Source organism: Ovis canadensis, chromosome 7, assembly GCF_042477335.2.
Source record: "Ovis canadensis isolate MfBH-ARS-UI-01 breed Bighorn chromosome 7, ARS-UI_OviCan_v2, whole genome shotgun sequence".
NCBI classification, from domain to species: Eukaryota; Metazoa; Chordata; class Mammalia; order Artiodactyla; family Bovidae; genus Ovis; species Ovis canadensis.
Window position 1 is genome coordinate 37,355,196 of NC_091251.1, and position 72,089 is coordinate 37,427,284.

At 39.9% G+C, this 72,089-nt stretch overlaps 4 protein-coding genes and 2 pseudogenes across 5 annotated transcripts; 3 read left to right on the forward strand and 3 right to left on the reverse strand.

Annotated features, from left to right (window-relative positions):
• The first annotated feature begins 1,930 nt into the window (after nt 1-1,930).
• Nucleotides 1,931-2,881, forward strand: LOC138444093 (olfactory receptor 11H6-like). The gene has a single exon (XM_069597421.1). The coding sequence runs from the start codon at nt 1,937-1,939 to the stop codon at nt 2,879-2,881; it is 945 nt and encodes a 314-aa protein (XP_069453522.1). The 5' UTR covers nt 1,931-1,936.
• Nucleotides 2,882-4,652: 1,771 nt separating this feature from the next.
• Nucleotides 4,653-7,884, forward strand: LOC138444094 (polypeptide N-acetylgalactosaminyltransferase 1-like; annotated as a pseudogene).
• Nucleotides 7,885-19,134: 11,250 nt separating this feature from the next.
• LOC138444095 (olfactory receptor 11H7) lies at nt 19,135-20,446 on the reverse strand. Of its 2 annotated transcripts, XM_069597423.1 has the most exons (2): nt 20,411-20,446; nt 19,135-20,082 (listed from the first exon to the last, which is right to left on the reverse strand). In XM_069597423.1, the coding sequence occupies exon 2, from the start codon at nt 20,077-20,079 to the stop codon at nt 19,135-19,137; it is 945 nt and encodes a 314-aa protein (XP_069453524.1). In that variant the 5' UTR covers nt 20,080-20,082; nt 20,411-20,446. The 2 variants fall into 2 exon arrangements, with proteins under 2 accessions (XP_069453524.1, XP_069453525.1); XM_069597424.1 differs by lacking the exon at nt 20,411-20,446 and having other exon boundaries at nt 19,135-20,085.
• A 4,471-nt stretch (nt 20,447-24,917) lies between these two features.
• LOC138444096 (olfactory receptor 11H6) lies at nt 24,918-25,910 on the reverse strand. The gene has a single exon (XM_069597425.1). The coding sequence runs from the start codon at nt 25,908-25,910 to the stop codon at nt 24,918-24,920; it is 993 nt and encodes a 330-aa protein (XP_069453526.1).
• Nucleotides 25,911-32,465: 6,555 nt separating this feature from the next.
• On the reverse strand, nt 32,466-33,397 carry LOC138444002 (olfactory receptor 11H4-like; annotated as a pseudogene).
• Nucleotides 33,398-51,872: 18,475 nt separating this feature from the next.
• On the forward strand, nt 51,873-56,919 carry LOC138444354 (ribonuclease K6-like). The gene is made up of 2 exons (XM_069597781.1): nt 51,873-51,959; nt 56,122-56,919. The coding sequence occupies exon 2, from the start codon at nt 56,127-56,129 to the stop codon at nt 56,595-56,597; it is 471 nt and encodes a 156-aa protein (XP_069453882.1). The 5' UTR covers nt 51,873-51,959; nt 56,122-56,126; the 3' UTR covers nt 56,598-56,919.
• The last annotated feature ends 15,170 nt before the right edge of the window (nt 56,920-72,089 follow it).

A 72,089-nucleotide genomic window follows, 5' to 3' on the forward strand; every position in this document is an offset into this window, starting at 1 on the left:
TCTCTCCCAACGAGTATCAGTGTCCAGCAAGGTTAACTCCCTCTCTGGGCTGTTGGCTCCCAAGCATGGCACGCCCTTCATCTTGCCTGCCTTTTGCTGCAGCAAAAACAGAAGATGAGAAGTCAAACTCATGAATTCTACAAGGAGATTGGTTCAGAAGAGGTAAAAGAATAAGACAATTCTAAGTGTGCTTTTTAGCTCTGCCTTCTTTTGTATGACCGTAAAAATAGTGACACCTCAAGATATATGAATTAATGTAAAGAGACTCATCCTTACAACTAAGAGGGCTGGGAAAAAGGGAAATGAGAGAGCTGAAGATGAGGAAGGAACCTCAACCATATGTAAATTTTGTCCTTATTAATCAAGGAGTTGTACCCAGTCAGAACTTTTGGGGGGAAAATAGTTGTTAGCAAAGTGACATCTGGAAATAACTGGCAAAGCAGTTAGGAGGAGCCCTCCAAGTTTAAGCCCTTCCTGTACTTAAGCCTCCCTGTTTTTAGCTGTGTTTGGCTCTGCCACAGAGCCTATGGTCTCTGCTGCAAGGAGGGAGAGCAAGGCGATTGAGCAACTCAGATTGGTGAGTTCACTCCCACATGGTTTCTAAAGCCATTGGAATCCTCCTACACATTAGCACCAAATACTTCTTGCTATTTCCACCCTTTTCTCAAGGTTGCTTTGGCTTCTGGGTAACTCTCAATTCCTGCTTCAGGGAATTCTTCACAGCATTGCTCTGCCATATATGATCTATTCACAGACTGAAGAGAAGCCTTGCAGTGTGATATGAAAAATTCTGAATTTCTCTCATGCATTGTGTCGCTAATTGCAATCATCAAGATTATTCTTAAAGCTCTAACTTTATGTGATATGGAAAGTAATCAGTGTTATAACTAATACATTAATAAACATTCTTAGCTGGAAAACTTTTATTAAAAGTGTCTGGGTCTGTATTCTGTGTGTATATTTTCCTGAATAAGCATCATGATTCAGTCATGTCACTTCTGGTCATTTTGGTGCAAATAATAACTGACCCTCACTAACAGAGGGGATTCAGAAAACAAATGAATATGACCAAACTACTGACAATAGCATTGTAAGTATTTGTTATTTTCTGAAACTGTCCCTAAACCAGAATAGGGGACTTTCAAGGAATTCTGACACCTCAGGCAAAAACCTCAAAAATGCTTAAGTGATACACCAGATACATTGCTCACGTTAAAAACAAAAAGTTGTTCTAAAATAGAGTTTTGACTTAGACCAAAGTTTTAAAGAAATATTTTAATTCAGTAAGTAAAAGATGAGACCAGATGGAAGTCTTTATGTAGGTATCTGGACTTCAAACTTTTCTTGAACTACAATGATGAATACTGAAGAGAGGATAGCACATTTGACATTTTTTTGTCTTGGTTATCAGATTGTGTTAAGATGTCAACACTTAGAGTTGCAACACTGATCCAAAATAAAAATGAAATGCATAAAGATTTCAATGTCTTATGTTACCTTTACCTTTCTCTTCCAATTCGTATCGTTTGTGTCTGTAATTCCAAAGATCTGAGTAATTGAAATTCTGTGTCCAATATTAAGAATCTTTTATATTTTATTCTATAGATAAAAATACATAGTTATAGTTATCATACTTACTTACATTTGTAAGTATTGTCACTAACCTGCAAGCTACTTGTTGCATAAGATCCTGTCATTGCTGTATCTGAGAAAATACTGAAAGAGGAATGAGAAAGTCCAAATTTCAAAGTCAGATCATATCAAGCATTCTTAAAGTTTGACAGTCTTCAGTAGTATAGTTAGGTTATTATTTATTTAATAAAATAATAGGATCTTGAGAGCTTTGGAACCTTCTTAAGAGGAAATATTCCTGAGGATTGAAGAATAAAGTTATCTTTGTGATTGTAATTTTTTTCTCTTCACCCTTTAGAAAGCCATGAATCTGTCAGGAGTCAACACGGTGACTGAATTCATACTACTGAGTTTTCCCTGCTCTAGAGAGGTTCAAGTCCTCCTCTTTGTACTCTTCTCTGTGTCCTATATCCTGACACTGATGGGAAATGGGGCCATTGTCTTTGCAGTGAAGCTGGATCACAGACTCCACACTCCCATGTACACTCTGTTGGCCAACTTCTCATTCCTGGAGATGTGTTACATCAACACCACTGTTCCCAATATGTTAAGGAACTTTCTGTCTGAGACCAAAACCATCTCTTTCACTGCCTGCTTCCTCCAGTTCTATTTCTTCTTTTCCATGGGCACCACCGAGACCTTCTTACTGCCCCTCATGGCTTTTGATCGATACTTGGCCATCTGCCGACCTCTCCACTATCCTACCATCATGAGCAGCCGTCTCTGCATGAACTTGGTGGGCCTCTGCTGGGTAACAGCCTTCCTCTGCTATCCAGTCCCTATCTATTTCATCACACAACTCCCCTTTTGTGGCCCCAATACCATTGACCATTTTGTCTGTGACCCTGGTCCCCTTCTGGCTCTGTCCTGCATCCCTGCCCCTGGAATTGAGCTTTCCTGTTCTATATTGAGCTCTCTTATTATTTTTATCACCTTCTTTTTCATTCTTGGGTCTTACACCCTGGTTCTCAGAGCAGTGTTGCATGTCCCTTCAGCCGCTGGCAGACGTAAGGCCTTCTCCACCTGTGGTTCCCACTTGGTAGTCGTGTCATTGTTTTATGGAACCCTCATGGTCATGTACATCAGCCCAACTTCTGGAAATCCAGCTGGGATACAGAAGATTGTAACCTTGTTCTACTCCTCCTTGACTCCACTTGTAAATCCACTGATCTACAGTCTCCGGAACAAGGACATGAAGGCTGCATTGAGAAAAATTCAGAAGTGCACAAAAATTAGTCAAAGTGAGTGAGAGACCATGAGTGGATCAAGATGAGAATTATTATTTATACTTGCTTCTATTCCCCATTTAAAAATAGGTCTTTATTCATTTGTACCTAGAGATGCAGACTTAAAGTGATTTATTGCTGCCTATTCAATAATAAAATTAATACAGTAAACTAAATCAGACCTTGTTGCTAAGTCAGATTTAGTGGATGGTAATTTGAATTAAATGTCCTGGATGTCTGGACATTAGACTCTTCTAACCTGGTCTCCAGGAAGCACTTGCGTTTTATTGGTGATGACCTACCTTGTTCCTGACCTCATGCATTTTTGACCTCTATTAAGTGTATCCATTCTTACACTTGATTTTTCTGACCTAAAGATGTCTATTCTCTCTGCTCTACTCCTGACGGAGAGTAGAGCATTCACACCTTTTTATCCAGAAAGGTGGAAATAGAAAAATTGAGCCAAAATTTTTACTTAATTGACATCCAAAAGATTAATAATGGTCCAAAGCACTATCCAGACTGTGAAGAAGGGTGAGTGCTGAAGAATTGATGCTTTTGAACTGTGGTGTTGGAGAAGACTCTTGAGAGTCCCTTGAACTTCAAGGAGATCCAACCAGTCCATTCTGAAGGAGATCAACCCTGGATGTTCTTTGGAAGGAATGATGCTAAAGCTGAAACTCCAGTACTTTGGCCACCTCATGCCAAGAGTTGACTCATTGGAAAAGACTCTGATGCTGGGAGGGATTGGGGGCAGGAGGAGAAGGGGATGACAGAGGATGAGATGGCTGGATGGCATCACCAACTCGATGGACATGAGTTTGAGTGGACTCTGGGAGTTGGTGATGGACAGGGAGGCCTGGCGTGCTGTGATTCATGGGGTCGCAAAGAGTAGGACGTGACTGAGTGACTGAACTGAACTGAACTGAAAGCACTATCTCCCAAATCTGTTTCATTATTACTTTGGGCGCTTTTTAAAAGAATAGATTTGCAAGCCTTTTGCCAAATTTCTTAAATCAGAATCTTTAAAGTGGACCCTGGAAATCCTTATTTTAATGTTACTCAAGAAATTCTGGTACACCTAAATCATCACCAGTTCACAGATTAATCTTATGGAGTCACTATTTAAAATAAATATGTGATGGGGAAATAAAAATCTTATTTTGGTTGGGAAAAGTGTAAAAAATTATGGGGCATACTATAGATGACTCAAACACTCATGACAGTAGCAATAGAAGTTACTTTTCCTGCCTCTTTTTAAACCCATTTAAAAATAAGAAATAGAGTACATCTTCTTACCTTTTCTAACTTTGCAAGATACCTGGAAATAGGCTTACATTTAAAAAGGATTAGCATGTAGTGGCTATAAAATTGGGTTAGTTTCACCTGAAGGAAGATGTTGAGTGCACCACCCAAAAAAGGTAAAAGCAGACAAAGAGCAAAAGACAGTGATGTTTGAGATGCTGAAACAAGACAGATGAAGAGGAAATTGATGACAGGTCCAGGTAATTTGACCTGACCATTTGGTCAAAAATGACTTGCGTGGCCGAGAAGGTGGCGCAGCGGACAGCGGCCCGAGAGTAGCACCTGTACTGTGGCCAACGGGACCGCCGCCGCCGCTTGCAGAGAGCTGGAGATGCGGGACATGTGGATTTGGGAGGTGAACTCACTTGAAAAGTCACTTCGGGGTTATGAAAGTGATTTCTGATGAAACGATTGGAATAATTTTCATGATCTTTATATATTTATATATATGTAATATATTTTAAAATTTTGCCTTTGACTTAAAGTGCCATGAGAAAATTTGCATACTACAAGATGGTCCTAGCCACCTCTGGATTTGGGTACTCTTGGATATGTTCCTGCTGCTTTACTTCAGTGAATGCAACAGATGTGATGGAAAAAAAAAAGAGAGAGAACTTCCTGCTGGGGATGTTCAAGAGCCAGTACAAAAGCCCCATGAAGGGCCTGGAGAAATGCAGAAACCAGTTGTCACTCCTAAAAAGGATCAATAAAAGATGAAAGAGATGTTTAAAGTCAATAAGTTCAATCTAATGGCAAGTGAGATGATTGCACTCAACAGATCTTTACCAGATGTTAGGTTAGAAGGGTGTCAAACAAAGGTGTATCCAGACAACCTTCCTACAACCAGTGTGGTGATTGTAAATAAATGAGGCTTGGAGCACACTTCTGCAAACTCTTCATAGCATCATTAATCGCTTACTAAGACACATGCTAGAAGAAATTGTTCTAGTAGATGATGCCAGTGAAAGAGACTTTTTTGAAAAGACCTCTAGAGAGTTATGTGAAAAAATTAAAAGTACCTGTTCACGTTGTTTGAATGGAGCAAGGTTCTGGATTGATCAGAGCTAGGTTAAAAGGCGCTGCTTTGTCTCAAGGCAAAGTGATCACCTTTTTAGAGGTGCATTGTGAATGCACAGTGGGGTGGCTGGAGCCTCTCTTAGCCAGGATCAAACATGACAGGAAGACAGTGGTCTGTCCTATCATAGATGTGATCAGTGATGATACTTTTGAGTACATGGCAGGTTCTGACATGACCTATGGTGGATTCAACTGGAAGCTCCACTTTCACTGGTATCCCATTCCCCAAAGAGAAATGGACAGAAGGAAAGGTGATCAGACTTCCTGTGAGAACACATACAATGGCAGGAGGACTTTTTCTATAGACAGAGATTAGTTTCAGGAAATTGGAATGTATGATGCTGGAATGGATATTTGGGGAGGAGAAAACCTAGAAATTTCCTTTAGGATTCGGCAGTGTGGAAGAACTTTGGAAGATCTTCACGACCCAGATAATCATAATGATGTGATCACCAATCTAGAACCAGACATCTTGGAATGTGAAGTCAAGTGGGCCTTAGAAAGCATCACTATGAACAAAGCTAGTGGAGGTGATGGAATTCCAGTTGAGCTATTTCAAATCCTGAAAGATGATGCTGTGAAAGTGCTGCACTCAATATGCCAGCAAATTTGGAAAACTCAGCAGTGGCCACAGGACTGGGAAAGGTCAGTTTTCATTCCAATCCCAAAGAAAGGCAATGCCAAAGAATGCTCTAACTACTGCACAATTGCACTCATCTCACATGCTAGTAAAGTAATGCTCAAAATTCTCCAAGCCAGGCTTCAGCAATACGTGAACCGTGAACTCCCTGATGTTCAAGCTGGTTTTAGAAAAGGCAGAGGAACCAGAGATCAAATTGCCAACATCCGCTGGATCATGGAACAAGCAAGAGAGTTCCAGAAAAACATCTATTTCTGCTTTATTGACTATGCAAAAGCCTTTGACTGTGTGGATCACAATAAACTGTGGAAAATTCTGAAAGAGATGGGAATACCAGACCACCTAACCTGCCTCTTGAGAAATCTGTATGCAGGTCAGGAAGCAACAATTAGAACTGGACATGGAACAACAGACTGGTTCCAAATAGGAAAAAGAGTATGTCAAGGCTATATATTGTCACCCTGCTTATTTAACTTATATGCAGAGTACATCATGAGAAATGCTGGACTGGAAGAAACACAAGCTGGAATCAAGATTGCTGGGAGAAATATCAATAACCTCAGATATGCAGATGACGCCACCCTTATGGGAGAAAGTGAAGAGGAACTGAAAAGCCTCTTGATGAAAGTGAAAGAGGAGAGCGAAAAAGTTGGCTTAAAGCTCAACATTCAGAAAACGAAGATCATGGCTTCCGGTCCCATCACTTCGTGGGAAATAGATGGGGAAACAGTGGAAACAGTGTCAGACTTTATTTTGGGGGGCTCCAAAATCACTGCAGATGGTGATTGCAGCCACAAAATTAAAAGCCGCTTACTCCTTGGAAGAAAAGTCATGAGCAACCTAGATAGTATATTTAAAAGCAGAGACATTACTTTGCCGACTAAGGTCCGTCTAGTCAAGGCTATGGTTTTTCCTGTGGTCATCTATGGATGTGAGAGTTGGACTGTGAAGAAGGCTGAGCGCCGAAGAATTGATGTGTTTGAACTGTGGTGTTGGAGAAGACTCTTGAGAGTCCCTTGGACTGCAAGGAGATCCAACCAGTCCATTCTGAAGGAGATCAACCCTGGGATTTCTTTGGAAGGAATGATGCTAAAGCTGAAACTTCAGCACTTTGGCCACCTCATGCGAAAGGTTAACTCATTGGAAAAGACTCTGATGATGGGAGGGGTTGGGGACAGGAGGAGAAGGGGACGACTGAGGATGAGATGGCTGGATGGCATCATGGACTCGATGGACGTGAGTCTGAGTGAACTCCAGGAGATGGTGATGAACAGGGAGTCCTGCGTGCTGTGGTTCATGGTGTTGCAAAGAGTCGGACACGACTGGGCGACTGAACTGAACTGAACTTGCTCACATGTTGGACATGTGTTTCAGAAAGATACACCCGACACATTTCCAGGAGGCAGAGTATCAATAAAAATAACAGACGACTTGCAGAAGTGTGGATGGATGAATTCAAGAATTTCTTCTCTATAATTTCTCCAGGTATTACAAAGGTAGATTATGGAGCTATATCATCAAGACTTGGTCTAAGGCACAAACTCGAATGCAGACCAATCTCTTTGTACCTAGAGAATATTTATCCTGATTCTCAGATTTCACATCACTATTTCTCTTTGGGAGAGATATGAAATGTGGAAACAAGTCAGAGCCTAGATAACATGGCTAGAAAAGAGATTGAAAAAGCTGGGATTTAACTGTCATGGTATGGGAGGTAATCAGGTTTTCTCTTACATTGCCAACAAAGAAATTAGAACAGATGACCTTTGCTTGGATGTCTCCAAACTTAATGACCCAGTCACAATGCTCAAATGCCACCACCTAAAAGGCAACCAGCTGTGAGAGTATGACCCAGTGAAACTGACCCTGTAGCATGTGAATAGTAACCAGTGCCTGGATAAAGCTACAGATGAGGACAGCCAAGTACCCAGTATCAGATAGTGCAATGGAAGCCGGTTCTAGCAGTGGCTTCTTCGAAATGTCACCCTTCCAGAAATATTCTGAGACCAAATTTGCAAAAAAAAAAGGAAAACATAAGGATTGACTGAGCTACCTCAGCATACATCTCTGCCACATTCTTAAGTAGCAAGAAAGAAGTGCTTTCCTCCTACAGAATGTACAGTTTATCAGCCATTAAAACTTTAGACTGCCCTCACTTTCACTAGCTCTGAACCAGTCTTCCTTTCCAAGGACATGCAACTACATAGTAGCGAGACTGTGCACAATAATGTTTACAAGATTGAAAGAGTGGTTCATCAAGAATCATCATAAAGAATACTCAGACTGAAATAATCTATGAAGTGTGCTTTCCAGAGAGCTGCACCTTTTATGGTTTGCTTGCACGTCAGTGATTTCTGCTGAATGTGCTGTCATAATGAAGAGACATCTAAGAATTTTTTTCTGATTATAACTGGTAGCCAGTATATTAAATACTGATATAAAAATAAATGAAAAAGAACTGGAACCAGATTCAGAAGCATGAAAACATTTTTACAATTAAAAAGACAAACTATATTAAACAGGATTTAAAGGAAATTAAAACAGAACTATGAGAAGTACAATTTGTTACAGTATAGTACCAAATTTCTATATAGATTTTATACCTCAGTGGGGGAAAATAACTGATTCCAATGACATTCATTCTGTTGTCATCCATGATAGTCATGAATTTCTTTCCCCCTTGGAGTGCTGAAATTGAGCTGAAAAAAGTGACTCTTTGAACATAGTTTTAATTGCTTTCTACAGTTTTTGTTGTTGTTGTTGTTTGTTTGTTTGTGTGCTATTGGAATTGTAATTTTTAATTCCTTTCAAAAAATGGAGATTTAAAGTTGTGTCTGGTCTTACTGAACAAGTTAGATATCTCAGCTGTTCTTGGGTCAACCAGCTTACAGGCTTTCCTCTCTCACATACAAATTTCTTATTAGAGTTTCAACTTCCTAACTTGATTCAACTGATTATGCTTTACAACCAAGATTCATACTACTTACTCTACTACAGATTTGTTTTCACAGCAATAAATATGTTCTTTGTTTATGATTCCAGTCAACAAAAGGCCTGCAGAAGTGATTTGTAATTTGGGTATTTGAAGATGGTATGTTTGACGGTTTTTTGGAAAACTTTTTTCACTCCTTGTGCAGATGTGCTTCATTGTCAAGTGCATATATAGATTAGGTTCTTGAATTGTAATGCTGATCTGCTGCTTTTTTTTTTTTAACAAAATCCTATTGAAAATGTAAAAAAAAATAATCACTTGGCATCTGGGGTTGATACATTTCATTCATTCATTTAAAGACAATTATTACAATATTGTAAAGTAATTAACCTCCAATTAAAATAAATTTATATTAAAAATAATAAAATAAAAAATAAAGACAATTATTTACCTCCTTATGTGCACTGGGTTTGTATCAGTATAGAAGATGAGGTCCCTGCCTTTGAGAAGCTTACATTCTTCTCAGATAGACAGATAATAAGCAATTAAAGCTTAATAAGCAGACTTGGATAGACAGAAACTTCTTAAAAGAGCATTTTAAAAAACCTGATAGCTAACATTATATTAATACTTAATGGTGAAATTGAAAGCTTGTCCCATAAACTCAGAAACAAGGCAAAAATGTTTACCACTTCTATTCAACATTGTATTGGAAGTGTTACTGCAATCACACAAAGAAAAGAAATAAATGGCATCTACATTGATAGAAGTACATTGGTTTTCATTGGCTATGAAATGATAATCTATATAGAAAATTCAATGAAATCTACAAAAAGGCTACTAGAATTAATAAGTGAGTGTAAACTATTAATAAACATAAACTTCAATGAAACAGTTAGGCAACCAGAAAGGAAACTTTCTTGCCCTGCCACGGTAGTAGAGCGCAGCAACAAGATAAGCTCCTCTTCTATCCTGGCAAGCACTCAGCCCATGAAAGACCATGGACTCTATTTTCTGTAGCCTTCTCCTCTTGACCATGTAGGGAGCTGATGTGGGTCATCATGATTGTAGACACTGAACTGCAATTCTAGTTCAGTGATCCTGAATAAACTCCTTTTGTTTCTGGAGAAATATCTGGCAGTCTTGTTTCAAGTCAACATGAATTTGAAAGATTTTAAGATCAAAGAATCTTATACAAAAATATCTTGTATTGTATATACAGGTAATAGTGGTAAGCAGAAAATGATATATAAAAATGCTATTTACAGTGGCTTCAAAAATATTAAATAGAAATAACCTTGATAAAAGATATGAAAAAATAATAGCTATGAGAAATTAAGAATTTTGGAGTAGGAAATTGCAACTCACCCAAATATTCTTACCTGGAAAATTCCATTGACAAAGGTAAACCTGATAAAAGATATGGAAGACCTATACAATGGAAGCCAAAAACATAGCTGTGGGAAATGAAAGGTAAATAAATGTAAAAATATAACTTGTTCATGGGTTGGAAACCAGTATTGGTGTGGAGAAAATGGAAGCTTTCTACACTGTTGGTGGGAATGTAAATTGGTACAACCACTATGGAGAACAGTATGGAGGTTCCTTAAAAAACTAAAAATAGCACTACTATGTCATTCAGCTTTCTTGGTGGCTCAGTTAGTAAAGAGTCCACCTGCAATGCAGGAGATCCGAATTTGATCCTTGGATTGGAAAGATCTCTTGGAGAAGGAAATGGCAACTCCAGTTTTCTTGCCTGGGAAATCCCATGGAGAGAGGAGCCTGGTAGGCTGCAGTCCGTGGGGTTGCAAGAGTCAGACACAACTTAGAGACTAAACCACTACCACCACTGCCATATGATTCAGCAGTCTCACTCCTGGGAACATATCCAGAGAAAACCACAAATCAGAAAGATACATGTAACCAATGCTCTATGCAGCACTATTTACAATAACCAAGACATGGAAGTAACATAAATGTCCATCAAGAGAGGAATGGATAAAGAAGATGTGGTACATATACACAATGGAATGCTGCTGCTGCTGCTGCTGCTAGGTCGCTTCAGTCACGTTCGACTCTGTGCAACCCCATAGACAGCAGCCCACCAGGCTCCCCCGTCCCTGGGATTCTCCAGGCAAGAACACTGGGGTGGGTTGCCATTGCCTTCTCCAGTGCATGAAAGTGAAAAGTCAAAGTGAAGTCGTTCAGTCGTGTCCCACTCTTTGTGATCTCATGGACTATATACTAAACAGTAGTAATTAGAATCCTTACCTTTGGGCTGCTGTTTTTACCATTGCTATCTGTGCATTAGCATGAGGAAAACGTCTTACAGTTCCAGAGCATAATGATGTATTTTGTATATTTTCACTCAATTTCTTATTGTTACTCAGCCATAAATAAGAACAAAATAATGCCATTTACAGCAACATGGATAGATGTAGAGATTATCATACTAAGTGAAGTAAGTCAGACAGAGACGTATCATATGATACCACTTATATATGGAATCTAAAAAATGGTACAAATGAACTTATTTACTAACAGTAACAGACTTACAGACTTCGAAAACTTATGGTTACCAAGGAGAAGCATGGTGAGGGGGAAGGGATAGGAATTTTGGATTAGTGTGTACACACTACTGTATATAAAATAGGTAATCAACAAGGACCTACTGTATAGCACAGGGAACTCTACTCAATATTATATAATAACCTACATGGGAAATGAATCTGAAAAAGAATGTATATATGTATATGTATAACTGAATCACTTTGCTGTATACCTGAAACTAACACAGCATTGTAAATCAACTATACTCCAATATAAGAGATTATCCTTCATTTAAAGTTATTATAAAATGTTGGCTATAATTCCCTGTGGTGTACAATATATCCTTGTTACTTATTTATCTACATAGAAGTTTGTGCCCTACCACTGTCTTGCCCCTCCCCTTTTCCCTCTCCCCACGATAACCACTACTGTAGTTTGGTCTATGTATTTATGAGTCTGTTTCTGTTATGTTCATTCATTTTTCTTGTATTTTTAGGCTTCACATATAAATTATAACATATAGTATTTGTCTTTCTCTGTCTTGACTTATTTAACTAAGCTGATATCCTCCAGATCTATACACGATGTTGAAAATGGCAAAATTTCATTTTCTTCATGGCTGGGTGGTATTTCATTGTGTGTGTGTGTATCACATCTTTATTCATTCATATGTTGATGGGTGCTCATGTCTGCTTCCATATATTGGTTATTATAAATAAAGCTGCTGTGAACATTTGGGGTGCATGAATCTTTTACAATTAGTGTTTTTGCTTCCTTTAGATATACCTGGAGTGAAATTTCTGGATCAGACAGTTTGACAGCTTCTTACAAAGTTAAGCATGCATGTCCTATTTGATAACGCAATTTCACCCTTAGTTTTTTACCCAAAAGAAAAAATGGATATTCCCCCCAAACGACTTGTACACAAATGTTTCTAGCAGTTTACTTCTAATGACTAATAATTGGAAACAACCCAATGTCCATCAATAGATGAATGGATAAACTCCTCTCTGAGTTGAATCTGTCTTGGGACCTATTGGCTTCATGTACCTGGATGACTATATCTTTCCTAGGGTGGGAAGTTTTCAGCTATTTTTTCTTTTTTATAATATTTATTTATTTATTTATTTTATTTTTGGCTGTGCTGAGTCTTCATTGCTGTGCACGGGCTTTCTCTAGTTGTGGCAAGCGGGGGCTACTCTCTAGTCATGCTGCCTGGGCTTCTCATTGTGATGGCCTTGGCGTTTGAAATCTTCCCTACTAGGGGTCAAACAGGTTTCCCCTGCACTGTGAGGTGAATTCTTAACCTCTAGACCACCATGAGAGCCCTAGTGTGTCTAATATTTGTCTCAACTGATACCCTTTGCCCTGGGTGGCAGCAATTGTTTAGTTTGCCTTTGTGTTTTTGAGGAATATCCTCCATGTGGCTGTTTCTCTGAAAGAATTCTAAGTTAGGTGAAATGAAGGCAAACCCTTTGTTGAAATGTTTTAGGGAACCCCTAGATAGGTCAAAACAAACAGGAAACTTTTGAGAATGAGGTCCATTCTGTTTCCTCTGGAACCAGGAATCCCTTCTAGGAATATGGCCTGCCATCTTTAAAATGCTTCTGAACTGAGGCGATCTGGGCAAAGGGGATGTGGCAAAGGTAAGCTAAAATGTCACAAGGTTCTCCTACCATGTTTTGTTTGCCTTTTTTTTTGATGAATATTCGTTTGATTGTTGCAAATTTTTGAATATTTTCCAGAATTTTAATAAAGCTGATTCTGATAATTTTTTGCCTGTATTTTCAGTTTCTCTGTAGAGGAATGGGTCTTTGGAGTTTCCTGCTCTATCATTTTTATTGAGAGATGAGTGGTAAAGCTAAAGAAAAGCAAGAAAATTAACACAAAAATTCTCTTTCCCCCTTTGTTGCATAGGGAGATTGATTTTGGTGACAGGTTCACAGGCTGCTAATAAAGTGTGGATAATATTCCATGTTTTTCTACTGTGAATAAAGAAATTCAAAGATATTTATGAATTTCATATTCTTTAAACTTATAAAATTCTTTTTATATTACATAGATGTTTATGTATGCATGGCATATCATATAATTTAAAAATGGATTTGTGATAGATTTATTATTGCCTCTAACAAGATCCTTCCTAGAACTGTTGTGTGTTTTTCTTTAATATCTTGAACCTATGTGAGAACAAGGCAGTTTAAAAATGAATCTAGCAATAGGGGAAAAATTAATGTAACTGTAGCCCGCCAGACTCTTCTGTCCATGGAATTCTCCAGGCAAGAATACTAGAGTGGGTTGCCATTTCCTTCTCCAGAGGATCTTCCCTACTCAGGGACTGAACCTGGGTCTCCCACATTGCAGGCAGATTCTTTACCATCTGAACCACCAGGAAAACCCTACTGTTTATTCACAAAGAAAACAATTTTAAGTTATGAGGCATATATGTTTGTATTCATTTGATTACAAAGTTATAAAATTTTAAGAGAACTAAAAATATTTATATAATATAATCAGTTTAAAGAAATTAAAACCATTATATGTGTATGAATTTGCATGCTTATGTATGTTAGAAACTGACCAGTATTAAACTTGTTATTTGTAGGAAATGGGATTGTGAGAAAGAAGGATGGGAACATTTACCCTTAATTTTATACTTGTATGTATTGTTTGAAAAATTTATGACAAGTGTACATTATTTTGCAATAAAAGCATGTATCCAAATGTAGTTTTAAAAACAGATAACTTCTTAAATATTAAAAATGTAAATAACCAGTTAGCTTTGAGACTAAAGCATTTAAATCTAGTGAGGACTGATCAAGAACTAGTTCACTCATCCATTTCCAAAACCTGTTTCTTTCACTACCTGCTTACTAGTTAGTTAACATGCTGATGCTGGGGATAAAAATGAAAAATAGGGCTTATAGTCTAAGGAAAGACACGCAAACACATAATAGACTTACCTCAAAGCATTTGCAAGTACAATGAGGGAATATGATCTGGTGTATTCTAGATGCATTACAGAGGGACACAGTTGAACCTGCTGATATTAGAAAGGTTTTTCTGGTGGAAGTGATATGTGAGTTGAATCTTAATGAAAGATATAAATACACATTCAACATCTAGTAAGTTGCAACAGTAGGATACTTGTGACCTGCTGAGTTTTATACAAAATATTTCTGTTCCTTTTTCAGCTAATAAGTTCAGCTGAGTCATTAAAATATTGGGGCTCAATTAAGGTAGAACTGTAATGGATATTTCAAGCTGTCTTTAGTAGCTTTCCAAGCACATTTTCTGATTCCTTTTCTTACCTTTTTTTAGATCCTTCTACCTACCCTTGTCTTTGGGATTGGAATGAAAACTGACCTTTTCCAGTTCTGTGGCCACTGCTGAGTTTTCCAAATTTGCTGGCATATTGAGTGCAGCACTTTCACAGCATCATCTTTCAGGATCTGAAACAGCTCAACTGGAATTCCATCACCTCCACTAGCTTTGTTTGTAGTGAAGCTTTCTAAGGCCCACTTGACTTCACATTCCAGGATGTCTGGCTCTAGATGAGTGATCATACCATCGTGATTATCCAGGTCATGAAGATCTTTTTTGTCCAGTTCTTCCATGTATTCTTGCCACCTCTTCTTAATATCTTCTGCTTCTGTTAGGTCCATACCATTTCTGTCCTTTATTGAGCCCATCTTTGCATGAAATGTTCCCTTGGTATCTCTAATTTTCTTGAAGAGATCTCTAGTCTTTCCCATTCTGTTCTTTTCCTCTATTTCTTTGCATTGATCGCTGAAGGAGGCTTTCTTATCTCTTCTTGCTATTCTTTGGAACTCTGCATTCAGATGCTTATACCTTTCCTTTCCTCCTTTGCTTTTCGCCTCTCTTCTTTTCACAGCTCTTTGTAATACCTCCTCAGACAGCCATTTTGCTTTTTTGCATTTCTTTTCCATGGGGATGGTCTTGATCCCTGTCTCCTGTACAATGTCACGAACCTCATTCCATAGTTCATCAGGCACTCTATCTATCAGATCTAGGCCCTTAAATCTATTTCTCACTTCCACTGTATAATCATAAGAGATTTGGTTTAGGTCAGACCTGAATGGTCTAGTGATTTTCCCTACTTTCTTCAATTTAAGTCTGAATTTGGCAATAAGGATTTCATGATCTGAGCCACAGTCAGCTCCTGGTCTTGTTTTTGCTGACTGTATAGAGCTTCTCAGCTATGATCAACCTAGATAGCATATTCAAAATCAGAGACATTACTTTGCCAACTAAGGTCCGTCTAGTCAAGGCTATGGTTTTTCCAGTAGTCATGTATGGATGTGAGAGTTGGACTGTGAAGAAGGCTGAGTGCTGAAGAATTGATGCTTTTAAACTGTGGTGTTGGAGAAGACTCTTGAGAGTCCCTTGGACTGCAAGGAGATCCAACCAGTCCATCCTAAAGGCGATCAGCCCTGGGATTTCTTTGGAAGGAATGATGCTAAAGCTGAAACTCCTGTACTTTGGCCACCTCATGCAAAGAGTTGACTCATTGGAAGACTCTGATGCTGGGAGGGGTTGGGGGCAGGAGGAGGAGGAGACGACAGAGGATGAGATGGCTGGATGGCATCACTGACTCGATGGATGTGAGTCTGAGTGAACTCTGGGAGTTGGTGATGGACAGGGAGGCCTGGCGTGCTGTGATTCATGGGGTCACAAAGAGTCGGACACCACTGAGCGACTGAACTGAACTGAACTGAACTGAACCCACCCTTGAGGCATAGTACTCTTCAGTTGCCCAGGAGGACTTTCAAAGAGATACCTTTTGGTCTTCAGGTGAGAGTTTTATCCCATTTTTGAACTACAGCAATGTTTAAACATTTGTACTTGTAACTATTTAATGGTATGATTTGGATATTGGAGGGTATAAACATAAAGAAACTTTAGTTTTCTGACCATGTCTACTGCAAATACTTTCTGATGTTCTGTTTGTTTCCACATGTGGGTATTATCTTGGACAAATATGATAGTGTTTCTGATTACTGTTAGTATTAATACATGGATTTTCAAAAGCCAGGTGCAATCTGAAACCAAATTTTATTTTTTTGTACAAATTAAATTATTCCTCAAGACAGTCTGACTCAGGCTTCTACTTCTTTGATCCACTTCTTTCCCCTCTGCTCTTTCATCTCTCCCTTCCCACAAGTCTGTACTGCCTCTGGTTACTTTAGGTTTGAGAGGGGAGAGAATTATCGGTAGAAAGGCTTTTCCTTTACTAGTATTGTTGTATTACAGGCTTGACAAAAGTTTGTATGTTAATTTTTATTTCATGGATTTTTTTATTTTTTTGGTGAGGAGGGGGAGCATATTAAACTGCAGTTCCCCGATGTGGGCAATTGACTACTTATTATTTCTTTCATTTCTGGATTCTAGTGACCCATTCCGTATAGACTAACTTTGGGGATTGCCTTACTTCTTCAGGTAGTACTTTTGGGAGGGATCTCTTTCAAGATGTTTCAAATTTGTTACCTTCTATGAGTTTCAACTAGGCCGAAAATTTCTGTATTTGTGATATTACTGGTGAGAATTCAGTTTCCACCAGTTATAGCCCAGTTCTTTCTACTTTGCTCTCATAGCCAGCTCTTTTATAGTCTTTACATATTTTTTTCCCCAGGTGTGAACTAGGGATAGAACGTGTGTCTCTTTTTTTTTTTTTAATTTTTAGTTTTTTATTTTTTAAATTTTAAAATCTTTAATTCTTACATGCATTCCCAAACATGAACCCCCCTCCCACCTCCCTCCCCAGAACATCTTTCTGGGTCATCCCCATGCACCAGCCCCAAGCATGCTGCATCCTGCGTCAGACATAGACTGGCGATTCAATTCACATGATAGTATACATGTTAGAATGTCATTCTCCCAAATCATCCCACCCTCTCCCTCTCCCTCTGAGTCCAAAAGTCCGTTATACACATCTGTGTCTCTTTCCCTGTCTTGCATACAGGGTCATCATTGCCATCTTCCTAAATTCCATATATATGTGTTAGTATACTGTATTGGTGTTTTTCTTTCTGGCTTACTTCACTCTGTATAATCGGCTCCAGTTTCATCCATCTCATCAGAACTGATTCAAATGAATTCTTTTTAACGGCTGAGTAATACTCCATTGTGTATATGTACCACAGCTTTCTTATCCATTCATCTGCTGATGGACATCTAGGTTGTTTCCATGTCCTGGCTATTATAAACAGTGCTGCGATGAACATTGGGGTACATGTGTCTCTTTCAATTCTGGTTTCCTCGGTGTGTATGCCCAGAAGTGGGATTGCTGGGTCATAAGGTAGTTCTATTTGCAATTTTTTAAGGAATCTCCACACTGTTCTCCATAGTGGCTGTACTAGTTTGCATTCCCACCAACAGTGTAGGAGGGTTCCCTTTTCTCCACACCCTCTCCAGCATTTATTGCTTGCAGATTTTTGGATCGCAGCCATTCTGACTGGTGTGAAGTGGTACCTCATTGTGGTTTTGATTTGCATTTCTCTAATAATGAGTGATGTTGAGCATCTTTTCATGTGTTTGTTAGCCATCCGTATGTCTTCTTTGGAGAAATGTCTATTTAGTTCTTTGGCCCATTTTTTGATTGGGTCGTTTATTTTTCTGGAGTTGAGCTGCAGAAGTTGCTTGTATATTTTTGAGATTAGTTGTTTGTCAGTTGCTTCATTTGCTATTATTTTCTCCCATTCAGATGGCTGTCTTTTCACCTTGCTTATATTTTCCTTTGTTGTGCAGAAGCTTTTAATTTTAATTAGATCCCATTTGTTTATTTTTGCTTTTATTTCCAGAATTCTGGGAGATGGAGTAAAGACAATCTCTTTAACAAGTGGTGCTGGGAAAACTGGTCAACCACTTGTAAAAGAATGAAACTAGATCACTTTCTAACACCGCACACAAAAATAAACTCAAAATGGATTAAAGAACGTGTGTCTCTTAAACTTCAGGGGACAAGGGCAAGCTCTCTGAGTGGATCTCTTGATGTAATTTTAATTTTCCTTATGAGGATTGCATACTGACAACTCACCAACAATATTCTTACTCATAGCTTCAAACAAACTCCTAGCCCTCCCCTTGTATACTATTGATGAAGATGATGAACTAAAATTTGTAACACTGGCTTAATAATCTCTTAGTGTATTCGACAGCGATGTGTGGGGTTTTGCCAAGAATTCAGGACAATGGACATCTTATGAGTTATGTGTCTTTTAAAAAATTTATATGGCTATGCCAGGTCTTAGTTGTGGCACATGGGATCTTTGTTGCCCTGTGCTGGATCTTTAGTTGCGGTATGCAGGATCTAGTTCCCTGATCAGGGATCTAACCTGCGTCTCTTGCATTGGGAGCAGAGTCTTAACCACTGGACCACCAGGGAAGCCTCTGTGTTATGTGTCCTTTAAACAAAGTGTTAGACAGCCATGTAAGCAAACAACCAATTTGATTTGTATCTTTTAAAGTTGTGTGGCCAGAGATTTCACATTGAAAAAGTTGAAATCTTCCTGGAAGCAAATATTAAGAATTTTTAAGAGTTATTTTTACCATATGGTCAGGTGGCAGTCTCTTCCTATGGAACCACATTTATGAAACTAAAAGTGCATCAGAATATAATCAAATATGTGATGAATCTTGCTGTTCACAAAAGTACCATGATGATTATGATAGAACCAAATTGGTTTGGATTGGAAGAAGAGGATTATTTTACCACTTGCAGGAAGAGAGTCATCGAGTTTCACAAAACCTTTTCATGAGGTTTGCATAATCCTCATTGCACAGATGACCTGACGGAGGGCGAATTTCATGTCCCTATTGCGTAGGCTGTAGATGAGGGGATTTAAGACTGGTGTCACTACAGAGTATATCAGTGTGATGATTTTATGCATAGCAACTGAGTTGCCAGATGTGGGGCTCACGTACATCACCATAATGGTTCCATAGAACAGAGATACAACAACTAAGTGGGATCCACAGGTAGAGAAGGCCTTTTGCCGCCCAGCTGAGGAAGGAACCAGAAGCACAGCTCTGAGCACCAAGATATAGGATCCAAGGATGTACAAAATGGTCAGAATGATGATAAGAGAGCTCACAGAATGGAATACATGCTCTATTATGGGTGAGCTGGCACAGGACAATGCCATCAGAGGGTCCACATCACACAGAAAGTGATCAATGATGTTGGGACCACAATAGGGTAGTTGAGAAATGAAGAGAATAGGAACTGAATGTCCCAAGAAACCAGTGAGCCAACAAAGAGACACTAGAATGGCACAGAGCTTCCCAGTCATGATGGTGGGATAGTGCAATGGACGACAGATGGCAAGGTAGCGATCATAAGCCATGACACAGAGGAAGAAGCATTCAGTTGTGCCCAGGGAAAAGAAGAAGTAGAATTGAGTGAAGCAACCAGAGAAGGATATGGTTTTGGTCTTGGAAAGAAAATTGACCAGCATATTGGGGACTGTGCAGGTCACATACCAGATCTCTAGAAAGGAGAAGTTGGCCAGGAACACGTACATAGGGGTATGGAGTCGGTGGTCCCACCACACAGCACAAATGATGGCTATGTTCCCAGTTACAGTCAAGATGTAGATCAACAGAATCAGTGAGAAGAAGATGATCTGCATTTTCCAGGGACCAGGAAAGCCCAACAAGACAAACTGTGTCACAGTGGATATTCCTGACTTATTCATGGTCTCCAGACTGTGGAGAGAAGACAGATAGACAACTCACTTTATTGCTAAGGCATTTGAAATTTTTCTTAGGGCAGGCAGTTTGATTCGTTCAGGAAAATGTATCAAATATTCTAAAACATATCTTGGGTAAATCTTGTCCTATTCTGAATAAGCCCTTTGGCCCTGACTCTTTATAAATGTATAATTCTTGGCTGCTTGAACTTTCTTTGCCAGTGGACCAAATCTGTTAAATTTCATCTTCTTTTCAAATATAGAAATCTTGAAATAGAGATAAAAATTATCTGTCTTATGTTTTTCTTTTTTCAGTAAAAGCTTCATATATAAGGGCAATTAATTCCGTTCAGTTCAAAATGAGAGGACACATATGCTATCATTTAAAGATAGATTGAATCTGACACTTGCTACAGATTTAAGTGATTTTAGCTCTGGCATTATTATTCAGATTCTCTCTCTCTTTTTCTTGAACTATTTTCATTAGGAGATTTTCTATCATTTTTCCCCTATGATACCAGAAGAAAATAAAAAAGAGTATTCAGATAAATTATTTATATATTTTGCGATCTCTTATTTAAAGACATTCATATTGCACCACAGCTCATTTACAACTTGGTATTTAATCCTTTATTGTTTGCAGTGAAAATCATTATTAGTCACCCCATTATGATTAATTTATCATGATAATTTATCACAGGGCTTCCCTGGTTGCTCAGACAGTAAAAAGTCTGTCTGCAATGCAGGAGACCCAGGTTCGTTTCCTGGGTTGGGAAGATTCCCTGGAGAAGGGTATAGCAACCTTTCTAGTATTCTTGCCTGGAAAATCCCTTGGACCAAGGAGGTGGGGCGGGCCACAGTCTATGGGGTCTCAAAGAGTCGGACATGACTGAACGACTAATGCTTAATTTATCTGGTTTCATATACACTTAAAATATATGTCATTAAGGATGAATATTCATTGGAAGGACTGATTCTGAAGCTGAAACTCCAATACTTTGGCCACCTGATGCGAAGAACTGACTCATTTGAAAAGACCCTGATTCTGGGAAAGATTGAAGGCAGGAGGCAAATGGGACGACAGAGAATGAGATGGTTGGATGGCATCACCGAGTCAATGGACATGAGTTTGAATAAGCTCCGGGAGTTGATGGACAGGGAGGCCTGGTGTGCTGCAGTCCATGGGGTTGTAAAGAGTCAGAGATACTGAGTGACTGAACTGAAGGATGAATATAACATATGAGATGTACTGCAAAAAAAAAATTTAAAATAATCAAGAGACTTTCTTCTAAAGCTCTTCTTATTACTATCACAAGTTCCCTTAAAATTCACTATTTGAAAGATTGTATTTTAGTCTGTTTATTTATTTATGTAAAGTGAAAAGCGAAGTCGCTCAGTCATGTCCTACTCTTTGCGACCCCATGGACTGTAGCCTACCAGGCTCCTCCATCCATGGGATTTTTCAGGCAAGAGTACTGGAGTGGGTTGCCATTTCCTTCTCCAGGGGATCTTCCCCACCCAGGGATCAAACCCAGGTCTCCTGCATTGTAGGCAGACGCTTTACCATCTGAGCCACCAGGGAACTTATTTATGTAAAGATATTTATTTATTTGGCTGCACTGGGTCTTAGTGGTGGCATGCAGGGTCTTTAGTCGCAGCATGAGAACTCTTAGTTGTGGCATGTGGGGGTCTAGTTCCCTGACCAGGGATTGAACCCAGACCCCCTGCATTGGTAGTTCAGAATCTCAGCCACTGGGCCACCATGGAACTCCCACTTTATTTAAATGATATCTCTCAATTTTCAAAATAGCAGAAAACAATTGAATCAAAGATGTTTTAAAACTAATTATTTACCAACATTCCAAAATTTGTCCTTATTTCCTTTAGAATATCATCACCGAAGAAGATATCTTTTTAAGAATCAAACACAATTCAGAATAAAGTTAATAATGATGGCTTTAACACAATGAAATCTCTAGACATCTTTTAGCAAGATATCTTTAGCTTTTTTTTGACTAATAGGAAATTTTCCTTAAAAATAATTTTGGTAAAATGGTACATGAAAGTGAAAGTGAAGTGGTATATATAGAATATTTGTAGTATTCATTTAACATAATCAAATAGAAAAAATTCCTTCTATTCAGCAAGGCTATATACTTAATATATATGTCTTAAGAATATTTATAATGATATAGATATTGCAGGCTCATTAAATTAGTAATGCATAAAGTGAACTATAATCCTCATCTAGAAGCAAACGTAAGCTTCCCATTGAGCTGGATGTGCAGAACAGTTAGTAGTCTTGTGAACAAGAAACCAGGAAGAGAAGGCAATTCAAAGATGGAGGTAAATTCTTTTTGATTTTTTAAATTGGGATGGTTATGAAGAGCTAAACTCACTTGCATTGATGCCAATTTTGGTGAGACATTTGAAAGGATGGCTCCTTACTGTTGGAAACTGGTGCTTTTTAAGCTAGTGTCCACTCTTCTTAACAACACAAGAAAGTGGTGAAACAGAGTAGCCACTTACCTCTGAAACAGCAGCAACAGATGACTTGAATTCAAGTCTGAGTCACAGACTATGACTCAAAAGCTTCAAGTATTTGAGCTATAGACCATGTTTTTGACATTAAAAAAAAAACAAAAAAACAAAACCTTACAGAAAAACTATCACTCAACTGTAGCGAAAGCATTGTAAATTAATTCCACAGATAATTTCCAACATAATTATGAGAAGCAATACTTAATATATTCACCACCAAACCCTATGTGAATCTCAGTCTTCATGTACACTGATTTGATTTTATTATTAGAAAAATTTCTTAATGCTACTTTTCCTGAAGTTGCAGATGGGTGGACAAAGGTGGAGAAGCTAAGAGAGGATACCAAGAAAAGCCCTCCACTTCTATTTTCTCTTGGGTTCAGCCCCAGTGGATCGAGCCACTTTCATACTATTTTGTTCAAAGTACGTATTAAAGTGATACCGTTGCTGATGACCCAGCAACTTCCTAAGAAGGGAAAGACACGTGGATGACTTTGGTACCATTTAGAGTGCTTATTTTGGAGAATGTGAGTTCCATGGTGATCTAAATTCTCTGAGCTTTTTTTTTTTTTTTTTTTTGGTTCTTAAGCTGAAAGAGAAACCAATCTCTTGAGTATATCATATGTACAGATGTACAGGAAAATAGGCCTACCTGTGGTGTATAATAGCAGCAGTACCCAGCAGGGAAGATGTCTCCTAAATAGAATGACGCTTTCCTAGATCATCCTGGGGAATGCACAGGCTCTCCTTCACTGGTCTTAATGTGGAAGCCCTGGGTGAGAATCTCATGCATATCTTATTTCACTTCTCTTGCACCATATGATTCTGGTGGTCTGCTTCCTACAGAGTATGTTGTAACTATGTGCTGGTCTTCATGTATGCATCATTTTGGCCGCTGTTGGGAATTCTCAGTTCTTTCTTTCTTAAATGTGATCCTATAACTTTTCATGTTTCCCCTAAGGACCTTCTTACTTCTTGCCTGGAGGTTTCATTAATATTTCTGATAGGTTGGCTCATAGGGATTATTAGAAATAACGTGCTACATTGACTCTGGGGGGACACTGTAGTCTTCTTAAGTCTGTGTTTTTCAAGAAAGTGTATGTGATTTTGTGCTGTGGGATACAAAAAGTGCCTAATTAATATCTTCTGAGGAAGGGTCAGTTTTACTCAGAGGAGATAACTTTGTATTATGCCAAATATGTGTATATGCCATGAAACAAAAAGTATAATTTTTAAGATTAAATTTTTAATTTAAAAGAAATATTGTCTCTACATGTCCCATGTTTTCTGACCACTGGTGGCAAACATGCTTTGGTGGTGGAAAGGTTTGAGAAACACTGCATTAGAGTATTTCATCGCCTAGCACCAATAGGCCTATCTCCCTGTTCTCCCTATGAACACCTAATTTCATTCCCAGTGTGGCCATAACTAAGGAGGGTTCTCTCATTTTAAGTAGGTTGGCCTCTTAGTTTCTGACTTTCCTGTCACAGCACGGGGTTTAGGCACAAAAAATCGAATTTGTTATCGGTATAATTTCCTCTAAATATTTTTCTTAGACTTTGTCTGATAGCCTTCTGAAAAGCATAAAAATATGTTTAAGGCATTGTTACTCCATACTACAAGTGGTAATGGGGTTGTCACAATTGATTTAGGAGGAAGCACTGTGAGTAAAAATGCACAATTTGGAGAAAGATTATTCAAGGTAAAATAAGAAGATCGACCATTGTGAAGTGCAGGGCCTTCGTGGACGAACAGGAGAGAAGACTGAATGGAATATCTATCAAGTGAGCACTTGGAAAGCAGGAAGAAGAGTTTGTACTTTATCTGTAAGTGATAGAGGTATGAAGTATATTCTGTTTTTGGTGTGACGACAACCTCAAACAATGGATAATATCCATTACTATGTATTTTATTTGGTGGCCTGTTGACCCATTTTCTTTAAGAACACTTATTTTCTGAATTTAGAGGATTGCACCCATTCTTGAAAGGCTCCCAGTATACATTCATTTGATTCTTTCACCAGATAAGATTAAACTAGCAAAGATACATCACACTTAGATAAAAAAATCTAGTTATCTATATAATAACACCATATAATTACTCAGTGATGTTGTACATGTTTAAAATGTTTATTCAGCATTTATCATTGAAGAGCTGAACTTGACCTGCTAAGGAACTGTGAAAAACAAGACTTTCCCTTTATTGTGAGCCAAAATATGACTTATTGTAGCCATTCTCTATCATTGTTACTATAAATAGTTAAGGTCAGAAATGACTAATTCTGCTTCTCTTTTAAAGATGTCTCAGTTTTGATGAATTCTTAATCCCAAGACTTTCTTTAAGGCATCTTTCATATCTTTGTTTCGGAGACTGTAGATTAGTGGATTTAAGAGCGGAGTCACTGCTGAGTATACCAAAGTGATGATTTTTTGTATTCCTGCTGGGTTTCCTGATGTTGGGCTCACATACATTACCATAAGTGTTCCATAGAACAAAGACACCACCATTAGGTGGGACCCGCACGTGGAGAAAGCTTTAGTTCTACCAGCATGAGAGGGAAAACGAAGCACAGCTCTGAGTACCAGGGTATAAGATCCCAAGATGGAAAGGAAGGGGCCAAAAATAATCACTGAGTTGAAGGTGTAGCAAATAAGCTCAGTGGAAGGAGCAGGGATGCAGGCCAGTGCAAACAACGGGCCTGGGTCACACACAAAGTGGTCGATGATGTTGGGTCCATAGAAGGGAAGTTGGGAGATAAGGACAATGGGGACTGGATAGCAGAGAAATCCACTCACCCAACAAACACAGACTAGGACCACACAGAACTTCCCAGTCATGATGGAGGGGTAATGCAGTGGGCAACAGATGGCCAAGTACCGATCATAGGCCATAACTGATAGGAAGAAACACTCTGTTGTACCAAGTGAAAAAAAGAAATAGAATTGGATGAAGCAGCCAGTGAAGGAGATGGTCTTGGTATCAGAGAGGATGTTGACCAGCATGTTTGGGACAGTGGAGGAAACATACCAGATCTCTAGGAAGGCGAAGTTTCCCAAGAAGATATACATGGGTGTGTGAAGCCGCCTGTCCCATTTCACTGCACAGACAATAGCCCCATTCCCCAGCAGCGTCAGGAGGTAGACCACCAGGATTAATGAGAAGAACAACATCTGCATCTCCCTTTCACCAGGGAAACCCAGAAGAACAAACTCAGTCACAAAGTGCATTGTTGTATTCTGGGATCCCAAAGCTGTTAGAGAAACGGAAGTTAACAGAGCATGAATAATCATGAACATTTGCAGATTTTGCTAACAAATAGCTTGGAAAGGTACAAAGGTTGGGGTTGCAAAGAGTTGGACACAACTGAGCTAACTAACACTTTCACTGTTCGCTTTCACTTTCAATACCCCTTTGAGCAGTAGGGAGGAGAGTGCTTTATCCTATTTTGTTGTTGTTTTTTTTTTTTAATTTTTTTTATTTTTTTTTAATTTTAGTTTTTTATTTTTTAAATTTTAAAATCTTTAATTCTTACATGCATTCCCAAACATGAACCCCCCTCCTACCTCCCTCCCCATAACATCTCTCTGGGTCATCCCCATGCACCAGCCCCAAGCATGCTGCATCCCGCGTCAGACACAGACTGGCAATTCAATTCACATGATAGTATACATGTTTTGTTTTAATAGATAAGAAAATGGAATATCAGATTTAATGAGTTTACGCGAATGTGCAAAACCAGTAACTTCTAGATACACCGGCTTATTTGGAGACTGGTTTGAAACAAATCCCACTTCATTTCAAATATTGCTATAACCCTGAGTCTTAGTAATGTTTCATCTTTTATGTTTAAATCATTATCCCTTGGATAGCCTACATACAAATATAAACTTTAGACAATCTTTTTCACTTTGAAATAAACAAAAGCTGTCGAAGCTTTTGATTTGAAGCAAATAGCTGTCGAAGTCCAGTTAAAAGCAGGTAAGAGTGGAAATGCAGGGTGAGAGTCTTAAGCCTGCTTGCTTTTGCTGCTCTCAGGGAGGTGCTGCAGATCCCCAGGATTCTATAAAATGGTTTGAAAACCATCTATCCATTTTTCTCTAGGTCACATTCTGTTATGTGGCTTCTGGATTTGGTGAACAGTTCAGCCCAATCCCCTCCTAAAGAGCTGGTTCTCCCAAAGCATTATTTTTTGTTGGGAAAAAAAAATCTCCTTTATTACTTGGGACTCCCCTTGTTGAAGCTACACAAAATAAGTCTAATTCCTCTTCCATTATGATGATGGTGGGGACTTAAATAACTTATGGCAGCTATTATGTTCTCTATACATGATTTCTTTAGGAAGCCATCATTTTCCTGGTATGCGTCCCACAAGCTGCACTATTTCACATCATAACTGAGCTCTTGAGGTAACTTGCAGCTGGACATGTCAATTTCTCTAGAATGCAAAACTACATGACTTCATTTTTGCTAGGAATTAAGCCCTAAATATCACTTGTCTGCTCATTATCTTGCTTTTGCCTAATTTAATTTAATAATGAATAGAGAGGTTACTTTAGGTTGTGCTAAGACCAGAAAGATGTTTATCATATTGGCTGATCTAGGATTTGGGACAGAACTATAAACTTGGATAACTTGCTAAAAACCTTCCTAAAACTATTGGTATAGGTTCATTTCTATGTCCTAGAGTTTCCTGGTTAAAGATCAAAATATTTGACTGGGTAAGCCACCATCAATATTTTAAAATCCATAATATATTAACTAAAAGTAGGATAATTGGCTATATTATTAATGTCGTTAAGATACTCACAAAGTTTCATCCTTTTGCAGTTTATACAATCTTCAGAGTGCAAAAGGCTTGACTCTCAGTAGTTCAGCAAACCTGGAGCAAACTCAGAGGATAAATGTTTTATTGCCAAGATAGCTTTGGATATTTGTATTGATTAACAGTATTTTTAGAATGATGACAAAGGTTGCCTCTATAAGCATGACTCATAAACATGAAAATTTAATTTTTGTCCAAGCAGTTTAGTTCAATGGACCACAATTGTAATGACCATATGTATTAAAACTTATAGGAGAGTTATAATTTCAAATATGCTTTCCATAACTATACCTGTATTTGCTAGGCTGCATGCTGTCATTTTGCTTGGAAAATACAGTTACTAGGCTTTCAGCAAAAAATGTTGAATAATGAATTTAAATTATAGCATGTTATTCATTTTTCTTATTCATTTGTGCATTTCATAAATGTTTATTTACTTTTTATTATATTTCTAGCAGTGTGCAAATTCTGGAATAATGGTAAACATAGGAAATAAAATTCATCCCTTTTTGGAATTTATGGTTTGTAAAAACTATCCATATTGTCACCTACATTTGTATAGTCACACTGTATGTGACTGGAGCTTCCTTCAACTGTGTGTTTTACCATATACCCAACTATGTGCCATGCACCTAAAAAAGACATTTATTCCAGTTAGAACTAAACTTAGATAAATCTACATAGTGAATGCAGTAGCATGATAACAAACTTTATTTGACATAAGTGAGATATTTTCAGCTTTTTAAGACAGAAGCCAGTGACATGAGACATGAATTGATTAACTGTATTCATCTACTGGAAAGTTCTTGGCACCAATATGAGATATGTAATTTCAATTCATGGTTTTTGACCTGGAATCAAGTCTCATAAATCTTAACTCCCACTTGGTCATTTGACTTCATAATGTTTATGACCTTTTGATGTTTGTGCTGCAGTGAAATTTTAGTTACTATGGAATATAGGATCAGAGAAACATGTATAAATGAGCTTCACAGATAATTTGGAATCTCTGCATCCATTTCTACTGCCTCCACCTCCAAAGTGTATCTATTATAAGTTCAAATGATGAATTTATTTATTTATTTTGGCTGGCCTGTGTGGCATGTGGGACTTTAGTTCCCCTGACTAGGGATTGAACTTGTGGCTCCCTGCAATGGAAGTGCAGAGTCTTAACCACTGGACCGTCAGGGGAGTCTCTCAAATGATAAATGTAAGTCCACATCTTACTATTCACCTCAAGTGATACAACAAATGAACAGTCAGACAGAAGAGGAGGAAAAAGGAACCTGGGCAGTTCTTTCTGTACGAACTAATAAGGAAGCCAGGTCCTCGTCTATAACTCCAAACACTTGCTTAGGATTTAAGCTACTTTGCTCAGATGAGAACACTTTAAAAATTATAATTGCAAGGATTCTTCTTTCTTTAAATATTTATATTTTAAGGTTAACCTATAGATAAATCCAAAGGACAGAAGAGTCTGCTGGCCTACTTATTTTTTTCAGTTTCTACTCATCACTTGTCACTGGCTGACAACTCCAAAAGAATAACAACCTGCTTTAATTGCTCTAGCTGAAGGTATTTGTCAGTCAAAACTTAACTGACCAATATTAGAAAGAAAGTGATTCAAGACTCAGGCTGCATTCTAACTGAAGGATAGTTAATTCTCCCTCCAGAATATACAAGACATTTGAGCACTATTTTCCTTAAGTGAGTTATATAGTGGGAATTTTGTGATACCAGAGTGAGCCCTTAATGTGAATATTTCACCCAAGAACTCCTTAGGAGTGTGCTGGGAGAAGAAAATTGCAGGCCTTAACACATTGTTCCGATAAAGAACAAGGAGCTAACAGAGTTACGGAAGAATAACGTGCTCTTACAGCAGTGGGCGTACAGGAGGATGCAGGCAGCCTTTCCTTACGTACCTGATGATGTTTCTGTCTCCAAGAGGAGGATGTGAGAGAATTTCTAGCCACAAGGTTGTCCTCATTACCCCATCTAAAAGCTCATTCGTGGATGGATAGGAGCATTTGTGGCTCTAGAGACTCATTTCCTTTAGTATTCTGAACAAGATGAAGTGTATTTTTCATGCTAATGATTATTAAGTTTGCAAGTCCCTCTTGAATAGGATCCATAGTTCCCTAGTGTGCTCATTGGTAGGCACCTGGTTCCTTATGCATGTATCTCTGTGCATCCATCTAATCCTCCCTATATTTGTTTGTATTTCCCCAGTGGTTTAACTAGTGAGATACAGAGGTCTGGATAAATATCCAAGAGAAGCCAGGAAAATTTTCTTTGTGGCGATAACCTTCCTCTAAAGAACTGATCTGAGCGCAGGAAGGGAGGTAGAGAGTGGGACAGGTTAATGAGAGAGGAGATTAAAAAAAAGAGAAAGAGAAAGAAAGAATGTGTGTGCATTTAAGAGTGTGTGTATGTATGTTTGTGTCTGTGATCTTTTTTCCAAAGTACATCCATTTCATTCTTGGTATTTAACCTATAAGGACTTAATTTAAAAAATTATTTGTCTATACAAAGTTACTTAAATTTGTTATATTTGACATACAAGAAAGAATCTCCCTTTTAAATTTTATGGATAATTTGAACATATTTGTTTGAAAAAATTGAGTTTTTGTAAAAGTGGATGTGTGATGTTATTGACTGACACAATATTAGTGAAAATGAAAATTTAGCACTATAAATGGTTCAGAGACAGGAAGTATGATTTCTTTCACTGATATCAGGTTAAGGAGAACAAGCAAGAGGCAAAGAACCTGAGGGGAAGAATTCAATCATAGCAAGAACTCAAGCAGAGAACACTACTGAGTTTATGAGTGAGGATGTATAAGGACAGAACAACGTCTGAAAATGTCCCTGTCCCAGCAGTGTTAACATCACGTGAGAGCCTGTTAAAATACAAATTCTCAGGTCCCACCCCTACCTAGTAAGTCAGAAACTCTCAGTGTGGGGCCCAGAAACCCCCTTTTTGGACAAACCTTTATGTGATTCGGCTGCATGCTGAAGTTTGACAACCACTGTATAGATCATTAAAGATTGGGTTAAGGATAGGTATGTTTGAAGGAGCTTCTAAGTTTGGGAAAGATTTCAGTTGGATCAGGAATTACTTGAGCATGGTTTGGAGAAAGGATTAAGAATGATATTTGTAGGGATAACTGACATCTGAAGCTGAGTTTTAGATAATGTTGTATATAGAAAACCAGGCTTAGAATTTTAGGCGTCTGGGAGACTTTTGAAAGAGACCTGGGATAGGCAGGGAAATGGTGTAAAAGATTATTTAGGCATCATGTGAAAGGGAATGACCTGGGATTAAAAAGGGGGCACTGGGTTTGAATAGAGTTGAACCTAAAGAGAAAGTGGTGGGCTAAGAGATGGAAAGCTAGGACACAGAAAATCAAGGTCCTGGCCTGAGTGCTTTTACTTACTAGCTGTAAGAGCCTGTTGAGTTCATTTCTTCAAATATTAGATACATATCTTCTTTGTGTTCTCCATAGGGCTGACATGAGAATGAAATAATAGGAAAATATTTTGTAAATATCTATATAATCATAATATGATTGTGATTGAAGAGCCTCAGGAGTGGATTCCTAGCTCCATTATCTCTCCAGTTTGTTATGGAAATATCATTCCAGAATTGGAATTTCCTTGTGGAGGGTCTAGGAGGACTTTCCATTCTTCTTGGGCAAACCAGTTCCTTGACTTTTACTCCTCCCCAAATATATATCCCCAAGGTTGCAGATACAAATTCCTTTTAAAAGAAATACAAAGTTTTATTTGACAACTAGAAATAAAGAATTTTTAAAATGCCCATGCCTCTATTTAGTCTGTTGTCAATGAAACAACCATGGTGATGACCCTTTAAAAATATAATGGGAGTCTACTACTCCTTTGCTCAAAACTCTTCTCAGAAAGGCTTTCCATCTCATTCAGAATTTAAAATTCTTACTATGGCTCACAAGGGCCTATACAACTTGGTCCTCTGTATGCTCTCTTTGACTTCATCTTTGATATTTCCTTCTTAATCTCTCTATTCCAACCAAACCAAACTACTTGCTGTTACTGGAACACAATCCTGCCTCAGGATCTTATGGAGAACTTGCCTCCCTTTGCATGGAATGCTCTTCCCTCAGCTATGCACACAGCTCATTCCCTCATCTCCTTCAAGCTTCTGTTTAAATGATACCTTCTCCTGGTGGCCTTCCCTGATGGTCCTATTTAAAATTTCAACCTTTTCTCCCTCACTTCCTATCTCCCTTTCCCTTTCTCCATATTGTTTATCACTTTCCAACATAACTATATTTTTGCTTATTTTATTTTTTTATTGTCTGCCCCTCACTAGAAAATAAACTCCACACATAGAGTGTTTTGACCATTTTGGTCATAGTGTATCTCTAATGCTTATGAAAGTATCTAGAATAAAGTAGATGCTCAATAAATTTTTGTTGAATTGAAAAAATTACTATTTTAAATGATGTTAAAACATAACTTATATAAGTATGAAACTTTCAGTCTGTCCCTAATCTGGAAGATTCTGGATCATGAGGAGCTAAGAGGATAGAAACTTTTTCTATTACTAAATCCTTTGGTTATGTATGCATCAGACATTTAAATTAGATTATTTATTCACTTTAAAGGATCTTGTACTGTCTTAAGAAATGGCTTCACTACACTGATGATGATTCACCTAGGATATCTTCTCTTAGTCTAGCTTTACCTCCTTCCCCTAATAATCAAAAGTTAAACAGTGTGTGAAATAGGACTAATATAGTGCCCTCATATTACTATCTAAGAAGTTATTCATGTTGAAAATATTGTTATTATACTTGGGATGCAATCTGAATCAGCTGTGGTTTAGCTCTGCCAGGTTAGTTGAAGAATAAAACATGGATGGAATCCACTAAAAAAGTCTTCTATACTGTGTGCACTGGAAAATTAACAGCAGTATATGAAGTCTTTTTTAATTAATCTTTTATGCCTGGGCAATGGTTTGCTTGTTCTCATGTAGATCAGTTTATGTTCATTCTATTTTCGGGACTTTCTTCAGTGCAGCCTTCATCCCCTTGTTTCTTAAGCTGTAAATCAGGGGGTTTAAGAAGGGAGTCACCACGGAATAGACAAAAGTTATAATCTTCTGAATTTCAGCTGGGTTATCAGCTGTAGGGCTCACATACATTGCCAAAACAGCCGCAAAGAATAAGCACACCACTGTCAGATGTGATCCGCAAGTAGAAAAGGCCTTCTGTTGGCCTGCTGCTGAAGGGACTTTAAACACAGTAATCAATAAAAGGGTATAGGAGCCGAGGATGCACAGAAGAGTTAGCATGATAATGAGGGAACTCGGGACATAGAAGACAATCTCAGTGACAGGAGCTGGGACACAGGACAGAGCCATCAGTGGGTCCATGTCACACACAAAGTGATTGATGGTGTTGGGCCCACAGAAGGGCAACTGAGAGAGCTGCACGGTGGAGACAGAATAACTGAGGAACCCAAACACCCAGCAAAGAGACAACAAAACAGAGCAGAGTTGATGGGTCATGACGGTTGGGTAGTGCAATGGGCAGCAGATAGCAAGATGCCAATCGTATGCCATGATACAGAGCAAATATGCCTCAGTTGTACCAAGGGAAGTAAAAAAAAAAAACATAACTGGAGGGAACAGCCAACAAAAGAGATGGTTTTTGTTTCTGAGAGGAAATTGATTAGCATACTGGGCACAGTGGAGATAATGTACCAAATTTCAAGGACAGCGAAATTCCCTAGGAGAATATACATTGGAGTATGGAGCCTTTCGTCCCACCTCACAGCGCAAACAATGGTCCCATTTCCCACGATAATAAATATATAGATTCCAAAGAACAGTGAAAAGAGGAAATACTGTAACTCTTTACAACCAGGGAAACCAAGGAGGATAAACTCCGTCACGGTGCTTGCTGCTGAATTGTTCATGAATCCCAGGACTGCACAGAAGACAGAAAATACCAATATATAAGTTGCTTTGTTTCTTGAAAAACTTATAGGAAACCTATGCAAGGTATATATGTTAGCTGCTTTGCAATTAGTTTGGAATAACCCATCTATTAACTCCTATCTTATTTAAAATCCACCAACAAACACATTTCAATAAAATTGGCATAACAATAGAATCTTTATATTACTTGGATTTTGTTTATCAAAGGATTAGGTTAAAAAAATCCTCTCTTCCCTTTGGAAATTTTGAAAACTCAGAAGCACTACCTTCTGTGACAAGAAGAAGGTTATCAGTTTGTATTAGATTCATTTGTATTATTGTTTAGGGCCCAACATACGATATCATATAGTATTTGTATTTCTCTGTCTGGCTTCTTTTACTACGCATAATATTCTCTAGGTCCACTAACATTGCTGCAAGTGGCAATATTTCATTCTTTTTTATGGCTGAGTTATATTCCATTACATATATGCATACAGGTAATATATGGGCTTCTCTGGTGGCTCAGATAGTAAAGAATCTGCCTGAAATGCAGGAGACCTGGTTTCAATCCCTGGGTTGGGAAGATCCCTTGGAAAAGGGAATGGCTACACACTCCAGTGTTCTTGCCTAGAGAATCCCATGGATAGAGGAGTCTGGCAGGCTACAATCCATAGGATTGCAAAAGAGTTGGACATGACTGAGCAACTAACACACATGCACACATAGATATACACACACACATATATCTCACATATCTGTTGGTGGGTACTTGTATAAACTGTTTTTTTGACTTCATATATTTTGTATTTTTTCCATGTCCAAATTATAACTCTGCAACATAAGTTCAGTGGCTGCCTTATTTTCTGTAGATTTTATCAACTCCTTAATGATAGACTTTGAGTTTTAGTGTTTTATGACTCTGATGCTGGGAGGGATTGGGGGCAGGAGGAAAAGGGGACAGCAGAGGATGAGATGGCTGGATGGCATCACTGACTTAATGGCCGTGAGTCTGAGTGAACTCCAGGAGTTGGCGATGGACAGGGAGGCCTGGCATGCTGCGATTCATGGGGTCGCAAAGAGTCGGACACGACTGAGCGACTGAACTGAACTGAACTGAACTGAACTGGACTGAGGTAGCTACATCAGCTTTTTTTTAAAAGATTTTCATAGTATGTGTTTTCCATTTTTTACTTTTAACATATCTGTATGATGGAAAAAAATTCATATATTGAGGTATAGGCACATTATTCTAGCTTATACACAATTTGGCTTGAACTTTATGCTAACTAGAACAGTCTGTCTTACGACCTGTCAAATATGGGTTGTACATCTGCTTTAACCATTAAAGAAAAGAATAGATTTTTAAGTCAAAATGAAGTAACTGTGGTTTAGGCATTCAAAATGGAGCTGGGTGGCCATTGTGGATATGGTTTCAGACATGTTCCTGAATCTAAGAATTTGAATTTTGTTGTTGTTGTTGTTTGCTTGTTTTAACTGTATGGGACTCAAAGACACCACCAGCTGTTCTCAAAATAGCATCTGCTAGCAGCAATCAGCCTGTAATGGAAGAACTGCAACCGTGTCTTTGTAGGTGGATTGCTAAACATTTATTACACATGATACTGGAAGCGAATGTTCCCCCTTAACACAGAGACACACACACACTCATTGGTGTTAGTTACACATTTTGTCTACATTATATGAATGTTTGTATACTATGTGTAATTATTTAGAAATATTTTTTAACATCTAACGTAGAAAGTAATAAAATAGTATGATCCTAACTCTACAATCTCGGAGAAGGCAATGGCACCCCAGTCCAGTACTCTTGCCTGGAAAATCCCATGGATGGAGGAGCCTGCAAGGCTGCAGTCCATGGGGTCGCTAAGAGTCAGACACGACTGAGCGACTTCGCGTTCACTTTTCGCTTTCATGTGTTGGAGAAGGAAATGGCAACCCACTCCAGTGTTCTTGCCTGGAGAATCCCAGGGACAGAGGAGCCTGGTGGGCTGCCGTCTATGGGGTCACACAGAGTCGGACACGACTGAAGTGATTTAGCAGCAGCAGCAGCAGCAACTCTACAATAGTCCTTCATAAGATATTAATAGCATGAATAAAATTAATTTATTAAAATAGAACTCATAGTATTTTACTTTTTTGTGAAATATGACTTTCATAGTTCACTGATTTTAAGAAGAAATTAGTTGAAAAAAATGGACAGTTTCAGAGTTCTAAGAGTTACAAGTTTTTCAAATTACAAAAATTTCAAGTAATACTTGGTTTAAAATTACAGGGAGCAGTAAGAGGATTTGGAGGAATATGGATTTTCAATGAGTTTTTCACACTGTAACTGATTCTTTTAATTTTTCCTAGTGAGCTAATTTCAGAATTTGGATGGAAACTAAATGCCGAATTTATTTTAGCAACCTTAAAGTTTTACTTTAGAATGTATCATATATTCTATCAGAATTGTGAATTAGGAGGATTGATTAATTGGGGATTTGAGATAAGATTCCTGGAAATTGAGAAAACCCCAGAAGTGTAATCTAGATTACCATCCATCTTGCTGTCCTGTACTCAAACTTAACAGTCAAGGTAAAATATTGTAGATTGGGAAGTATTGACTTTAATAGTTTTTGCTTTGATTGTCATAAAATTTATAGAATGACTGAGCTTGTCATCAGCTTCTAGCAGCTGACCTCACAAGTATAGGTGAAGAAAAAGATACATGGAGTTCACTATCCATTTTATTTTATTCTTGTTTTAAGTGGTGATACTTCTTTACATCAAAACATTGATTTAACATAAAATAACTTTCAGTGTTTTAAACTAATTTAAGTATGTTAGTGTCTCTGATTAGCCATTTTGGAATCTTTTTTCAAGTGAAATATTTCTAAGGTGATTTAACCTCCTTGTGTATATTTGACTTGAGTTACACTTTTCAGCGTTTTCTCTGGTTTGTCCCCGAACCACCACCGTTTAGAATGATTTGATCAAGTAGTCGAATCAGTGTTATAAAAATAAGTCTTCACCGAATTCTTGCTAAAGTTACAAAACTTTTAAATGTGTAGTCTGTCTATTGTAGTTTCATTTATCAGACTTTATGATGATTTTGAGATTTAGTTTTTAATATCATCTAGCAACCTAGGAAACAAGTACATATGGTTGCTTATGCCTTTTTTTTTTCAGGTGTTCAGAGTGTTTTATTTCTACCCTCAATGTTAACAACAGACATAAACATTTTGCTCTGAATTATGGTTTAGTCATGATACAGAGTTTCTCAAGTTTTTTCCCTTTTTCTGCAGCTAGCTTCTGACCACACCTTCTGTACTCTTCATAATAACTTATTTAACTTTGGAACCCAGTAGTTTAACAGTCAAGTGTAGCATTCAACTTCTTATAATTAAACATTTAATTGGTTTGTAACATTTAAAGCATAGTTTGCCAGTTTAAAGCTTTTATGACTTAGTAAGTGTAATGGTAAACTTATGTGAAAATGGATTCAGAGGTTTCTTTTGGAGTATGTTGAAATATCAAGATTATGTTTATTGGCTTTAAATTGATTTCTTGAAAATTAAAGATCTTAAAGTTTAGAGACATAATACTAGTTGGAATATGTGCTTTGCATCCTTTTGAACAAAAGATCTATTAAAACATGGTCTGAGGTTTAGAGGAGAGAGAAACATTGGAAGACTTCTATTTAATATTAAGGAACTTGTCTCGCTTTGAGAGATGGGACCAATTACTGGTAGTCATTTAGGAAAGGTCAGGCCTGTGTCTGTCTGGCTCTGTTTTTAATCTCTGTAGAATGACCTTCACTTCAAAACAGGTGGTAAATGAAAAGTGCATTTGTATGAAAAACATGGAAAACCTTTTCCTGGAAAACTTGTCACAGTTTTCAGTGACAAACTTGGTTATGTCATTAGGTATAATTGAATTTGTTATATAAGAAAAAAGCCAGGTGTATAGATTTTGTTTGATAAGTAGTATATACCTGAGAAGTAGGTTTGATAAATTTGTGACGTTCTAAAGGATTTCAAAGCATTTTTGAAAGCTTGAGAGTAATGTTACTGAGAGTAATGTATAATGGCATTTTCTTGACATAGGTATGTATAAGTGCACTCCTAACCTTGAAAAGGGATGGTTAATAGATATTCTTATGAGTATAGGTGCTTAAACTTGTCTTGGCAAAGAGTTTTTCCTTCTTCAGATTAAAACAGTACTTGAGTTAACGAACTGGCGTTATCTGTTGAACACAGATGGCCCTTCTTGGTCTCTTACAAAGAGGAAATAAACTCAAAGTGACTCTAAAAAGATAGAATATAAGGGAGATAAAATTTAGATATGAGGAGCTTCCTGTTACTTTTACTTACTTTAGGTTACCAACGCAGTGAGAAGTAAAACAATTGGTAGAACTTAATAGTATTTAGTCTGTAGGCTGCCCCGCTCTTGTGTGTGTGCTCAGTGCTCAGTGCTGTCTGACTCTATGCGACCCCGTGGACTGCCGCCTGCCAGACTGCTCTGTCCATGGAGATTTCCTGGCAAGAATACTGGAGTGGGCTGTCATTTTCTACTTTCCAGGCAGGAGGCCCAACAAAATAGACAAAATCCTTGCCCGCAGAGATCTTATGTTCTGATAACAAACTCTTCCTTAGGTTACAGCTGTGCTCCCTTCATGGGTGACTTGAATTATGAGTGGGATTTGGCATGTGTGATGTTTTCTACACTTTGCTTAGAAGCTGTAATTAGAACTGTACTATTTTTAACAAGAGAGAAAGAAGAGGAGGTTTTCTATGACTGGACAAAAACTGGAATATGAAAAGAAGAAATAGGACGAGGGAAATAGTGTTGTACCTAAGATTAAAATGTGAGGCAAAGATTAAAAAAAAGAGAGATTCCTACATTAGGCATGTGGGAAGCTGGGGAAAACACCATTTACTGTCTAATCTTGGATAGAGGAGTTCTTGGACAGGAAAATGGGAGAAAAGATGGAATAGTGGGAGAAGGGTAAACAGGGCTTTTAACAAGTCTGGTTTAAGTAACTTGGGATGTTCCTATAAAATATATGTTATTTGTGTTTAGAAAAGATCCTTTTCCTTTTTTGTGTGAACATAGTTGAAAGATTAGTCGTTGGCCAGTAGTGTCTGAGAAGGCAATGGCACCCCACCCTAGTACTCTTGCCTGGCAAATCCCATGGACAGAGGAGCCTGGAAGGCTGCAGTCCATGGGGTTGCTGAGGGTCGGACATGACTGAACGACTTCACTTTTACTTTTCACTTTCATGCATTGGAGAAGGAAATGGCAACCCACTCCAGTGTTCTTGCCTGGAGAATCCCAGGGACAGGGGAGCCTGGTGGGCTGCCGTCTATGGGGTCGCACAGAGTCGGACATGACTGAAGTGACTTAGCAATAGCAGCAGCAATCCTTGTTTAACAAACACTGTTATTTCTTGCCAGATCTAATCCTAAACCCTGACAAACAACTTACATAACTTTGCAGTTTTTGGCTATGTAAGCTTCTCCCATTTTGTAGGCCACTGCAACACAGTTCAAGAGCTTATTGAATCTGTGTCTCCTGGGTTATAATCTTTGGTTTGGCACAGATCAAACTCTTTTCTATTTCTGTTGTTTATTGCTTATTTCTGTTAACACACATATTTACATTTAAAATATGTTTTCTATAAGCAGCATAGAGTTAGACCTAATTTTACTCAATCTAGCAATTTTTCTTTTAACAACAGTATTTGTTTCACTTATGTTAAATGTAATTTCTGAAACAAAGGAGATTAAGTCTCTTGACTGCTATTTTCTTTCTATTATTCCCATCAATACTTTTTAAAAACAACTTTATTGAGATATGGTCTATATACCTAAATTCATCCTTGTAAGTGTACAATTTAATGACTCTTTTAGTAAATTTATCAAGTTGTACAATCATCACTATAATCAAGGTTTAAAACATTTGTATCATCCTACAATAAGATCCCTCTTTATGTTTTCTTTGTTTCTTATTCCTTGTTAACCAAGAATTCCAGGAACAGAGACCTGGTTGAGACCAAAAAAAATGCTTTTTTGAGGGTTTGTTAAGACAGCAGCCCAGCAGGCACAAATTCAAAAAAGCGCTTGAATTGTGTTCACTGGATTACAAAATGAGGAAAGCTTAGGGAGGCAAAAAGTGTGGGGTTACACAGGTTGTTTGTCAAGAATTAGAAGAAGTGAGGGTGCTTATTTCATAAAGATTGATTGGGGTTTGAAATGATAACACAGTTGTGAAATGGGTGGGGGACACTTTGAAACTGCAAGCTTGTAGCTAGAATTTGCTATCAGATGTTGTTTTGAACTTGACTAGTGATGTCCTTGAGTTTGATACAGGTCAGAAAGTTCAAGCTCTCACCTCTTTAGTTTATTCTTAAGTATTTTGTTGTTGTTATTGCTGTTGTGCATGGGATTGTTTTCTTAATTTCCTATTTGCATAGTTATTTGTATAGAAATGCAACTGATTTTTGCATGTTGACTTTATATCCTGAAACTATACTGAGTTCACTTATTAGTTCTAACAGGTTTGTTTGGTTGTTGCTCAGTAGTTAGGATTTTTTGCATATATGACCATGTCATCTCTAAACAGAGATGATTTTACTTCTTTCCAATTTGGATGCTTTTTATTTCTTTTTCTTGTCTAATTGCTCTGACTAGGACTTCCTGTACTATGTTGAATAGAAGTGGTGAGAGTGGGCATCCTTGCCTTGTATCAGATCTCTGAGGGAAAGATTTCAGGTTTATTATGGTTAGCTATGGAATTTTCATATATGACCTTTGTTGTGTCAAGATAAGTCCTTTCTATACCTATTTTAGTGAGAGTATTTTTTTTTATCATGAATGGATGCTGAATTTTGGCAAACGCTTTTTTTGCATCTAGAGATGGTCATGGAGAAAGGAATGGCAACCCACTCCAGTATTATTGCCTAGAAAATTCCATGAATAGAGTAGCCTGGAGGGCTACAGTCTATGGTGTCCTAAAGAGTTGGACTGGAGGTGGAAATGGCACCCCACTCCAGTATTCTTGCCTGGAGAATCCCATGGACAGAGGAGCCTGGCAGGCTACAGTCTATGGGGTCGCAAGAGTCAGACATGACTGAGCGACTAAGCATAGCACAGAGGTCATGTGGCTCTTTTTCTGTTAGTATAGGTTATCATATTGATTGATTGCACATGTTGAATCATCTCTGCATCCCAGAGATAAATCCTACCTGGTCATTTTGATGATCCTTTTAATATACTGTTAAATTCAGTTTGTTAGCATTTTGCATTGGGAGTGGCCTGTAATTTTCCTTTCTTGTAGTGTCTTTGTCTGTTGTTGGCATCTGCATGATACTGGCTCCATAAAATTAGATTGAAAGTGTTCCTTGTTTTCCTAACATATGTATTCAACCCTGCGGCTGCCGCTGCCGCTGCTAAGTCACTTCAGTCGTGTCCGACTCTGTGCGACCCCATAGATGGCAGCCCACCAGGCTCCTCCATCCATGGGGTTTTCCAGGCAAGAGTACTGGAGTGGGGTGCCATTGCCTTCTCTGGTATTCAACCCTATTAGGGCAAATTTCCTTTGAGAAATGCCTGACTTTCCTTCACAGTCCTAATGTGTGATGCCAGACCCTCAGGAAGACATGCTTTCCACTGAACAAATGTGTAGGAAACAAAGGTTGCCCTGTTAGGCAAATGAGTTTTTTAGGTGGGGCTTCTCTCACTGAAAAGTGTGTCTGCTTGAGGGTCTGAAATTATGAATTAGCCTGAGAAAGGAGATCAGACATTTTTCAAAGGAAATCTGCCCCAGCAGGGCTAAATGCACATGCCACATTAAACGGATTTCACCCAGTCTTTTGTTATAAACATTATCTTATATATTCTCAGTCTCAATAGGTAACCATGTGTTTATTTTTAGGTAACTTCTCTTTCCTGTAAGGACGCTCTGTGTGTGTTGGGCGGGGGGGGCATTTATCTCTGTTAGTGTTAGGTACACTGTTTAGTGATCATATAAAATGAGAACTGGCCCCTGAATTCAGATTAGTATCCTGGAATTTAAATTAGATGAGAGCTGGAAGTCCCTTAGAGATTTTCAGTGCTTGTTTTACCAACAATTTCGGGAAGAGGAAACTACAAGAATCTATTGGGTTCCAGATTTCTGGGGGCAATAATATCCTTTACTCTGAACATATCTGTGTAGTAGTTTGCTTTCCATTTCAAGTATTTATTAATACCACTGTGTGCTGGTCACTTTGTTAGGTATTTTGGAAACCCATACAACCTTCCCCTCAAGGAGATGAGAATACAGTGCATAAAACTGCTTGTTGTTGTTCAGTCGCCAAGTATTGTCTGACTCTTTGCGACCCCATGAACTGCAGCACGCCAGGCTTCCCTGTCCTTCACTATCTCCCTGAGTTTGCACAATATCCATTGAGTTTGCACATATCCATTGAGTTTGCACAATATCCATTGAGTTTGCACAATATCCATTGAGTTTGCACATATCCATTGAGTCAGTGTTGCCATCCAACCATTTCATCCTCTGTTGCCTCCTTCTCTTCCTGCTCTCAATCTTTCCCAGCATCAGGGTCTTTTCCAATGAGTGTCAAAATATTGGAGTTTCAGCTTCAGCACCAGCCCTTCCAATGAATATTCAGGTTTCATTTCTTTAGGATTGACTGGTTTGATTTCCTTGCAGCCCAAAGGACTCTCAAGAGTCTTCCCTAGCACCAGTTTGAAAGCATCAATTCTTCGGCGGTCAGCCTTCTTAATGGTACAACTCTCACATCCATACATGACTACTGGAAAAACCGTAGCTTTCACTGTGTAGACCTTTGTTGGCAAAGTGTGTTTCTGCTTTTTAATACACTGTCTAAGTTTGTCTTAGCTTTTCTTCCAAGCAAATGTCTTTTAATTTCATGGCTGCAGTCACCATCCACACTGATTTTGGAGACCAAAAAAATGAAATCTGACACTGTTTCCACATTTTCCCCATCTATCTGCCTTGAAGTAATAGGATCAGATGCTATGACCTTCATTTTTTGAATGTTGAGTTTTAAACCAGCTTTTTCACTCTCCTTTTTCACATTCCTCAAGAGGCTCTTTACTTCCTCTTCGCTTTCTGCCATTAGGGTGGTGTCATCTGCATATCTGAGGTTGTTCATATTTCTCCCAGCAATCTTGATTACAGCTTGTGATTCATCCAGCCCAGCATTTCGCCTGATGTACTCTGCATATAAGTTAAATAAACAGGATGACAATATACAGCCTTGACATACTCCTTTCCCAGTTTAGAACCAGTCTGTTATTCCATGTCCAGTTCTTTTTTTTTTTTTTTTTTAGTTTTTTATTTTTTAAATTTTAAAATCTTTAATTCTTACAGGTTTCTCAGAAGTCAGGACAGGTGATCTGGTATTCCCATCTCATTAAGAATATTCCACATTTTGTTGTGATCTACACAGTCAAAGGCTTTAGAGTAGTCAATGAAGCAGAAGTACATGTTTTGTGGGTTTTTTTTGGAATTCCCTTGATTTTTTGGTGATATAGCTTATGTTAGCAGTTTGATTTCTGGTTCCTCTGCCTTTTCTAAATCCAGCTTGTACATCTGAAAGTTCTTGGCTCACATACTGCTGATAGTGTACTAAAACTGCGGATGGTATACTAACACACTGAATTCTAAAAACAAGATAAAGCAGTTTATAACTAAGTGTAGTAGAATCTCCTTCCCTTTTTCTTTTCCATCTCATTCAGTTCTTTCTTTGTATCTTTTGTAGCATTTCCAAAAGGTGGACATAGATAGGAAAACAGAATTTAGAAGTAATTCTGGAAGATTAAAAAAATAAAAGGGTGCATTCTTTCAACAGTATATCATATAAGATGAAGAAATTCGGGAGGGAGAGAACAGTCTGATAATTCCATAACTGCCTGAGTGTAGTTGAATGAGTAATGGCACTCTGGATGCTTACTTCTGGGTGCTAGGGAACACCTCCATTACATGGGTCCTGTTCAAAATCCTGAGAGAGAGTGTGAAGAAGAAGGAATAGCAAAGATGAAAGAGGTTCATAGGTTTCAGAGGGGAAATGAGATGAAATCTACTTGGTAAAAAAGCAGATATTGTGAATTAGAACATTGAGATAATCTTTCCGGATAAGTAGTGTTTGACGGGTATGGAGAAATGAAAAATCATTCTAGTTGAAGAAATCATAAACAAGTGATCACAACTGGAAAAGGTGTGAGTTATATTTGGGGAATTATAAGTGGACCAAGTTGACTGGAGTAGAGGTCTGTATATGTGGCCAACATATAACTGCCATTTGATAAATATTGATCCAAATATTAGAAGATAAAAGCTATAATGTAGAGACATGTATTAATACCTTCAGTGTTATTTAGGAGTATTTTAAGTTGAAAATAATTTTTCCTAAAATAGAAGGGAAAATTGCTGTAAAAATTCAGGGAAGTCTCATAGATTCTAAGAGGGAACACAGTGAGGCCTCTGGAGTGAGTCATAACTAGGGACTTGGAAGGTACACAGGCTTCCTTTTTTACTATCACTGCTCTCTTTTTTGTGCTTTCTCTCCCTTAGGCCCTTTCTAGAGTAATACATTCTCTGCTTCTCAGTCCATGTGGTAGAATACGATTGATGTTATAGCTCCTACCACTCTAATCTCCTTTCTAGTACTTGTGGGCTAATTAAATTGGACTAACCTCCTTGAGGAAAAATGATAAAAATATTGGATAAGATTTTACCAAATCTTTGTAAAGGCACCAAAGTACTAATATGATAACAAGAGACTAATAAGCCAGAATCTAAGGAAAAGATGAAATCTGAGAGGTAAGGAAAGCATTAATCTTTGTAGCTCTTAAGACATTTGCTAATTACTGCAAAATTGGGTTATAGTTTTGGCAGCACCTTTGGGTGGGAGAAAAAGGAAGGGCAGATGTCAAGGTTCAGCACCCAGGAAAAGTGGAAATTCACTAAGATACTCTTCCAAATATTAAGTTGGGACCCCAAAGAGCTATGCCCACAAGATAAGAATGAATAAGAAATTAACCTTTCATTTACAGTAACTGTTGTGGAGCTCAGCAGAAATCAGCTGAGCTTAGAAAGGGAAAATAAAAAGAAGAGCTTTCAACTTTTACTGGGAAGCTAGGACCACAGGTATGCTTTTTCTCTGATTTGCAGTTTGGCCTTACATCATCTTGGGGGCACAAGGAATGTCTGACCATGAACCTTTTTTAGAGTCCTTTTGGGCTGGTAATGGTTCAGGTACATATGTGAAACAAAAGCTATGTAATTTTTTTTGTTCCAGGGAGAAACTTTCATCTTGACCTCAAAATTCACTGCTTATAATTTTGCAAAGATATTGAGCAGTATACATTCAAAGATGAACAGTTACACAGGAAACAATTCGACATGAGTAAGAATCAACTATAAGCAACAGATAGCATAATACAGATTATCATAGATATTAAAACAATATAATTGCTATGTTTAAAGAGATTTTTAAAAAGCTGGCAGATATCTGCAAATAATATGAAGTTATAGAATTTGGCTTAGCAGTTTTGAAAAAGAAGCAAAACGTCTAAAATTGAAAATTACAATTTATAATTACAGTTGACTCAGTGGGTAGATTTAACAGCTGGTTAAATACAGCAGTAGTTGATTGTGAGTATGGAGACAAAAAGACAGTAAATATGAAAGAGAGGTTAAGCGATGAAGGACAGGGTGTGAAGGTCTAATATATATTTAATTCATTTCATGAATGGAGAAAGAAAAGTAGAGGAAAAAAAAAACTTAAAAAGATAATGGATGAGAATTTTCCAGAATGGAAGAAAAGCAATAATCTATAGATTTAAGAAATCCCAAACCCAAGAACCTGACACCTTCATCACTGGACAAATATGGGACTTCCCTGTGGAATTATTAACTCCTGGATTAGAGGAGTAAAGAAGATTATTTACACCTCTAAACTGAAATCTTCTCTGGATGCATCTGATTGGTGGGGCTAGGTCACATCCTCACTCTCAGCTGCCAGGTGGGAAAGCAAGTTTTCTAGGACAATCTTACTAATAATATTGAAATTACAAAAAAGTAAGGAAAATGTTTTAAAAATGTTGAATGAAAAAAAAATGTTGGACACACTCATATGACAAAGGCCTGCTGCTGCTGCTGCTAAGTCACTTCAGTTGTGTCCGACTCTGTACGACCCCAGAGACAGCAGCCCACCAGGCTCCCCCGTCCCTGGGATTCTCTAGGCAAGAACACTGGAGTGGGTTGCTATTTCCTTCTCCAGTGTAGGAAAGTGAAGAGTGAAAGTGAAGTCACTCAGTCGTGTCCCACCCTCAGCGACCCCATGGACTTCAGCCTTCCAGGTTCTTCCATCCATGGGATTTTCCAGGCAAGAGTATTGGAGTGGGGTGCCATTGCCTTCTCTGGACAAAGGCCTGCAATGGGGCTATTCAGAAAGCTTATTTTCAGGTGTCTGCTGTTTTCTGTTTGTACTCTCTTCCTTCAAGAGCACATAATTCTTACAGGCTCTGACTCAATGAATGACCTCTGTAATTTGATCTAACCTTGACTTAACAATCTACAGAACTCTAGACACAAGGGTACCCTAGCTGTCATAAATTCCTATATCCTCTATCTCCATTTCAAATCCAGCCTGCCGAAATTCTAACATTTCTTCACCCCTCTGCCTTCTCCAGATACCCATCTCTCCTTTAGATTTTCTTTTTTCAGTATAATTTTGCTTCTTCAAAGTATGATATTTGAGAATCATCCTTCTTTCCTCTTTATTGTCTCTTATTTCTTCTTCATTCATATCTAGCTTCAGCAGACTTTCCCTTGCCTGTATCTCTCTCATTTATTCCTTCCTTTCCAATCCCATAACTATAATTCTCCTACGTTTTATGTTTGACAGTATGTACCATGGCCAGTCTCTGGTGTCCCCTTGACTTTGTTTTCTCTCCCTTTCAATCCAATCTTCACATTCATGCCTTGTGAATTTCCCTGTTCAATTTTTAAAGGGGTATAACTTCCTTCCAGAATTTTCTAAGTCTCCTGCTAACGTATTTTAAAATACCTCACTTCCACAAGGGCTGGCATCTGCCCCAGCCAGTGTTCTGCCTTGGCACTTTAAATGCCAAGGTCTTTCTCTCCAACTTTGCTCATAATTTTTTTCTCTACCAAGGATTACTCAGTCCCCAAACTTGTGTAAGTCTTAACTAGCCCTCAAAGTGCAGTTCAAGTTCCATCCCCTCCTGAAGGCTGCCTCTGTGATGGCTCACTCTGCAGGTCTGTGAACCTTAGCACTGTTACCACTCTCTCACAGTCGGCACAGCTGCTTCTCACTGTTCTCTTTCATGAAAACTAACATTCTTTTATACCACAAGACTGTGCCACTGGCTTCAAAGTAAAGACCAAATCTAGATGTCTCATTCCGCCTAGCACAGAATTGGAGTTCAGTGTTTATCCAATAAAGGGATGAACGAATTAACGAATGCCTGTTCTGGCACTAAGACTTGAGCTGTGGAGAAATCGCTAATCTAATGAACTTGGGGCAGGCAGTTGCCCCTTGGTGCATGTCCTAAGTCAAACAGAAAACCAAATGTGGATGTCAAAATTTAGTCTGAGAGATCTGTGGTCGACAATTTCCTCTATGTAGAATTTCCCTTCTTGGTTTTCACAATGTGCAGAGGGTGGAGGGTGGAAAACTTTCACTGCATTAGACTATGTTGCATTGGGCAAATTTCTGCATTCTTAAGCTAGTGGTAGTTCCTGTCACTGACCCCATATTGCACTGTCCCCAGCAAGAGACTACAGAGTTCCAATAGTGACCTAAATCAAATCCCTTATGATTATACAGTGGAAGTGACAAGTACATTCAAGGGATTAGATCCTATATAGACACAGCTCCTGAAGAACTATGGACAGAGGTTTGTAACATTGTACAGGGGGCGGTGACCAAAATCATCCCCTAGAAAAAGAAAAGCAAAAAAGGCAAATGGTTGTCTGAGGAGGCCTTACATATAGCTGAGAAAAGAAGAGAAGTGAAAGGCAAAGGTGAAAAGGAAAGATATATCCATCTGAATGCAAATTTCCAAAGAATAGCAAGGAGAGATAAGAAAGCCTTCCTAGGTGAGCAATGCAAAGAAATAGAGAGAAACAATAGAATGGGAAAGACTAGAGATCTCTTCAAGAAAATTAGAGATACCAAGGGAACACTTCACGCAAAGATGGGCACAATAAAGGACAGAAGTGGCGTGGACCTAACAGAAGCAGAAGAGATTAAGAAGAAGTGGCAAGAATACAGATAAGAACTATACAAAAAAGATCTTCGTGACCCAGATAATCATGATGGTGTGATCACTCACCTAGACTCAGACATCCCGGAGTGGGAAGTTAAGTGGGCCTTTAGGAAGCATCACTACAAACAAAGCTAGTGGAGGGTATGGAATTTCAGCTGAGCTATTTCAAATCCTAGAATATGATGCTGTTAAAGTGCTATATTCAATATGTCAGCAAATTTGGAAAAGTCAGCAGTGGCCACAGGACAAGAAAAGGTCAGTTTACATTCTAGTACCAAAGAAGGGCAACACCAAAGAATGTTCAAACTACTGCACAATTGCACTCATTTTACATGCTAGTAAGATAATGCTCAAAATCCTTCAAGCTAGGCTTCAACTGAGAACTTCCGGATGTACCAGCTGGATTTAGAAAAGGCAGAGGAACCAGAGATCAAATTGCCAACATTCATTGGATCATAGAAAAAAACAAAAGAACTCCAGAAAAATATCTATTTCTGCTTCTTTGACTACGCTAAAGCCTTTGACTGTGTGGATCACAACAAACTGTGGAAAATTCTTAAAAGAGATGGGGATACTAGACCATCTTACCTGCCTCCTGAGAAACCTGTATGTAGGTCAGGAAGCAACAGTTAGAACCACACATGGAACAAGGGACTGGTTCCAAATTGGGAAAACAGTATGTCAAGAGTATGTATATTGTCACCCTGCTTATTTAATTTCTATGAAGAGTACAACACGCGAAATGCCAGACTGGCTGAAGCACAAGCTGGAATCAAGATTTCCAGGAAAAACATCAACAACCTCAGATATGCAGATGATACCACCCTAATAGCAGAAAATGAAGAGGAAGTAAAGAGCCACCTGATGAAGGTGAAAAAGGAGAGTGAAAAAGCTGGCTTAAAACTCAACATTCTGAAAAATAAGATTATGGCATCTGGTCCCATCACTTCATGGCAAATAAGTGGGGAGGCAATGGAAACAACAGTGAGAGACTATTTTCTTGGGCTCCAAAATCACCATGGACAGTGACTGCAGCCATGAAATTAAAAGACTCTTGATCCTTGGAAGAAAAGCTCTGACAAACCTAGACAGCGTATTAAAAAGCAGAGACGTCACTTTGCTGGCAAAGGAACAGATAGGCAAAGGTACGGTTTTTCCAATATTCATGCAAGGATGTGAGAGTTGGACCATAAGGAAGGCTGAGCACTGAAGAACTGATGCTTTTGAACTGTGCTGGAGAACACTCTTGAGAGTCCCTTGGACTCTAAGGAGATCAAATCAGTCAATCCTAAAGGAAATCAACCCTAAATATTCATTGGAAGGACTGATGCTGAAGTTGAAGCTCCAATACTTTGGCCACCAGATCCAAAGAACCAATTCACTGGAAAAGACCCTGATGCTGGGAAAGATTGAGGGCAGGAGGAGAAGGGGAGAGATGGTTGGATGGCATCACCAATGGAACATCACTCAATGGACATGAGTTTGGCTGAACTCAGGAAGATGATGAAGGACAGGAAAGCCTGGCCTGCTGCAGTCCATGGGGTTGCAAAGAATCGGAAACGACTGAGCGGCTGAGCAACAACAGATTGAAACGACGTCCAGGTTTTTTTGCCCAGTACACACAGACACCTTAATAAAGGTCCAGCATAAAAGCTGTTTTAGAGAGCAAGGGATGATAGTCACTTGTAGGGCCCTATAGCTCTGGGGTTAGAGCACTGGTTTTGTAAACCAGGGGTCACGAGTTCAAATCTTGCTTGGGCCTACTGGGCAATCCTTTCACTCTTTTTATTTTTTTTAACTTTTATTTTTTTATTTTTTTTTTAGTTTTTTATTTTTTTAATTTTAAAATCTTTAATTCTTACATGTGTTCCCAAACATGAACCCCCCCTCCCACCTCCCTCCCCAAAACATCTCTGTGGGTCATCCCCATGCACCAGCCCCAAACATGCTGTATCCTGCATCAGACATAGACTGGCGATTCAATTCTTACGTGATAGTATACATGTTAGAATGCCATTCTCCCAAATCATCCCACCCTCTCCCTCTGAGTCCAAAAGTCTGTTATAGACAGCTGTGTCTTTTTCCCTGTCTTGCATACAGGGTCGTCATTGCCATCTTTCTAAATTCCATATATATGTGTTAGTATACTGTATTGGTGTTTTTCTTTCTGGCTTACTTCACTCTGTATAATCGGCTCCAGTTTCATCCATCTCATCAGAACTTTCACTCTTTTTAAAATCTCCTTCACCAGCTACCCACCTCTCTCGCGTAACTTGAACTCCAGCGGAAATTCCGCTAATTATAATTTCCCGCCAGTTTCCAGATGTCCCAAATAAACACCCGAGCAGAACAGTTACTTTTAGCTTCCAGTAGTAGGGGGCAAGGGCTGCTTTGCCGCCCTGATTGTGGCAGTCTGTTACAAACTGTGGCAAGTGCTGCCAAGGCTCCGAGGACGCCCTGGCTTTGCGGGACCACAGCAAGAGCTGTGGGGGCAGCCGGTGCCGCGGCGGGACACAAGGGCGGTGAGCAGTGAAGCCTTACACCCGCTCTGAGCAGGTCTGGAGTCCTGCTCCAAGTCCTCTCCCCAGCGTCCACTGTCCCGATTAAGAGTTTGGGAGAATATAGGCTGTCCGACAAGGTTCCATGTTTCAGTGGGTTTTCGAACACTTCAGTATCTCAGCGGGAAAATTAGGGTCGAGACTTGTGTCACTAAATTTATTATTGACTCAAAGAATCTGTGACTACCTCTTTGAAAACCTTAAAATAGTTTCTCCAAGAGTCAATTCTCATAGTAACATTGGGCTTAGCCATGCGTTATACGTCACAGCCTCTCCCTCCGCTAGTCTGTGGACGTGTGAGTGGAAGGGAGAAGCAGCTCGCTTGTGCAAACGCTCCTGGATCATGGAGGCGAGCATGGGAAGTGAGGAAAAGGGAGGCCCAGGCCGGAGCTTTAAGACCGGCCCTTTTGGGCTCGCAGTTGCGCGATCAGAATTGTGTGTCACACCACCTCAGCCCTTAGTTTTCCAATGCCCGGGTGTCTGCTCCCACTTTAGACACACACCGTCAGGCCAGGAGGCCCGGGGCAGGGCGTTAAGTGAAGACAACAGACCAGCAGATCGCCACGGCTTGGGGCGACCTTGAGACCCACAGGCTCTAGGTACGCCAGGGAAAAGCTCACAGGTTAGGCCTGCTTGAAAGCCCCTCTCTGAAGCAGGAAAATCCAGCTCTAGAGGGGTTGTCCGTACAAGTGTGGATGAAGGACTTTCTCCTAAAATGGTCGGCTACGTGGTATCCACACATTGGCAACTAGTAGGCTATTGTGCCAGAACCTCTGTTTATCAATGTTCTCAATAGAAAATTCTAAGTAGTTCACACTGGTGCTTCCTTCGATAGCTCAGCTGGTAGAGCGGAGGACTGTAGTACTTTCGAGTATGGACAACCTTACGTTGCTGATTCAATTCCAGCTCGAAGGAAAAGAATATTTGGGGGGTTGCAACCATTTGGTGAGGCTTGCTCTCCAATTTCTCACATCGTTTTAAGTGTTCTAGGGTATTTTTCTCCAGACCTTACCCTGTTACAAAGATGGTTTTGTTATCTCCAAAACGGTCCTGTTGGGTACGGTTTTCAGAAAAGGGGAAGTGAGCACTAACTCTTCCAACCATCTGAAGAACTTGTGAGTTTAATGGTCTAACTGAATTTAGGTTGCCGTCTGAGGTTCAAAAAAGCTCTGTTCTGTGCAAATTTTCCCACGTTCCGAACTGTTTTACAAAAGATGTACACTGATCGAACATGTGGTAACTGGAGCTGGTTATGTGTGCGGGGTCAAACCGCCTGGCTTACTGGACTCTCGCCAGCAGACGCCTGGGAGAGGCAGCCTTGCTCCCTGGAGCAGGGGCCAGGGTCCTGCAGTCTGCGGCCCCCTCAGCCCGTGTCCTCTTGGCCAGTGAGTGTCGGGCTCGGACCTCCAAGCTCAACCTCAGCCCAGGCAGAAAACCACCAGTTCCGCCTAGAACGGGGGTTGCTCTGACGCCTGCTTTGGAGGCGGGTCCTGGCGGGAAGCGCCTCGTGGAAGAGGGGTGCTGTCCCAGCTACAGAAAGCCTCGCACCTCGACCCTTCTCCACCTCTCTGCATCTTCTCCCGACTCGACGTCGTTGCAGGGAAGAAGAAGCGGGTGAGAAAAACTTGTTTCCACCGTCTTGCCCATTTCTGCAGACTTGTTCCGAGGCCGAGGTAGGTTCACACTCCCGCTCCTTCATCTCCTCCTCTTCTCCTCCTTTTTTGGTAGCTTTATCCGGGAATTTGGGCGAGGGAGTCCCTTTTCAGCAGAGACAGTACGGAGCTCTGTGGGGAGGCGTTTGCGGACTGGAGGGGCTGAGGAATGGGAAGGAAGGTAAACGTTCCGTTCTTCTACAGTTAGGGGTCCCACTTTCCTGTGCTTAGCCTCTCCGTCGTGTCCGACTCTGCGACCCCACGGACTGTGACCCACCCCGCTCCTCTGACTGGGATTCTCCAGGCAAGAATACTGGAGTGGGTTGCCTTGCCCTCTTCCAGCCCACATTCCTACTCCGCTGCTTATTCTCTGCAGCTGAGTAGAGCCGCCAGCATGAAATGCCTGTTGCCTAGAACATAGGCTCTAAGCGTGACCGCAGAATTGGTGACTGGAAGGGAAATCCGAGGAGGGCTACACTTCCTCAGGAAAACAGGATGATCGCCAGATTTACGAACCATAACTTGTCAAGTTTTTGCAACCATAACTGACATTTGGGAACTCGTGTTTTCCTTTCCTCTATCTTCTCCCCCTTAACCCACCTTCAGCCTGAGTTGTGAAATTCTTTGAGACACTTTGCCAGCAACCTCTTATTTAAACTTTCTTAGTGGAACCTTGGGATCCTCAACTTTCTTACTCTGTGACAGCACACCAAATGATAACGACACAGGCTTATTTAGGAGGGAGAGTAAAAGCGATTTTCAGCAGTGTTTGGGGGCCTGGGGAAATCTCAAGTGAGCTGTAGGGGAGCAGAATTTGCCACCCCAAAATGTCTCTTTGGCATATTATTTTAACTTGGTTGTTTTCTAAAAAACAGTAGACAAGGAGAAAATCCTGAAAACCTAGTAGGAGTTACCTTTTTGTAACAAGAAACATTTACATTTATAAGGGAAACCTCCATTTCTAAGAATGTCTCCCTTGCTGTACCCAGAAGAAGATGATGACCAAATCTCTACAAACTCTTGCCAACTGGAGAAGGCAAAGACTTAAGTTGCATAACAGCCCTACTTTTGTTTATCGTGCTTTTCCTGGTAACTTTCCATAACTGACTCTCCCCACCCTCAACATCCTCTTTTGAGCCAAACTAGTTTGGCTTGGGAAAATCATTCTAGAAAAAGAGGAATGGCTCTGGCTATTGTTAAAAGAGCAGATGTGAGTGTATAAGCAGTCAAAGCTAAGAGGTTTACCCAGTTACTGTTAGAAGCATTTGCCAGCATGATTCATAAATTAGATGGCTGAGAAAGTGGACCACAGCAGGCTGGTGAAAGCCCTCTGTAGTGTTTACTGAATCTGTATTTGAGCAAACAGTCTTTGTCAGCTATTCTCAGAACACATTGAAATACCTGGGAAAGAGCTGCTGCTGCTGCTAAGTCACTTCAGTCGTGTCCAACTCTGTGCGACCCCATAGATGGCAGCCCACCAGGCTCCCCTGTCCCTGGGATTCTCCAGGCAAGAACACTGGAGTGGGTTGCCATTTCCTTCTCCAATTGGGAAAGAGCAAATGGGCACAAAACCCAGAATCTGTTGAAAACTGAATGTTTGATGTTTGTTTTTATTTGGAAATATAGGTAGGCCAGTAGGACTTTGTCCCCATTCTCCCTCAGTTAATAGTGTTTTCTGCTTCCTGGAGGTAGAAGGGTGATCCTTATTTCCATGTGGGCTTCATCCTCCTTTAACCATTGACTTCTGTTACTAAAGAAGTTTCACACTTCTAGACCTAAAATCTTTTGTTATGAAGGAATTGGTAGATTAATCTCTTCCCTCCATCACCTGCTTTTATAATTACCCTTGCGGACAGAACTAAACCTATGTGCTCTGTCTGAAGGGAAAAGTACACTAGCACTAAGTCCGTAGAAGGAGAACCCGGGCTTCCTGTGTCTTTGTGCAGGGAAACTATTGGTTTGAAGGAGAGAGTGAAAAGCATTTCAAAATAAAGGGGATGGCTTTAAGTTCAAGCTGTCGGAACATTTTTTTAAATATACGAGCATGTTTTCAGTTGGCAGTGCAATTGCTTCCCATCTGTTGAAGGTAAGGTAAGTGAAGTCACTTAGTCGTGTCCAACTCTTTGCGACCCCATGAACTGTAGCCCACCAGGCTCCCCCATCCATGGGATTTTCCAGGCAAGAGTACTGGAGTGGATTGTCATTTCCCTCTCCAGGGGAATCTTGCCAACACAGGGATCGAACCGGGTCTCACACATTGCAGGCAGACGCCTTGCGGTTTGAGCCACCATGGCGCTTCCCATTTGTTGAAGTTACTGACAAAAAGATATAGCATTCATTAATCATAGATTATGGGTAGTCCTTCAGTATTCAACAGGAATTAGTTCCAGGACTTGCCAAGGAACCTAAACCCGATGCTCAAGCCCCTTATATAAAATGGCATAGTATTTGTACTAATATATAATCTTCACACATCCTCCCTATACTTTAAATGATCTCTGCTGCTGCTAAGTCACGTCAGTCGTGTCCGACTCTGTGCGACCCCACAGACAGCAGCCCACCAGGCTCCCCCGTCCCTGGGATTCTCCAGGCAAGAACACTGGAGTGGGTTGCCATTTCCTTCTCCAACGCATGAAAGTGAAAAGTGAAAGTGAAGTCACTAAGTCGTGTCCGACTCTTAGCAACCCCATGGACTGCAGCCCACCAGGCTCCTCCATCCATGGGATTTTCCAGGCAAGAGTACTGGAGTGGGGTGCCATTGCCTTCTCCTAAATGATCTCTAGATTACTTATAATACTTAATACAATGTAAATACTATGTAAACAGTTGCTGGGACACAGTGAATTAAAATTTTTGCTTTTTAGAACTCTCTAGAATTTTTTTTCAAATATTTTCAGTCCATAGTTGGTTGAGTCTGAGGATGGGGAACCTGTGGATATGGAAGGTTAACTGTAGCTTCTCATTGTAGGTATTTTGAGTAAGCATTTCAGTTCAGTCGCTCGGTTGTGTCCGACTCTTTGAGACCCCATGGACTGCAGCACACCAGCACACCAGGTGACACCTGTGTGTCACCAATTCCTGAAGCTTACTCAAACTCATATCCATCGTGTTGGTGATGCCATCCAGCCATCTCATCCTCTGTCATCCCCTTCTCCTCCTGCCTTCAATCTTTCCCAGATTCAGGGTCTTTTCAAACGAGTCAGTTCTTCCCATCAGGTGGCTAAAGTATTGGAGTTTCAGCTTCAGCATCAGTCCTTCCAAAGAATATTCAGTACTGATTTCCTTTAGGATGGACTGGCTTGATGTCCTTGCAGTCCAAGGGACCCTCAAGAATCTTCTCCAACACTACAGTTCAAAAGGATCAATTCTTTGGCACTCAATTTTCTTTATAGTCCAACTCTCACATCCATACATGACTACTGGAGAAACCATACCCTTGACTGGATGGACCTTTGTTGGCAAAGTAATGTCTCTGCTTTTGAATATGCTATCTAGATTGGTCATAACTTTTCTTCCAAGGAGTAAGCATCTTTTAATTTCATGGCTGCAGTCACCATCTGCAGTGATTTTGGAGCCCCAGAAAATAAAGTCTGACACTGTTTCCACTGTTTCCCCATCTATTTCCCATGAAGTGATGGGACCGGATGCCATGATCTTCATTTTCTGAATGTTGAGCTTTAAGCCAACTTTTTCACTCTCCTCTTTCACTTTCATCAAGAGGCTTTTTAGTTCCTCTTCACTTTCTGCTATAAGGGTGGTGTCATCTGCATATCTGAGGTTATTGATATTTCTCCCGGCAATCTTGATTCCAGCTTGTGTTTCTTCTAGTCCAGCGTTTCTCATGATGTACTCTGCATATAAGTTAAATAAGCAAGGTGACAATATACAGCCTTGATGTACTCCTTTTCTTATTTGAAACCAGTCTGTTGTTCCATGTCCAGTTCTAGCTATTGCTTCCTGACCTGCATACAGATTTCTCAAGTAAAGGTTGTCTTACCTCAAATTCCTCCTCACTGGGCTTTAGTTTCTTAAAAATTGTGAGACTCAAGTGGGAAAGAAGATGGTTTAAAAAAAAAAAGAGCTTAAATCTTAAAAGGCAGAGTAAAAATCTGAATGGTTATAAGCAATAATTTCTCTCTTATTGTTTCTACTGCTACGATCTATTTTCTTTCTCCTTGCACAGAAAAGATGGGGCCACATCTTCTGGGACGTTCTTCTCTTCTGTTATTGCTGCTGGGAATGTGGTGGTCAGTGCGTCCACTTTGTGCTGTGCCACGAGGTCTCACAAAGGCTCGCTGGTTTGAAATTCAGCACATACACCCAAGTCCTCTCCAATGCAACACGGCAATGCGTGGTGTCAATAACTACACTCGGCATTGTAAACCTACAAACACCTTTCTGAACAGCTCCTTCCGAGATGTGACTGCTGTCTGTAATTTGCCCAACATCACCTGCAAGGATAACCGAACGACGAACTGTCACCAGAGTTCAAACCGTGTCAACCTGACTCAGTGCAATCTCACTGCGGGAAGAAGCTATCCTAACTGCAGCTACAGTAACAACGTCCAATACAAGTTCTTCATTGTCGCCTGTGACCCTCGTCAGAAGACCGACCCCCCTTATCCTTTGGTTCCTGTACACTTAGATAAGGTTGTTTAAAGATCACTTTGCTTCTTGCTCAGCACAAATTCTCTTATGATCTCCTCTGATTTTCTTGTCTTTTATTGATTTTCCTGGTTCCCATAGAAGGAAAAAGGAGAGTATTGGAAAAATTAGAGTGATGAGGATACCAGACCAGAGTTGGAACAACAACAAAAAAAAGTCAAATTCTTTTCTGCTTTGGAGCTCTGTGTTTTGAAGGAAGGTAGTAGATAAAAGGGTAAAGGAGGGTCCAGACCTCCATATTTTTAACCTTAGGAATTTGGCCAACGCTTGCTGTATTGTGTTCAGAGCAATAAAACCATTTTTGGTTGCATTATAATGAGTGTGTGTATAAGTATGTTTGAGATCCCTTTCATGTCATGCCAGCCTGGAGCTATCTAGGCCTGCATTTGCCAACATTCTAAGAACTACTTTGGCTCTAGGCAAACTTTGAGGTTATTTAGCAACCTGGGGCCTCTGCCATGTCGCTCTTCCTTGTGTTTCTGGGATTAAAGAGCAAGAAAATTCAACATGCCTTCATACTCTGCTCATAGCTTTACTTATTCCCCTGAAATAATTGTCTGTGTTTGTTGGAGGTGGCACTGATACAGAGTGCTAACGGCATTTCATACACAGGTTCTAACACTGGTAACTGAGGCACCCTAGATCTTAACTATTTATTTCTATATTTAATCAGATAATGTTTTAAATATAAATAGTTGAAGGGGCCTTCCCTGGTGGTACAGAGGATACGGGTTCAATCCTTGGTTCGGGAATATTCCACATGCCAAAGAGCAACTCACCCCATGCACCCCAACTACCGAAGCCCCTGTGCCTAGAGCCTGTGCTACTAAACCAGAGAAGCCCCTGCAACGGGAAACCCGCTCCCCGCAACAAGGAGTAGCCCCCACTCACCACAGCTAGAAAAAGTTAGTGAGCAACAATAAAGACCCAGCTCAACCAAAAATGATAATAATAAACAAATAATAGTGATAATAATCCACAGTAACCTTAGAGTCAAGTCTCCCATTCTCCACTAGAATGAACAGAGAGAAAGTATCGATCACGGAGGAGGGGGGTTGCGAGGGGGGAAGCACTGGAAGACTGAACACATTTTTGTTCTACCCGTTGGGGTTTTGGAACATTTTTTTTTTTAATCACATAGATCTTTGTTTACTGTAACAAGAGGTTTAATCAGCCTAAGGGAGTTGTGACATTCATTCAGCTGTCCGTTTGAAGGGTCAGACTCATCATACCCTTTAGACTCTGGCTCCTGACACACTGCTCACTCCGGCGGGTGCCTGATCTTTTGCCGCAGTTCCTGCTATGATATCATGTGTCATAGGATTTCTTTCCCTTTGTACCTCGGCTTCCAGCGCTTGGTAAGAGAAAGTGCGTGTGGTTCACCCTAATGACATCTGTACCTCGTTTTCGACTTGTGTGTCTTATTTCCTAATCACCCATCATGAAGGGCGTGGCTGTCGTGGAGCAGGAGGAAGCCGTGTCTGGAGGCGTTCCTGGTGGTCGCAGTCGGTGCTGCGCTGCTCCTGGCAGCTGGGAGGCAGGGTCCAGGGAGGCTCTAACAGCCTTCAGTACAGGATGCCCCCGGCAGAGGATGTGTGGGTGCCAGAGGCAGAAGTGCTGCGAGGAGGAAGTGCTGTGACGGACAGGCCCTGGACCAGGTCCTCTGGGAGGGCCCATTCAGTCTGTCACTGGTGAGTCTGACCTGCCCACACCCTTGTTTGAGTGGAAGCTGTGTCCTGGAACAGGTATTTGATTTAGAAACTGAAGGGCTGGGATTAAGAATTTAGGTTTTAGGAGTAAGGGAGAAAAAATAATTTTCCACAAACCCTTCTAGGTTCTTGGCCTAGATCCCTCTGTAATAAAAAGACAGATTAGCAGAAGAAAACAACAATGTTAGTTACACATGTACATATGGGAGCCCCACAAAGATATGAGCCTCAAAAGACAGGAAGCCCCGAGGGGTTTTAGAGTCCATGTCTCTAGTGGCATCCCAGGGCCAAGCCTGGTTCCAGGACCAATTTTTTTTTTCTTTTGTTAAAGATAGCAGTTGATGAAAGCTGAATATAGTCTGCAGGTTAGATAATAGTATAGTTTCAGTGCAAATTTCCTGATTTTGATAAGTATACTTATATTCAACTCTTGTAAAAATAATATTCTTGTTTTTAGGAAATGTATAGTGTACCTAGGAAAAAGGGCAACAAGTCCATAACTTATTCTCAAACATTCAGGAAAAACTGTATATCTGTACATAAATATGTGACTAATACAGCAAATGAGGCTCCCTGGTGGCTCAGTGGTAAAGCTAAAGCGCCTGCCAATGCAGGAGACGCAAGTTCAATCCCTGGGTTGGGAAGATCCCCTGGAGAAGGAAAAGGCAGCTCACTCCAGCACTCCTGCCTGGGAAATCCCACTGACAGAGGAGGCTGGCGGGCTACAGTCTATGGGGTCTCAAAAGCGCTGGACACAACGTAGCAACTAAACAACAGTAAAGCAAATAGGAAAGATGTTACTGCTTTGAGAACATAGACAAGTGGTATACAGGTATTCTTTGTATCATTTTTGCAGCCATTCTGTACATCTGAAATTGTTTCAAAATAAAAATTAAAAAAACAACTTCAGCACAAACATTTACTACCTGTGCAAGTTACTTACCTGTGCAGATAATCAACGCCTCATTTACTAACATGAAATCAAATATTTCCTGCCATGTGGTGGGCAAGAAGTGCCACAGCTATCTGAGATTCCGGCCCCTAAATGTGAATTTATGAGTCATGCCAACAAGCAGCACCACTCCCTACATGAGGAACTTAAGGATGTCATAGTTATCAGTGATTATAGCCCTCCAGTGTGACCTAAGGAAATTCAACAAGAGAAGAACATTTCTGTAAAAATGCAGATGTTGGCTCCAGATAACTGAGATGCATATGCAAGGAATGACTTCAATTATCTCAGAATCTTGCATACAAACGTAGGTTGCTGCTGCTAAGTCATGTTCGACTCTGTGCAACCCTATAGACTGCAGCCCACTAGGCTCCTCTGTCCTTGGGATTCTATAGGCAAGAATACTGGAGTAGGTTGCCATTTACTTCTCCAGGGATCTTCCAGACCCAGAGATCAAACCCAGGTCTCTTACATCTTAACGTCATTGGCAGGCAGGTTCTTTACCACTAGCACCACCTTGGAAGCCCTCCCACACGTAGAACACTAAACCCCTTAACTTGATATCTGCTTTTCCTTATTTAACAATCATCTTTGATGTTCCGACTGCCTGTCTGCTTTGTTGCAAACTTGTATATAGCCTGACTCCCTCTCCTGCCTCCTCCAAGCAGTCTCTCAGGGCTGCTGAGATGCTGTCTCCCAGGCTGGGGGTCCTAAACATTCGCATCACGTAAAACACTCTCTACTTTTAGGCTGTGGCTAATTTTTAAGTCGACACTAAGATAAGATATGATGTCTACTTACTTTCATGTATAGAATCTACCAAACTCCACTCTGTCTGACACCCTAAAAATCACCAGGTACAGAAATGTGAAAAAGACCCAGTCAATAGTATCTTTAAGCTAAGTGGAAAAAACCAAGAAAACTGGAATGTTTAACAAAAAGTGATTATTACTAGTTCTCAGAGTAGTTCTGAAGGAGGAAACAGAGCTGGACTCCGTCTTAGGCCAGGCTGCGAACATGAGGCCACACTCATGGTCACCCTCCCAGTGGACTCTGAACTTTGAGCCTGGTGTCTATAGAAGTGGCATACCAATGGAAAACCAGACCCCCCTCCCTGACTCCCCGGATAAAAGAGCCTCAGGATTTGTACTTGGACTCTCAGTTGCCTAAAAGAATATGAGAATTATCTCTGTAACAGAACAAAGTGGTAGATTCCATTATGTTTATCGGGATATGACCACAGGCGTTTTGATAAATATCCACTGTTTATCTATTCTTGTGACACACGAATCATGGGTTAACTTTGATTGTATCTTTCTTTTACCTTGTCCCGACTAGTTTCAAGGAATTAGGGGAGGTGGGTTTGAGCAAGTACACAAAAACTGGTCGGGGTCCTTGGCTAAGAGGAGACTCTGCCTTGGGCCCGCCGGTGTAATCAACTGCACTCCACTATCTGCACTGTCCTTCTGAGTGAGTGTGTTTCCCGGAACGCGTGGCTACAACACTTTCAAGACCTGAATGACCTAATGCAGACACAAGCATACATATAAAAGAGGTTTAATGAAATTCCTTGTATATCATAAAAGTAGTTCCATCTTCCTTTTGGATGATTACAAGCTTCAAGGAAAGTTTTTTTAGCCCTCTTTAAAAAAATCCTCAAATAGCTCCCTTTCTAGCCAGCTGTCAACTTCCGGTCTTGCTCTCCCCACCCCACCACAGTGACTTGCCACAGCAGTCTGGCACCCATGGTGTCTCTCTGTGTTCAAATTTCCTCTTATTATAAGGACACCAGTCACATTGGATTAGGGCCCAGAGAATCCCAGGGATGGTGGAGCCTTGTGAGATGTCGTCTATGGGGTTGCACAGAGTCGACCACAACTGATGCGACTTAGCAGCAGCAGCAGCAGCAGCAGCAGCAAGGGCTCATTTCAATTTATTTACTTCTTTAAAGTGCTTCACTTCAAATGCATCTCACATTTCCAACAAGGTAGGGCTTTAAACATATAAATTTGGGGAGAACACAATTCAAGCTGTAAAAGAGATTATAAAAAATTTTATAAGCATCCCAAGGAACTAAGCGATGGTGGAGTCACCAAGTTGTATCTGTTAAGGCATTCTTATGTTTAGGTCTTTAAATGCAGTTTGACAGCTTTTCTGAAGTGAGGATACAATGCATAAAGTTAACCTGTTCCCTGCTCTTAGGACAACTGTTTTGTGGTGTCTACCAGTGGTTTGGGGGATTTCACAGACAGCAGCTTCTAAGTTCTAGACCCTCCACGCGGATCTGCTCTCAGTCAGACCTTGGGTAGGTGGAAGTCTTGAAGCTGGGACAGTATGGGCGATGAAGAAGGCACAGGAGATTAGAAGAAAGACAGAGGGGATTATAATGTGGTATCAGGAAGTATAGATGAGCCTTAGAGGTAGAATAGGATGAGAAAATAAGATCAGAAATGATGGCACACTTGCGAGCCTAGTTCCCTGGGTTCTGTTGACTACCTGGAGGGTTATAACCAAATCAGGTCACTCAGGAGTAGGAGAAACATCTGTTTTGTTTTTCTTGCAAGAAATAGAGCTCTGCTTTTCCAGAATCCCATCTTCTTTTCTTGGGCTTTTGGGATTGATGGGCAGCCTCTATGGCAAGCCTGGTACTTTATCTAAACTCAGTAGTATGGTGCCCAGTACTTACTGTTTTTACAGTCTCCATGTAGTCTTGCAATTCCTTCAAAAATTAATATAACATGAGATATTTTTTTAAAAATCAGTTCTTTCCTCAACATGTTTCTTTACAAGCTGCTGCCTGTGCGCTGCAACTACTGAGCCCCTGCTTTATAGCCTGTGAGCCGCAACTACTGAGCCCCTGCTTTATAGCCTGTGAGCCGCAACTACTGAGCCCCTGCTTTATAGCCTGTGAGCCGCAACTACTGAGCCCCTGCTTTATAGCCTGTGAGCTGCAACTGCTGGGCCCGAGTGCTGCAGCTACTGAGGGCCGGCACCTTAGAGCCAGCGGTCTGTAACAAGAGAAGCCCCACAGCTGGGAGCCCTCACATTGCAACTAGAGAGTGGACTCCACTCACCTGCACGCAGTTGTAAAGACCCAGCACAGCCAAAGATAAATGTTAAAAAATCATTTGACTGTATTTGTGTGGGTATGCCTCTGGTCTGTCTATGCTGTTCCATTGATTGACGTGTTTATTCTTCCACCAATTCACACAAAAATATGTACTTTGATGTTCAAAGCAGCTATCTTCATAATCACCCAGAATGGAAACAGTGCAAATGTCCAACAGGTGAATGGATAAATAAGCTGTGGAACATCCACAGCAATAAAAAGAAATGAACCATTGATTCACACAACAACTTGAATAAATTTCAAAGGCACTGAGGAAGTGAGATGAAACTATCCTACCTACACTTGTTACAGCCACAGAGAAACCCAAAGTACGTGGGAATTTACTGAATGCTTTGCAGACGTGCTTGCGATTTGTCCCCCAGGAAGTAGCTCCTGGGACAGTTCTGAGTGCTTGCAGGAGTGTCACGGTCTAGGCCACAGGAAGTTCACTCTCATTCTGTACCTTCTCCAGGACCTCCACCATGCATCACGAATCATGCCCATGGAGGGCTGTCTCACATTCGTGATCAATTCCCCAAACCAGTAATGAAGTGCCTTTCATCACAGACAGGAAGATGAGCACCCCTTAGTGCTCCCACTTGCTCTGCAAAAAGTGGGAAGGCTGAATCAGGCTAAGGAGGCAAGAGCGGGGACTGGGAGCCGCCTTTCATTTTCCAATTAGAGAGAAAGCTCAAAGTGCAAAATACTGACGAGACAGCGCTTGGAAAGAAAGAACCTGACGTGCTGGTCCTGTACTCTCTTCATTGAAGGACTCAGTTAAGGTGTGGCTGACTGATCTGTTTCAGGCTGGAAGACTATTGGCTGCTGGAATTGAAGGGAAATTTACCACAGAGAGAGGCAGGAGAAAATCAGCCTGTGGAAAGAGGCAGAAGACACTGTGGTTCTGTCGGTACAGGTAAGACTGCAGGAGCAAGGAGTGTGCTGGGAGGCATTTTACCTGTGCATCAAGAATGCAGAACTCCTGGAGCTTGTTTGGTTTGAAGAATCTTCTGAAAATTAACACTATCCTCAGAAGTTAAAGCATCTGCGTCTAATGCCGGAGACCTGGGTTCGATCCCTGGGTCAGGAAGATCCCCTGGAAAAGGAAATGGCAACCCACTCCAGTATTCTTGCCTGGAGAATCCCATGGACGGAGGAGCCTGGTGGGCTAGAGTCCACGGGGTCGCAAAGAGTCAGACACGACTGAGCGACTTCACTTTCATTATCATAAATGCCCTAATTAATATTCTTGAGCATATTATCTTAGTATACTTGATCCATAAAGTTAGGTTATAATGATTCAACATTTAATAATTAAACTAGTCAATGTATTATGTCCTAGTTTTTGATGATGAAGATTTTTAGATATCCTTTGATGCCCATCATTTACTGAAGTCAACGAAGCAAAACCCTTTTACATATAAGAAAAGTTCCTGCTTAATAGTTCCATAGCATGTTCTTCACATCCATACTAGAGCATATGCCACAATGACTGAATAACGTGTTGTGTGTCCTCTAGACTGAAAACTTTTATAATTCATAAATGATGTTAAATGTATCTTTATATTCTCAGTTGACTGAGTTTCTGGTTCTTAGTAGACAGTTGCTTAATGAATTAATTGTTGAATGAATTTTGAACTTGACAATTCTGTCACTGAAAAGCTAACCTACTGAATTTATGAACATCACCTTCAGTTCAGCTCAGTCGCTCAGTTGTGTCCAACTCTTTGTGACCCCATGAATCGCAGCATGCCAGGCCTCCCTGTCCATCACCAACTCCCGGAGTTCACTCAGACTCACATCCATCGAGTCAGTGATGCCATCCAGCCATCTCATTCTCTGTCATCCCCTTCTCCTCCTGCCCCCAATCCCTCCCAGCATCAGAGTCTTTTCCAATGAGTCAACTCTTTTCATGAGGTGGCCAAAGTACTGGAGTTTCAGCTTTAGTATCATTCCTTCCAAAGAAATCCCAGGGCTGATCTCCTTCAGAATGGACTGGTTGGATCTCCTTGCAGTCCAAGGGACTCTCAAGAGTCTTCTCCAACACCACAGTTCAAAAGCATCAATTCTTTGGCACTCAGCTTTCTTCACAGTCCAACTCTCACATCCATACATGACTACTGGAAAAACAATAGCCTTGACTAGACAGACCTTTGTTGGCAAAGTAATGTCTCTGCTTTTGAATATGCTATCCAGGTTGGTCATAACTTTCCTTCCAAAGCACAAGCGTCTTTTAATTTCATGGCTGTAGTCACCATCTGCAGTGATTTTGGAGTCCCCCCCCAAATAAAGTCTGACACTGTTTCCACTGTTTCCCCACCTATTTCCCATGAAGTGATGGGACCAGATGCCATGATCTTTGTTTATTGAATGTTGAGCTTTAAGCCAACTTTTCCACTCTCCTCTTTCACTTTCATCAAGAGGCTTTTTAGTTCCTCTTCACTTTCTGCCATAAGGGTGGTGTCATCTGCATATCTGAGGTTGTTGATATTTCTTCTGGCAGTCTTGATTCCAGCTTGTGCTTCTTCCAGCCCAGCGTTTCTCATGATGTACTCTGCATAGAAGTTAAATAAGCAGGGTGATAGTATACAGCCTTGATGTACTCCTTTTCCTATTTGTAGAAAGTGAGGAGGAACTAAAAAGCCTCTTGATGAAAGTGAAAGAGGAGAGTGAAAAAGTTGGCTTAAAGCTCAACATTCAGAAAATGAAGATCACGGCATCCAGTCCCATCACTTCATGGGAAATAGATGGGGAAACAGTGGAAACAGTGTCAGACTTTATCTTCTTGGGCTCCAAAATCACTGCAGATGGTGACTGCAGCCATGAAATTAAAAGATGCTTACTCCTTGGAAGAAAAGTTATGACCAACCTAGATAGCATATTCAAAAGCAGAGACATTAGTTTGCCAACTAAGGTCTGTCTAGTCAAGGCTATTGTTTTTCCAGTAGTCATGTATGGATGTGAGAGTTGGACTGTGAAGAAAGCTGAGTGCCAAAGAATTGATGCTTTTGAACTGTGGTGTTGGAGAAGACTCTTGAGAGTCCCTTGGACTGCAAGGAGATCCAACCAGTCCATTCTAAAGGAGATCAGTCCTGGGTGTTCATTGGAAGGAATGATACTAAAGCTGAAACTCCAGTACTTTGGCCACCTCATGCGAAGTGTTGACTCATTGGAACAGACTCTGATGCTGGGAGGGATTGGGGGCAGAAGGAGAAGGGGACAACAGGGGATGAGATGGCTGGATGGCATCACTGACTCGATGGACGTGAGTCTGAGTGAACTCCGGGAGTTGGTGATGGACAGAGAGGCCTGGGGTGCTGAGATTCATGGGGTCGCAAAGAGTTGGACACAACTGAGTGACTGAACTAAATGGAACTGAACTGAACTGAACCAATCTGTTGTTCCATGTCCATTTCTAACTGTTGCTTCCTGATCTGCATATAGGTTTCTCAAGAGGCAGGTCAGGTGGTCTGGTATTCCCATCTCTTTCAGAATGTTCCACAGTTTATTGTGATCCACACAGTCAAAGGCTTTGGCATAGTCAATAAAGCAGAAATAAATGTTTTCCTGGAACGCTCTTGCTTTTTTGATGATCCAGTGGATGTTGGCGATTTGATCTCTGGTTCCTCTGCCTTTTCTAAAACCATCACTGAGCCTCTAATCTGAACTCCTTGGGCAGAGATTTGTGACTGACCAAACCTAAGATCTAATCCCCACTTGCCTCATGTCCCTGTCATATGTGAGGGACATACCCTAGTTACTTACCCTTTTCATACTGTTCATGGGGGTCTCAAGGCAAGAATACTGAAGTGGTTTGCCACTCTCCAGTGGACCATGTTTTGTCATGTATGTATGTAGTATGTAGTATGGATGTAGGTATAGTATGGACGTAGTATGTAGTAGTCACGTATGGATGTGAGAGTTTTAAAGAAAGCTGAGGGCTGAAGAATTGATGCTTTTGAACTGTGGTGTTGGAGAAGACTCTTGAGAGTCCCTTGGACTGCAAGGAGATCCAACCAGTCCATCCTGAAGGAAATCAGTCCTGAATATTCACTGGAAGGACTGATGCTGAAGCTGGAACTCCAATCCTTTGACCACCTGATGCTTAGAACTGACTCATTTGAAAAGACCCTGAATCTGGGAAAGATTGAAGTCAGGAGAAGGGGATGACAGGATGAGATGGTTGGATGGCATCACCAACTCAGTGGACATGAGTTTGAGTGAACTCCGAGAGCTGATGATGGACAAGGAGGCTTGGCATGCTGCATTCCATGGGGTCGCAAAGAGTCAGACACAAGTGAGTGACTGAACTGAACTGAACTGAACTGAACTACTTACCCTCTTATATTTTCATGCCTATTATCAACATTCTGTTCAGCACTTCTCCTTTTTTAATTAATTTTTCTTATTGAAGTATAGTTGATCACTACTTCTCTTTATTCCATCTTTTCCTTTACCCTTTAGTATTCAAATCTTGTGAATGGAACTACTTAATCTCCATTCACTAATCCATCTAGCATCTGCTAAAGTCAGAAACTTGTCATTCAAAGCACTTTCTAATTTTGTCAGTTCCTATATGCAATCAATCACCAACTCCTGTTGATTTTTCCTTCCCAAATGTTTTTTGAATCTGTTCTGGGTATACAGGAGGTCAATGAGAAAGCAAAAAATGCTTTCTCTGTTTGGATGGACAAGTAGCAGAGTGAACAGCTACATATACAACCAAAAAGAAAAATGAGCCTCCTTAGGAAGGGCTAACTATGACATTTTTGGAGAAAAATGGATCCTTCCATGGGATGGTGAGGAAAGAAGATAACATTTACTCTGCAGCCTATGTGGTGACATACCACAACTGGATGACGTTCACAACTGATTGACTGATTGACTAAATCCAATGGTACTTAACTCAGTAGTCCTGTTGTATCACCATCAGTTCAGTTCAATCTCTCAGTCGTGTCCAACTCTTTGCAACCCCACGGACTGCAGCACACCAGGCCTCCCTGTCCATCACCAACTCCCAGAGTTTACTCAAACTCATGTCCATCGAGTCAGTGATGCCATCAAATCACTGCATCCTCTGTCGTCCCCTTCTCCTCCCACCTTCAATCTTTCCCAGCATCAGGGTCTTTTCCAATGAGTCATTTCTTCGCATCAGGTGGTCAAAATATTGGAGTTTCAGCTTCAACATCAGTCCTTCCAATGAACACTCAGGACTGATTTCCTTTAGGATGGACTGGTTGCATCCTAAGGGATACAGTCTCTTGCAGTCCTAGGGACTGTCAAGAGTCTTCTCCAACACCACAAAAGCATCAATTCTTCAGCATTCAGCTTTCTTTATAGTCCAACTCTCACATCCATACATGACTACTGGAAAAACAATAGTCTTGACTAGACAGACCTTTGTTGGCAAAGTAATGTCTCTGATTTTGAATATGCTATCTAGGTTGGTCATAACGTTCCTTCTTTAAGGAAAATAAATAAAGTAACCTTGATTTGTGTTCAAATAGCATAACATACTGTGTGTTCTTGGGCATGTTAACACCTTTTTTTAAGAGCTCCTGTGAAAATGCTGTTGAGGATATTCAGTATATGCTAGGTACAGTTCCTGGAATATAATTGGACCTAAAAAAATTTATAGCCATTGTTGTTAATAGTACTATCAACAAACACGATTACAAAGTATAAATTTTTTAGCATAATTATTTAAAAACCTTAGTGATTAAAAAGTTACTCAGTTCCAACGTATCACACAGCAAAGCTATGGGCAACTCTCTTTGGTTGCTCAGATTGATTTTACTGACCTCCTTGTATATTCTGGCACTTAAAAATATGCAGTTTGGTGTGATATAAAGGAAGAAGACATTGAAACATTGTGATTCAAGAAACAGAAAATAAATAAAGGGAGTGTGTTACATTACTTGTGATGTGCATGAGAGTAAGTGGGAATGTTATATTTAATTGGGGCACTGTAGAAAATGAGTTACTGTGTGCTAAGTTGCTTCAGTCATGTCCAACTCTTTGCAACCCCATGAACTGTCACCTGCCAGGCTTCTCTGTCCATGGGGTTCTCCAGGCAAGAATACTGGAGTGGGTGGCCACGTCCTACTTTAGGGGATCTTCCTGGCCCAAGAATTTAACCCACATCTCTTATGTCTCCTGCATTTGCAGGCAGGTTCTCTACCACTGTGCCACCTGGAAAGCCATGAGTTCCTTAGTACAACTCTAGTCTTCTCGGACCAAATTAAAGTTTACTAAATTTCTGAATAATGAAACATTCTTTTGTAAATCACTAAACTGAGAAGTTTCAGGGGAAAAAAAGTTGCAGGGATTGTTAAACTGAGGGAGATGAGTAGCTGGACACTAGAGTCAACATTTCACATAACAAGCTTATTATGTTACTAGTGACTGAAACTTCATATCCAGAAACATAAAGCCACAAAAATTTGCAAAAGTATATTAACATTAAGATGTAATTCCACTGTACCTAGGAGCAATTTGTAGGTGTCTTAGAAAAAGTACAGTGATGCCAAGACAGGAAGAAAAGTTATTTACCCTTCATGATAAGACTAATTATGGGCAAAGCTGGGAATAAATACTGAGTCTGTATCTTCTCACTGATGCTTTTTCCTTTACAGAATCAAAACCCAGGGGCCTGATCCTGAGCATCCTACTGTATACAAAGTTAAATGCTGAAACTCCCTTCCCTCCCTTCCTGAATTACTCAAAAAAATAAAAAAAAAAAAAACAACAACAAAAAACAATTATAGAAACAGGGCACTTCTGTTGGGAAATGTGATAGCCAATGAAAAGAATTACAGCCCTATAATCAGTCATGGAGACGTAAGCCTTATTTGACATACTGATATTTTCATCAAGAGCTACATAAGAGACCTCAGTCTACCCAAGGCAGCCAGATCTTTCACTTGCCTCACCCAGAAGAGACAATTCAACAGAGCTTTATATTTTGGTTACTTTTTCTATAGAATAATCGAAAGAAATGGGATATAAACCTCATGAGGAGATTTCAATAAGGAAGGGTGCAGGTGAATGAAGGGAGGGGGAGTGTTGTTGAGACTCCCCAGGGTGCAATTAAAGTTTCATCTTAGAGATTATTACAAAGTCTTCAGAGTCCTCTTGGGCTGGTTTATGACTCCCTCAAGACTCTTTGATGTAACATCCTTTTCTTATCCAAAGTTTTCATATAGTTTAGGTTAATTTGGCTCCCAGAGAGAAGACAGGGCTAATGTCTTAAAGGCAATGCTGAGCTGTCTGTGAAGATTTACGGAGAATTTCTTTTTGTTTTCAGGGAACATTTGTTTTTCTATAAAATATAAAGAATAGTTACAATTATATTGTTTCTATTCTATGAGAGTGTATTTTCTTTACAATTATAAATTCTTGTTTCCAGTCCTCAATTACCGACAGACTATTACTTTTCCTTCTGTTCTGTTTGTTCTTTGTTCCTTTGTTTCTCCTTTTTTGTTTTCTTTTGGATTATCCAAGTGCTTTTATTATTTTCTTCTCCTACATTTTTGATGATTTTAAACTATTTTTATTGTGATAAAATATATATAACATAAAAATGATCATCTTAGCTACTTTAAGTGTACAGTTCTGGACATTAATTACATTCATATTGTTATGCATCCATCACCAGCATTCATTTCCAGAACTTTTTCATTATCCCAAACTGAAATTCCAATACCCATTAAATAATAACTTTCCATTCCACTTTCCCCTAGCCCCTGGCAACCGACTATTAGAATTTTTATCTTTGAATTTTATTCCTCTAGAAAACATATAAGTGGAATCACACAAAATTTGACCTCTGTGATAGGCTTATTTCACCTATCATACTGTCTTCAAGGTTTATTCATGTTTTAGAACATGTCAGAATTTCCTTCCAAAGGTTGCATTGTTTGTGTATATAAAATTTTATTTATCTATTCATATCTGAAGAATACTTCGGTTGCTTTCACCACTTCACTCTTGTGAATACTGCTGCTGTGGCTGTGAGTGTAAAACATCTGCTCGATTCCTTGCATTCAGTTCTTTTCTATATATACCCAGAAGTGGAATTGCTGAATCATTGATAATCCACGGCTTTTAGAAACTGCTGCACTATTTTCCACAGAGGCTGAACCATTTAATACTCCCACCAGCAGTGTACAAGTAGGCTACTTTCTCCAGATTCTTGACAGTTTTTGCTTTTATAATAACCCAGAGATCAAATTGCCAACATCCATTACATAAAAAGCAAGAGAATTCCAGAAAAACATCTACTTCTGCTTCACCGATTATGCTAAAGCCTTTGCGTGGATCACAACAAACTGTGGAAAATTCTTAAAGAGATGGGAATATCAGACCACCTTACCTGCCTCCTGTGAAACCTGTATGCAGGTCAAGAATCAACAGTTAGAACCAGCCATGGAACAATGGACTGGTTCCAAATTGGGAAAGGAGTACATCAAGGCTGTATATTGTCACCCTGCTTATTTAACTTATATGCAGTACATTGTGGAAAATGCCAGGCTAGATGAAGTACAAGCTGGAATGAAGATTGCCGGGAGAAATATCAATAACCTCAGATATGCAGATGACACCACTCTTCTGAAAGAAATTGAAGAACTCAAAAGTCTCTTGATGAAAGTGAAAGAGGAGACTGAAAAAGTTGGGTTAAAACTCAACATTCCAAAAAATGAAGATCATGGCATCTGGTCCCATCACTTCATGGCAAATAGATGGGGAAGCAATGGAAGCAGTGAGAGACTTTATTTTCTTGAGTTCTGAAATAAATGTGGATGGTGACTGCAGCCATGAAATTAAAAGACACTTGTTCCTGGGAAGAAAAGCGATAACAAATCTAGACAGCATATTATGAATCACCAGTCTATGTCTGACGCAGGATACAGCATGCTTGGGGCTGGTGCATGGGGATGACCCACAGAGATGTTATGGGGAGGGAGGTGGGAGGGGGGTTCATGTTTGGGAACGCATGTAAGAATTAAAGATTTTAAAATTAAAAAAAAAAACCTAAAAAAAAAAATCAGAGACATCACTGTGCTGACAAAGGTCTGTATAGTCAAGGCTATGGTTTTTCCAGTAGTTATGTATGGAAGTGAAAGTTGGACCATAAAGAAGGCTGAACACCAATGAATTGATGCTTTCAAGCTCAATTCTCAAGAAGACTCTTGAGAGTCCCTTGGACAGCAAGGAGATCAAACCAGTTAATCCTAAAGGAAATCAATCCTGAATATTCATTGGAAGGACTGATGCTGAAGCTGAAGCTCCAATACTTTGGCTACCTGATGCAAAATGTGGACTCATTGCAAAAGACCCTGATGCTGGGAAAGACTGAAGGCAAGAGGAGAAGGGGATGACAGAGGATGAGATGATTGGATGGCATCACTGACTCAATGGACATCAGTTTGAACAAACTGCGAGATGGTGAAGGACAGAGAAGCCTGGCATGCTGCAGTGCATGGGGTCACAAAGAGTTGGACATGACTGATCAACTGAGCAACAACAAAGAATATTCCTCTAGAGAGTGAAGACTGCCATCATATCCTGCCCACATAATGGGGTGTCACTCCTGGATCTTGCTTCAGACATGTAAGCTGCCCCAGCCATTGATCACTGATGTCTGTGTTGCTGAAAAAATACTCCTTTAGAAAGATATCCTTTGTTTAAAGAGAACTGCGTTATTTTTTATTTAA

Coding starts and splice junctions, on each gene's coding strand:
- LOC138444093 (XM_069597421.1), top strand. CDS start 1,937: ATGAATCTGTCAGGAGTCAACACGGTGACTGAATTCATACTACTGAGT.
- LOC138444096 (XM_069597425.1), bottom strand. CDS start 25,910: ATGTTCATGATTATTCATGCTCTGTTAACTTCCGTTTCTCTAACAGCT.
- LOC138444354 (XM_069597781.1), top strand. CDS start 56,127: ATGGGGCCACATCTTCTGGGACGTTCTTCTCTTCTGTTATTGCTGCTG.
- LOC138444095 (XM_069597423.1), bottom strand. CDS start 20,079: ATGAATAAGTCAGGAATATCCACTGTGACACAGTTTGTCTTGTTGGGC.